The sequence below is a fragment of the Cryptomeria japonica genome, chromosome 9 (genome assembly GCF_030272615.1).
Source record: "Cryptomeria japonica chromosome 9, Sugi_1.0, whole genome shotgun sequence".
Lineage (NCBI taxonomy): Eukaryota > Viridiplantae > Streptophyta > Pinopsida > Cupressales > Cupressaceae > Cryptomeria > Cryptomeria japonica.
The window spans coordinates 111,453,638-111,525,726 of record NC_081413.1 but is presented as its reverse complement, the minus strand read 5'-3'; the positions used below and the strand labels follow the sequence as shown (position 1 = coordinate 111,525,726).

Here is a 72,089-nt window from a genome sequence, read left to right as displayed (position 1 = left end):
CACTCATCAAGCTCTAAGAATAACTCAATCCAAATAGACTTGTGGGGTCTAGCATCAGTTGAAAGCTCATGTAATGCAGCTATAAATATTTCATAGAGAACATATGATGACTCTTATTTTCTTTTCCCTACTTTCTTTCTTAAAAACAAGATAAACTTCTCTTGGATCTTTTTAAGACACATTTCAATCTCCCTATCAATTTCTTTTAGATTTGACAAAGGATTTTTAGATCTAGGAACTACATCTAGATCCAACAAGTTTATAAAATCTACTGAACAATTACTTTGACCATTCATCCTTACTATTTTATAAATTCTTTTCAAGACACATGCAGTCACAAATTTTCAGAATCATACACACTTCTCCCATCACTTATGACGGAAAATTTTCAAAACATGAAGTATGTAAACTGCAAATTTTCTTTTCCTTTCTATGGTGACTTTTTCACCTTATAAGGAACATGATTAGAGGAAAATTTGAATTATATTTTTTTTAATCTGTCTATACCGCAAGTTCTCACTCAGGTATTGTTATCCAAACCCACCATTCATAGGGCATACACCATTCAAGGTGCAAGTGAATTTTGATATACCCACATTTCAAGGAAAGATCGATGCAGATGTTGTTGATGATTGGGTTTCAAAACTGGAAAGATATTTCTCTATCAATCAGTTTTCAAATGAAGAGAAGATAACTTTCGCTCTCCTCAAAGCCGAAAATCATGTGAAAGATTGGTGGGAAGCAAAGATAGCATCCAAGGCAACAGAAAATGGTAGCACTTTTATTTTTGATCAAAAACCCACATGGGGAGAATTCATGGAGCACATAAAGGAAGAATATTTTCCTATTGATATATATGAACAGAAATATATGCAGTGGCAATTGCTTCTACAGAAGAAGGACCAAATTGTTCAAGAATAAACTAATATGTTTCATGCCTTAGCAACAAAGCTTGACATCAAAGATTGTAAGAAGCACTAAGTTTTGAAATATTAGAGTGGACTCCACAGGTACATCCAAACCAAAATGGAATTCCTGAACATAGAGACTTTACCTAGTGCATATAAATTTGCTACCAAAATTGAGGAGAAATTCAAACAGAAAGGAAGAAGGGATAATTTTGCAAACAACAAATGGAAGGGTGAAGGTGGTAAAACTACATGGAAACAAACCTCTAAGGACCCCTCTCCCAATTCACCAACAAAAAAGACATGGAGTATGAAGAAGACACAAGAAAACAGTATGTGGTGTGAATTCCATAAGAGTCCCTCGCATAATACAAAAGATTGCAGAACCATAAAAAGCTTAAAGATGGAAATGCATGAAGACAAGGCAGAATCTAAGGTAGCAGAAACTTGCACAAAAGGAAATCATGAACAGGTCATTAAGGCTGATCCATATGCCACAGTAGCTACTACAAGAATATTGTCCCAGGAGGATGAGGAGAGATTGTTCCATTCACAAATGTGGGTCGGAGGAAAAGCCCTGCACTTTATCGTTGATAGCGGAAGTCAAAAGAACCTAATATTAGTAGAGACTGTGAAGAGACTGAATCTAAAAACAACAACCCACTCGCAACCCTATTCAATGGGATGGGTTAGTCAAGGAAGAGATATCCAAGTGCACCAGCAGTGTCGCCTTTCATACTCCATAAAGCCTTTCAAAGATGAGGTAATCTATGATGTGGCTCCCTTAGATGTTTGTGATGTTCTATTGGGACAACCATATATGTACTAGCGACATGGTGTTTATGAGTCTAGGCCTCGCAGCATGACCATCAAATTAGGAGACTAGAAATACCGAATACCAGAGGTAAGCCCTGCATACACTACCTCTTTGATTAGTGCCAAGTAATGTAAGAGGTCGGTTGCCAAAATGGGAACATTCATTTTATTGATGATTCATTTTGAAGAAGAAAGAAAATCAGTTTATAATTCCCATACCATCACAAACACCACAACACTGCTGAAAATATCAATGGATCAAATTTTGATGAAATATGAAAATATGTTTAAGTTACCAACTGGGGTACCTACACACTACCAAGTGAGACATACTATTGATTTGATACCAGGAACTCCATTACCTAATGAACCAGTCTATCGTAGGTTAGTATTAGAGAATAATGAGATTAAGAGGCAAATATAAGAATTGATTGAGAAGGGACATATTCACCCAAGTGCATCACCCTGTGGAAGCCCCATTGTTCTAGCAAAGAAAATGATGGAACCTGGAGACTTTGTATTGACTATAGGGCCTTGAATAAAATTTTAGTCAAAAATAGGTATGCACTTCCCTGAATAGATGACCTCTTGGACCCGCTTAGAGGGGCCCGATTCTTCACCAAAATTAATTTGAAATCAGGGTACCATCAAGTACCAATTGAATCAGTCGATGTTTGGAAGACAACATTCAAATCTAAAGAGGGATTGTTTGAATGGTTAGTGATGCCTTTCGGTCTAACAAATGCTCCAGCGACATTCATGAGAATGATGAATGATATACTTAGACCATTCACTAATTCCTTTGTGGTGGTATATCTTGATGGCATACTCATCTTCAGCAAAACTTGGGAGGAACATTTGCAACATGTGGAAAAAATTCTCTCAACCTTACAAGATCATGGGCTTTATGCAAACAAAGAAAAGTGCTCCTTTGGTATGCAAAGTATCAAATACTTAGGATATGTTATTGACAGTGAAGGTGTCCATGTTGATCCAGAGAAGATACAAGTGATTAAGGACTAGCCATCTCCTAGAAATCTCACAGAGTTGCGAAGTTTCCTCGAGTTGGCATACTTTTATCACAGATTTGTGTTGGGATTTTCCCATCTGTCTTGGCCTCTAAATCAGTCATTGAGGGGGGGACACAAGCAAAGTTTAAATGGACAAGTTCTCAACAAGAAGCATTTGAGGGGCTAAAATGAAGGTATGCTCTGCACCAGTTTTATCTCTTCCTGACCTGCAACAGTCATTTGAAATATAAACAGATGCATCAGAATATGCTCTAGGGGCAGTCCTCATGTAGCATGGTCATCCAGTTACATATCACAGTCAGACGTTTTCTGATACAGTGTGTCGATATGCTACTTACGACAAGGAACTATATGCTATTGTTCAAGCCTGTAAGTAATGGAAACATTACATTCTGGGCAAGAAGATTGTCATCCACATAGATTACAAACCCCTTCAATTTTTGCAAACACATGGGAAGTTGTAGAATGATTGACATCAATGATGGTTAGCATATCTTCAACAATTTCACCTCAATATTCACCACAAGAAGGGAAGTACTAACAAAGTAGCAAATTGTTTGAGCAGGCCTCCAATTGCAGCCATAAGTATGATTTTGAACTCATGTGGTCATCAAATTGAAGCCTGGGCTTGCTTGTATGAGAACGATGTTGAATTTGTAGATGTTTATAATCAATTAGTGAAGGGTCAGCAAGTGAATGATTTCTATTTGTAGGATGGAATGCTTTGTCACCTTGGCCAAATCTGTGTGCTCAATGGAAAATGCAAAAATTTGATATGGGAAGCTCACTATAGTAAGGTTGCTGGTCACTTTGGTATAGGTAAGACTACTGCTATACTTCAGAAGTATTTCTATTGGCCAAAATTACAGAATGATGTTATTTCATATATTCAAGCTTGTACCGCATGTGCTATTGCTAAGCCTCACCACTTCCTGTTCCTGAAAAACCTTGGCACTCAGTTTCTATGGACTTTATGTCTGGTCTTCCTACCACCAAAAGAGGCCATGATTGTGTGCATGTTGTGGTAGATAGGTTCTCAAAAAATGGTAGTAATAGTGGCATGTAAAAAAACCATTTTTGCAGAGGACACTACAAAGCTATTCTTTGAATACATTTGGGTTCATTTTGGTCTACCGAATACCATTATCTCAGATAGAGACAACAGGTTTCTTAGTAAGTTCTGGTCTACACTATGGGAAAAGATGGACACAAAATTGACAAAGTCTACTTCTTTCCACCCTCAAATAGATGGCCAAATAGAGGTAGTGAATCAGATGATCATACACATCCTACGAATGTACCACTCAAAACATCCCCGCACATGGGATGAAAGTCTTTCATATGTTCAACATAGCTACAACTAGGCAATTCACAATTCAACTGGCCACAACCCATTTGAGGTTTGTCTTGGTTATCAACCACTTGTACCCATGGACATTGCCATACCACTTATTCAACCTAATCTGGTTCCACATGCTGGTAAGGAGGAAGATAAGGCAGCCCAGTTCATCGATAGAATTCATCATCTACAACAACAAGTTCATGAAATTTTGGAACACATCAATAAGAACTATAAGGAGAGACATGATGAGCATCGTACTCCTCATAGTTTTCAAGTTGAGGACAATGTGTGGTTGCATATCCAGAAGGAACGATTGCAGGGTGCCAATAGGAAGCTTTGTCCTCTGCATTATGGGCCATACACCATCATCAAGCAAGTTGGTGATAATGCTTTTGAGCTTAATTTACCTCCATTTCTAGGTCTTCATCCAGTCTTCAATGTGGAACTCTTGAAGCCATATTTTCCCACTATTAGATGTTGTAGATGTGGCAGAAACAATCTCCACTACAAAATTGAATCCAAATATAGCTACCCCATTCCAATGCGATCAGATTGTGGACACCATGGTGAAAACACTCAAACAACAATAGATTTACTTGTACAAAGTGGTTCGAGCAGGGCAAATTTCTCAACAAGGAAAGTGGTTTACCAGAGAGCAGCTTCAAGAATATTTTCCTCATCTCACTCAAAGTGTTGATGCAATGGGGCCCATTTCTTTCCAAGGGGGAAGTAATGATCAGAAGAAAATTTGAATTAAATTTTTTTTAGTTTGTCTATAAGTTAGTAATTTGTATTTTTGAAGGCCTTCTAGCCATTTTTAGGCCTAGAAAGCAGTGAAAGGACATGGATCTCATCTACAACTCTTGGATACATTTCCAACGAGTTAAACGACTCGTAATTTTGAGTCCCGAGCATAAAGTTATGCCTAATTGAAGTTAGGATAAAATTTCATATAGTTTTTTGAAAATTTTGTAGTTTTTAGATTTTATTATGTAATGAACAAATGTGACTATTGGACTTTGATTCTCAAGAGGTTTTTGTGACCCTTGGAATCTCATGAATGTCTATATGTTGGATTTTCGAATGGAATAGATTACTTTTTGGCTTGCTTCAATTCTATGCTTTCTGGTTCTTGTAAACAGAATTTACAATACTGTAGGTTCTCACTCAGGTATTGTCATCCAAATCCATAATTCGGATCCGAACATGAATTGTCTCATGAATACCTTGAGGAATACCTGGAGAAAAATTGTTGCTGCTATTCACTTTACTTCTAACTAGAAATTTGAAGAATTTCTCCAAATCTCAGGTTCGTTCTTACAAAGTCGCCACCTCCCTGAAGAGGAATAAAATTTAACTACTGATCTTCACTCTGAACACTTTCAGATTTTTGGGTCATACCACACACAGCAGAGTCACATAATATTTTCAAATTTCAAAGCAACAAGAGACTCTCCAAGGTATACACTTTCAAATCTGAAAATAACTTTCAGATTTGTAAACTTCTAAGACTCTTCCCCAAATGAATTTTGGCCACTCATGGGTTTGACTGCAATCAACAAGGTGACTACAACTTTTCTCAACCTTACTGAATAATAAAATTACAAAGCACTGTTACTTCCCCAGCAGAGTCCCCATTTTTGTTATTCACCAAAACTGGTTAACCCGACTTCACCTGCAATTGATCTATGAAATAGCCAATTTCAATCTATAAAGAACCTCAAGACTTGGACAACATACTAAGGATCTAAATCCTTCTACTCTTCAGGCTCTGCAAAACCTAGGTGGGTGTACCTTTGCTACATTTAATCAGACACATTACACACAAGACAACATCAACAAAAGCACATGGATCTCAAAAGGTTCAAAAACAAGGAGGGTACTATGGATGGGCTAGATCTACACTTACAACTCAACAATGTTTGAATCATGAGATGGATGGAACATTACCACAGAACATAAAACAAAAGATATTCTGATTTTGGATTTTAAAATTGGTGTCTAGACAATCCTTCAATGTTACAAAAGACCAGTGCCTTATCCAAGCCATAGAGTCATGCATAGAACTAGAAGAGAAATCTCAGATGCAAGCTACTCTCAACATTAAATTTTCATGTATGAATGCATTACATTAATACAATCCTTTGCTCTGTCATAAAATCATGCTTACATATCCAATATACACATTCAACATCATTAATGTTGGGTTTCAGGATTTAAATTCTTCCTTGAAGAATACCCAAAAGACAAACATTACACTCTTAGAGAAGGCTAAAAGAGACAAATCCAAATTATCCTTGACAATATAAAATTGTATGAATCTGAATACATTCCTGGAGACAATTTCATGGAAAATACAACATGCCTTGCATATGTGTAAACCTGCAAATTGAAACAAATCCTACAGCAAAGACAAAACTAGAAACCCAAAAGAACACGCAGTCATTTGCAAAAATAAAAAGATACCATCACTAGAACCTACAATTTCGGATTTCTCCCTTGGAGAAAATCTCTCAAAAACTGGAACCCTTCCAAATGAGAAGAAATGGGAATATGAAGGAGGGGGGAAAAAACTAGAATGCATCAGAAGTTGCCATGTGTCCCCTTTTCCCTAACTACAAAAATATCTCCTCTTCTTCCCATGGAAACTGCTCTCAAAATATCTCATGTTTGTTGAAACAAACCTCATGACTGATTTCCTTGTCTTGAGAGCTTTCCGATGATATATACTACTTGCCATTTTGGGTAAAAAATACCTCTTGAGCAAATTAATCTTAATCTTGAATGTGAAGGCAATCATTTAAATTTTTATTTTTTCCTCAATAATCAAGACTATGCAATTTAACTTTGATTTTTCGCCAATTTTGGACCTGCACCCTACCACGTGGTAGCCTGTGATTCACTCAAAGGGTCCACTAGTCTACCACTTGGACCTGCCACCTTAGCTCCATCTCACCAGCTTGCGGACTGCCACCTATCTGCCTGGTCATCACCACCTCAGTGCCATCTCACCAGGACCTACTAGCTCATCTTTCGTTGTTTCGCGAAGGGTAACCTTCGTGCATTTTCGCTTCGCGAAACAGCGCCAGTCGTCGATTACCATCGAACTTGCTCGATCTTTAACTTTTCATTGTTTCGCGAAGGGTAACCTTTGTGCATCTTCGCTTTGTGAAACAGCGCCAGTCGTCCGATCGCCTCAAACTTGCATGCTCTTTAATTCTCCTTCTTACTGCAAAATTCACTTACCTCTAGAACCATGCACGCGCGGGGTCCATATGGTCGCCAGCTAGCCTCCTCGCCTCGGGATTAATGCACACGCGTGTGGGGTCCACTGGCCGCCCAACCAATACCTTGCGTCAAAAGCCTTCAAGGCTTTGACACTATAGTTGGGTGGAGCGCTCGCCCAATCAATGTGGGATTAATAGCTTATGCCTGGGAATGCATTTTTCGAAAGTTTTTGAGACTGCCTGGAAGTTTCATTTGCCAATGAGATTTTCTTTGACTTACTGCCTTCCCCCATTGCCACGGCTAATCGACGGGGGAGGATGCTAACAAAGGTTGTGGACTTTGGGAATACAACTGCCAAATGCATTTGCTGAAGATTAAAATGCCTCTGGATTGGCTTATACACCTAGTAATTGTATTTGATTTGACTTTTGAATGCCCATTTCATTAACCACGTAGGAGAGGGGTTGCAAACCTGTTAATTGCATTGATTTGAAAATTTATAAGCACCCTCTTTAACCACCACGTGCCTGTGAAGATGTTGGCAAAGTCGTGGAGTCTGGCTTTATGCGAGTCGTTGCATTTGCTGGATGTTTTCTCGGTCATTTCCATCATCCATGGCAGAAGGGGAGGAAATGCTGGAGATACACCTGCTGATTTGCATTGCTTTGGATTTATGAAAACCTTTCCCAACAGCCACGTTTTACTTATGCCAAAAGAATTTGCTACTACTTGCAATTTGCTGAAAGTTTCTAATGTCTTTTCAACCTGCACTTCTAATTTAACGTGGGAGGATGTTGGTTGGCATTTTGCATGCCAATTACATTTTCCTTGAAGGTTTTTGAGCCCAGCCTGCCACGCGATCCCTAGGAGGAGCAATGCATTTACCTAAAAGCTTATAAAAGCCTTTCACCTCAAAGCAAAATTGGGGGAAGATGCTGTTAAAAGTTGTGGATTTTGGCAATACATCTGCCAATTTCATTTTTTGGCATAGAAAGTCAAAACCAGTGAAAACTATGGGCAATTACAACTTTGGCACATGGATTGCAAAGAGGAGTTGCTGAAGTAATTTGGCCGATTGGATTTGCCGATAGTCTTGGTTAATCAATTTCACCAGCATTAAGTTTCAGATTCCATTCTTATACAACCTCAAATACTATCTTTCCTTTATCATGAATACACCTTCTTGTTATATCTTGTTCAATGGTATTGCCTCCATGGGTTTGTTCCCACAAACAATGAATACCTTCTCCAACAGAACCTTGAAAAGGAACACACTGTGGACATTGAGCTCCCATTTTCAAAGGCAATTTGTTCATCTTTTCCCAGCAATTTGCCCATCAATAAGCACCTCAGAAGAATTTAGATTTTGAAGCTTTACAATCCCCGAGGCCACATTTCTATATATTCTACAATAATTTAAAGTAGCATCATCTTCTTAAATCTCCATACCTTTATGCATCATGATGCCACATAATAAGAACATTTTCACCATAGAACCAACATTGCAAGGGCATGATCCAGGTCGGGCCCCAAAGTGGGTCCGACTAAAAAAAAATTCATTTTCATGCAACTGACCTTTGAAGTGCCTCGGGAACCTTAAACATACCTCAGGAGTTGATCGGCATAGTTTTTTGATCATTAAACAGTTTTGCAACTTTCAGGCGCCTGTGCCACATTTTCACATTTAACCCCAAAGATGTAATTTTCAAAATGATCGAAACACCTTTCTAGACTTCGCAAACTGACAGGTGTATTTTCTGATATACAAACATTCACTTTGCCAAGCCGTTTCTCAAGATGAAACCTAGGTGAAGAATTATTAACGGTCAAAGATGACCATTTGGCTCTGTCAGCACTATGAACCTGATAAAATCAATGCGCAGGGACCTCAAGGTGCTTTTACTAAAAATATCAAATGATCTTCATAGACCCCCAAATCTGGGGCATAGATACCTTGAAGTACAAAGAAGACCTTATAATTAACAATTCAACCAAAAGGCTAACTGGGTGCAAATGGTGGGTTCATGAGAATGGCCACTTAAAAAGATGTAAGAATGAAAATGTTGAAAACTGAATGAAGTGGCTCAAGAAATCATCTTGGAAACCTGATCAAACGGATTCATAAAGACCTAAAAATTGGAATGGAGGCACACTTATATGCATAAAATTCAATGCACTTTGAGTTTTAGCATGATGATCAACTGGTCAAAAGATATAGGAGCTCAAAGTAGGCTACTTAATAAAATCTGCATTTGCACCTATGATGGACTTTCAGCTCACCCCTTGAAATGGGTACCTAATAAATTGATCCAAACTGAAATTTGAGAGTTGCAAAATACTTCATAGGCCACATGAAAGGTGTACAACAAGTTTCAAAGCTTTACCTCTTGATGATTAACTGGCTCCATTTTACATGCCCTCAAAGTAGGCCTATTAGGTTGATTCATTAGGTGGTCATTTGAAAGTGCAGATGCAAAAATTTGAAATGGGCCTCTCAAATTCACCAAATTTAATGAGTCCCAACACAGCCTATGGTGAATTTACAAAAAAGATCGGATTAGTATTAGATTAATTGCACCTTAAAATCAACATTGGTTAAAATTGACATGCATGTATAACACTTCAATTTGGGCTTAAAATCAACATTGGTTAAAATTGACACGCATGTATAACACTTCAATTTGGACTTAAAATTAACATTGGTTAAAATTGACATGCATGTATAACACTTCAATTTGGGCTTAAAATCAACATTGGTTAAAATTGGCATGCATGTATAACACTTCAATTTGGGCTTAAAATCAACAATGGTTAAAATTGACATGCATGCCTTCACATTTCATTTTGGTGTTTAAAATTGACATGCACATGCGTATTCAACACCTCAATTTGGGCTTTAAAATGAACGTGAATCAGGCTGCATATAGATTAACTCACATTTGATTTTCTTAAGGAAAAGAACTTTTATCGTGTTTGGGGTGGACCTACTGTTGCATTAACTAACTTTCCACCTGCATTAAGGGTTTTGGGAGAAAGGAAGGAGGTGACAATTTGACACTCAATTTTATTTTATTTCACATAGAGAGGGGTATCTTTGACTAGGGATTTCATCACCCCGCAGAGGTACTTCAAATTGGGATGCGTTGGGGATATCATCCCTCCTAGCGTACTCTCAAGCGGGTTTTTTGAGTCGCTATATAAATATACTGGTCAGGCAGCTAGAGTGTTGAGTGAATTCAACGTATGTGGGGGTCTTCCCTACACCGATAAGCTCAACTAAAGTCTTAAGTGGCTTGCTCTAAGAATCCGTCGTTGGATCGGGACCCCTCAAAATTTTACAATAAGAACCAACTTAGTAGCCCAAAACCCTACATTCAGTTATTCTTGGAGTATGGATTGTACCCCATAGATACCCTTCATGTACCTTGCATTATGATACAGAAATCCCTTGGTTATAAGATCTTTGAATCTTCGGGGTAAGAGAGACATGCCCGAGAAGTGTGTGTCATGGAGTGGAGTAAGTGCTGCCAGACTCTCTATATGTTCGTTTTGTTTCGGTATTTCATAAGGACCTCATTTGAATGGTTTCCAATTTCCAGCCTAAGCTTGTCTTTTGTGTCTTTTTATGTATCATTGTATCAGACCAGTATTGAGTCAATTATTTGGGCTATTTCAAGCCTTATCCTACGTATCTTTGAATTTTCTAAGATTGTTTGAAAACCAGTTTAGTTAGCTATATCTACCTCCAAACAATTATTCTCAGACTTGGCAAACCACAAAACTTTTCCTACACACATAATTACTGGAAACAAAGTCCATTTTTTTTGAAACATCAAAACTCAAAAGTTTATACACTTGTGACCATAGGAATTCCATGCATAGTCCTCATTTACGTCCTTATTATCATTAATAGTCCTTGCATAGTCCTCATTTACATCCTTATTATCATCCTTAGAAGTTGCATAATCTCTATTTACATCCTCATTATCGTCCTCATATAAGTCCTTGTCTAGACTTCATATACATTTGTCTTAGTTCATCCTCATTTGCATAATCATCCTAGAAAGTCATACACCAAATGTCCAAATCACAATCAGAGGATCGATCAAACTCAACCTCAATTCAAACAAGTTTGTCAAGTTCAACAAATCAAACATTGACACATTCAGAGAAATGGAGAAAATATCTTACATGTTGTGATCCTAGGTCTGAACCAATCAAGAAAACATCATGGATTGGCATTATACATTTTGTAGGGAAGGTGGAGGAATCATCCCTTCCATTCCTATTCTATTGCCATCTATAGAAACCTTAGCTCAATAGATCAAGACTTTGCAAAAACAAGTGATAGACATGACTAGTCCTAATAATCGTAGGGGCTGGTTAGAAAACATGATGAGAGAAGTGATGACCATGAGGGGATCAGTATCAAGCCAACCTTCTCCTTCTTGTGAGAACATTCAAACATGCCAACCTTTATTCTTCAATAAAATCGTTCCTACCTCAGTTCAACCAACATTAGAGTCATGTAAACCTTCTTTTTCCTTAAACCCACTATATCAATCATACCAATCATACCAACCCAACATTCAAACCTCTTTCAACCAAAATCAAACTCCATTCAACCAAAGTCCAAATCAAAATTCACGTCAACCCAACAATCAAACCTCTTTCAACCAAAATCAAACCCCATTCAACCAAAGTCCAAATCAAAATTCACACCAATCCAACATTCAAACCTCTTTCAACCAAAATCAAACCCCTTTCAACCAAAGTCCAAATCAAAATTCATTCAACCAAAATCAAACATATTTCACCCAAAATCATACTCCTTTCAACCAAAATCAAATCCCTCTCAATCAAATCCCAAATCAACCATGTCTATCCACCATTTCATCATCCCCTGAAGTCACACAAGACCAATCCATGCCATCTCTATCTAATAACACGACCTCCCAAGGGCTATCCATTGTACCAATCCAATCTAATCCAAGTCATGATTTAGAGCATCTCATTCAAAATCCTTCTTCATCAGGCCAAAATGTTGAAACATTCCAACAATATCCCATGCATTTCCAAACTCCTTCCCCGTGTCAAGAGGATGATCCAAAATCAGAAGAAATGAGTCCTGAAACAAATAAAGATCAAGAACAACCACTTCCATCCTACCCAATTTTTTATCAAGATCCCACCGACCAAGAATCGTATGATGATCCCCTCGCTCTTTTCTATTTCATTCATAATGATCCAATTCAAAATCAAGAGCAAAGCACAAACTCCAATGATCCCTTTACACACCAAGATCAAATCATAGTTTTACCTTCATGTCCTAAACAAGATCCCATTATTTCTCCAAATCCTGATCAAGGTCCCTCCATCCCTTCATTTCCATGTCATAATCCTCCATGTTCTTACAATATTCCCTCTCAAACAAACTTACCATTTCTCCTAGTGATCCCAATCCCTCTACATAAGTTGTTCGTGAACCCCTTATCAATGAAATCTCCAATCCAGATCATACTACATTGAGCAACTTGTCAACAATTGTATGTGTGCCATCATCAAATGCTAATGTAGTGACAAAAACAAACATAACACCAACTAATGAGATCAACACCTAGTTGGTTTCATCATCATCTTCAAGTGCATCAATAGAAACAAGTATAACACCCACTCATGTCACAACTTCATAACCAAAATCTATTTTCCTCATACACCCACACTTGAAAGACTAGGGGCAAGAGGATCTATCACAGTTGGATTGCTTTAAAAAACAGAATGCTATAGCTGAATTCATGGGTTCCAGAGATGGATTACCATCTGATGATCCACAAAATCCAAAAAACTAAGGAAATCAACATTGGAGATGTTGAACATGTACACTTAGCTAAGTCCTTATATCCTATTGGAAAGGACACCTTTATCCAACTCTTTAAACAAAGACCAATGAACTACCTACACAAAACAAGTTTAGGTTTTACTTTTCGCATTACATATCATTTTATTCAAAGCACTGCATCACATATAGTTTCTTTTTCAAATGCATCGCATTCACAAAATTTCTATATTTACATATATCGACACCAATAAAACAAGACAACTGTCTAAGTTTATCATCTGTTTGCATTTGAGAGAAACAAGGGTCATCTCCTTTCTTAGATATTTGGACATGAAGTCTTTGAGGTCCTAAGGTCATTCATTGTCAACATTACCCTGTGATGACGCTTTACTTATGGTTGGGTATTGATTTCACTATTTGAGACTTGTTAACCTGACATCTATCAATTGCTATATCTCAAGCACAACAACAAAATCTCTAATTCATTCTAAACACCTAGTTGATCATATGACTAGTGAAAATTCTACAATTCTACTTCAGCGCCGCTGTAATTGTCACACCCAAGTAGGTTTCATTACTTACAAGTCAAGGCAAGAAATTATAAAAAGAAAAAAGAGCTATGCCAAATATTCATCTCAAGGCAAAAGAAAAATGATATATAACTGAAATATCACGCATAAAAGTGCGACAAAAAGCTTGACTATGGGAACATGCAAGTAACTCCATCAAGGCTATGAACACCTCTTGGCAATGGAGCAATATTTGAGAAATTGCATTCTATAACCTCGTCAGAGCTCTAAAAGCTTGCTGCCAGCAAGGCTCTATTTGGGATGCTTTTGAAGTTAGGATAATCCACGTAGCTAGTCATATAGGATGCTGAGGATCTTTAGTGAATGCAAGAGAGGGAATTAAATCATTTGCACACACATGGGCAAAAGAAGATCAAAGTTTCAAGAACCAATGGGGAAGTTTTCCACGTCTCCATTTGTAAATCCTAGTCACTAAGTGTGTTGATTTGTATGTTCCAAGGGACCTTAGGGATCGATTGACCTCTTATCTATGAAATGTTTTGTACCTCCAATTTCAATTGGTGTATTACAAAATGCCAAACAAACAAATTCGACCTTGTTCGAATAGGAAAGGCATCTTCATCTTGCATCTTGCATTAACATAGGTCATGTCAAAAATTCATTGTCTCTGCATGCATTTCGCATATCATCATGTCATACAGGTCTGCACAGTGGGGGCATAACTGAAAAAATCCAAACAAAATCATAAAAAGTCTTGAAAAAAAATCCAAACAAAATCATATAACGTCCTTCGAAAAAATCCAAAAACAGTGAAAAACTGAAAAAATCCAAAAACAATGAAAAACTGAAAAAATCCAAAAAAAATAAAAAACACTGGAAAAAATCCTTCAAAAATCCAAAAACATCTAGAAAATGTCCTGAAAAAACCAAAAACATTCAAATATAAATCCACATAATACCAAAAACATTGAAAGAGCTCTTGGAAAAGAACTAAACAATCAAAAATAAAAAATCAATAAAAAAACTTGCAATAAAATGTCTCGCAAGAAACAAATACATTTTCAAATATCTAGCAAACGCTTCGCATGAAGTTAACAAAGGATACGACTATCCAATCAAACATCTGCAATCAACTAATCGAACTGTCTTATCAATCATATCATATCCATATCAAGTGATCATTATCTTGTCTTAAATAGAAGAGGATACACTCGAATCAGACAAGTCAGTCTTAAACGAGGTCCGCAACTTTCTGAGATCAGACATTATCAACTATCACATCAAGCAACTGAGAATGAAGGCACAAGGTCAGTATAGTTGCTGAATTTTGTCCGGGTCAATCTTTATCTTTTATCATTTGGTGACAGATTATGTTCCTATGCTACTCAAGGATGTCCACAAGTGACTAGAGGAGTCGGGATGGGCATTATCTTTTTCTTGGTTTGTTGTTTGTGGTGTGGACCAATGAAGTTCTGGGGTAATAGTTCCAGTGGTTGTCTGTGTTGGTACGTTCATTTGGCAAATATCCTATGCAAAAGTCAAGGATAGTTATGCTTGTGACTATCCCACATAACTCGACCCCTGGCACTACAACTAGGATGGAAGGGTTCACTCCTTGTCTGCTATGTGTTTGTTTCTTCAATGAGATATCTTTACATCTTGGTTCCTTATACCCTGATGTGTTAAGCTTCATTGTTCAATAATAAGGCTCAATGATGAATATATATTGCGCAATAAATAATGACATGGGTTTGTGATTCATTCAATTTCATTTTCATCTCATTTGCTTCTTGCTAGTTTGTTGATTCTTTTCTCATCATCTCTTTCTAAATAATTTTCTATCATCTAACATTATTCTATTTCATTCTAAGGTTCATTATGTTAGGATTCCCAAAGATACTGAGAGGGGGGGTGAATCAGTATCTAACCGGTTTGAGAATTTACTTGAATTAAAACATGTAAAGCATGTCAATACAGTGTACCAGTAAATCAAAAGTAATGCAGTAAACAAGAAAAACAATAACCACATGAAGATCACACACAGTATTTTAATGAGGGAACCTGGTGTGGAAAAAACCTCGGTGGGATTTGTGACCCACAATATTCACTTACTGCTACAATAGGGGCCTACACATGCAGGAAGGCCACGTGCCTAGAGCTCACTGCTCGATTACAAAAGGAAGTCACACTGACTTACAAAAATGGATTATAATAATCCAATGTCTTGTACTACTTCAAAATAGCATCTACTATGCCAGATTCAATACCGGTTTTAGCTCTGCTGCATACATAAACCCTTAACCTAAAATTCGCATATTAGGTTTGCATAATTTTGCCTATCACCTTATTACAAAATGTTCTACAATGGTCTCATACATATATGAGTCATATTACAACTCGCCATGTTGGCTTACAATGATTTTACAATTAATTACAAAATATATTATCAACAAAATTCATGTCGGCCTGGGTGTCGGTATCCTTCCTTTCACTGTCCGTGTTTTGTGTGCCAGTGTAGAGTTTGTCGTTGCCGGTGTCGGTATAATTATCTTTCTGGTATCATATGATTGCAAGGTTGCCATCAATGACAAAACCTTCAATCACCTACAATTTCTCATTGGAGTGTGCATTTGCCAACAATCTCCTCCTTTGGCATTGATGGCAGCACTCATGAGAAAAATCCAAAAAGTGTCGTCCAAAAAGAATCTGCCAAAATTGTCTTACCAAAAACTATGTGCCAAATCATATGTGCTACCCTTGAGCTGATGGTGTCTTCTGCTAATCATTTTTTCTCATCTCCACTACTCCCCCTTTGTCATCAATGACAAAGGTTGTCAAAGTGTCAACTTGGTGTGGTTTCCAGCATCATCCCTGTAACTAGTTGGTTACAATCTGAAAAAGGTCTGCTAATACCAGATTCAGGCTCTCAGTGAACCGTTCATTGTCCTTTAATGTGGCCTCTGTCCTCTGAATTGTATCGGTGAGGTGCTGCATTTGTTGTTCCGATGTCTTCTGTCCTTGAACCAATGCCTCATATATCTCTTTTCTTAAGGAGGTGAGGTAATCCAATTTTGGACTAAGTCTCCATTTTAGATCTTTTGCCTTTCCTTTTATTCTTTCCTCCTCTTTTTAACAAATTTCTAAAGTTCCTCCTCAAAACCTGTTATTTTCTACTCAAAAACTGATAATGGTTCAGATGAATAAATGAAATTATTAGCTAATTTATTTATTTCTTCTTGTACCATACTGGTCTTCTTATCTATATCTACTGTCAAAAAGTTTGTTTTACATGTATCTCTGCACAACTTTTTAAATTATTTTAATGTTTTACATAGTGCCGGTAAAAGAGTGTCAAATTGTTTCATGCACTTCTTTATTTCCTCTTCAAAGAATTTATGTTTTTCTTTCTCAATTTTCTCTTTGAATGCTTCCTCATTTATTTGTTCAACTGTCACAATGTTGTCAGTAATATACTTGGACAATGTGTCAAGTTGATTTAAAGAATCTTTATTATCCAGATTACACTTGGGTGCTATCATTTTCAAAATTGGGATTGCATCATCAATAGCTTTGTATGCTTGTGCACTGCACTTTGTTATTTTCTTGATTGAATCCAATAGAACTTTTGTCACATTTGTTGGTCTAAATTCTGCCATGGAAGAACCAACAATCTGTATTCCACCGGTGTGAGTAACTTCTTTTCTTGTAGTGACCTGTGGTAGGTCAGTTTGTGTTTGCATTTCTCTAAGCAAAGGTTTGGGTTTCTTAGTTGTTGTCGGTGGCATTGTCTCTGTATGAACCTATTCTTGTGAGGGAGCTTGTTGCTCTGCATGTTTCTCAGTGTTGTCCACTGCCAATTTTTCTTCTGTGCTACTTGTTGTCGGTGGCTCAGTAGATGAATCATTATGTACATCTGTGGTTTTTGCCTTTCCAGTGTTCGGTGTCACTATAATGTTTTATGTCAGTGGCTCTATTGCCACATCTGATTTCCCAGTTGATTCTTTATCCACCACAATGTTGACTTTCTGAGTGTCAATGTTCATTGTATATAACACCTCAGAATCAGGATTTTTATCCGAATGTGGTGTGTCCATACTCTCAGTAGTCGATTGATTGTCAATAGTAACTACCGGTGGAGTAGCTAAAGGCGGTGGGGATAAGTTGTATGTTATTTTTATACTGGGTGGTCCACCAACCTTACCTTTTCCCTTATCCTTTTGATATACCTTGATGGGTTTAGGGCTTCGATACTCTTCCCATTTCTCCTTCTGTACAAGGAATATATCCCATGCATCAGTTGTTTCTTCTGTTACCTCATTCACTCTACCTACCATCAGTGCTACATGTCGGTGAGCAGTTGAAAATACTGATCGGTTAGTCTTGGAGATCAATTGATCTATCTCATCAGGTGAGTTGACAGGATGTACAACAAGTAGTTTTTCAATCTTTATTTTCTTATCAAGTTCAACAATAGCTAGCCTTCTAGCTTCTAGTCTATTATACAGATTTGTCAGTATTTCATCAACAACTTGCATCAAAAATTTCTTGTAAATATCTAAGTGTAAGATTACACTGTTCTCTGCTTTCTCCTTGTCATCAGACGATAGTGTGTCATATGATTTTTTAATGTTTTTCAGCTTTCCATACTCTGTTATTTCATTGAGAAGTTTATCAATGGGAGCAATAGTTTGTTAAGTCTTTTTCTTTGGAGTCAGTTTCTTTGTTGGGGGCCTCACTGCTTGTTGCTTCTGTCTTATTTTTCTAGGAGAAGGTGAGGGTACCGGTTAAGTTTTTCTCTTTCTTTCAACTCTTTTTAATTTAGCCGGTATGGCACTCTTAGAGGAAGTTGCAACCAGTGACAGATGAATTTCTGATTGAAGTTCTTCCAGTTCACTCTCCTTAATATCGGTTTGTCTTAATACATCTTCCTTGATAGCTTGTGCCTACCGGGTTCCTTTTCTAACAGTTGCCTCAACCTTCTTAACCCTTTTCCTTGATTGAATTTGGCTCTCTATTGTTTCAGCACTGCCAAAAACTTTTTCTTCAGGTTCCTTTGGAGCTTCTAGGAGGGCTTTTACATAAGTTTCTATTATGTTGTCATCAGCTTCATACCCCATTTCAGTTACCCAGAGGGTTCTAGGAATAATTGCCTCCATCCAAATTTCATCCTTCTTTATCACAAAACAAATTTCATCCTTATATTTGTCCACAATTGCTTGTGACAATCTGACTCTAATTTTCATTCGAGCCTTCAATGCCTGAAAATACTCATTTATGTTCTTTTCTCTGTTCTCTCCCATGTTGTTCAGTAAATCTAACAATTGTTTACCTACTAGTATATCAAAACCAAAATTTCTAATACCAATACCGGGTACTTGTTTGGTTAGGTACAACATCAAACAAACAAGTAGGTCTCCAAATCTGAATGTTCCCTTTTTGTCTTTATTTATCTTTCCCAAATTATCAATCAGTTCATCTTTAAGCCATTCACATATGTATATCCTTGCATTATCGTTTACCATATCATAGGCACTTTTAATGCATAGGCTAGAGACTGAATTTAACCTATTTGCATGTGTAGTTTTGTAGCCTAAGATCATACTGATAAATTTGAGATTGATATCGGTTACATCATTTACCCTCAGTGATCTCTTGTCAAATGTTGCACCAGATAGGTCTATCACTGTGTCATTTGAGACTCTCTTGGTTTTGTCAGGTCTGTTACCGGTGGAATGTAACCCTGTTACTTCTTTGACAACTTCCTTAGTAATATTGTGAATAGAGTCCAACCAAAAGAATTCACCATGAACCCTGCTTAGCACAATTCTTATAATATCCTTGGGAAAATCTCGGATACTAAGAATTTATGTAAAACCTAGGGTTTCTATTATCTTGTGTTCAGTTTTGACATTTTCGGATTCATCACAAATTACAGATTTATACATGTTTATGATTTCATCATCACCCAATTCCTCTATATGACAATGTATATACATTCTAGGGTCTTCAGCATAAACCACTCCTTTAGGGATTTGGGGGAATGCACCTATGTCATCATCTTTCTTAGCAATTTCGGGAACCAATTTGAAAATGGGTCTAGGGCGCTTAACTACCTCAACAACAGTAGGGTTTGCAATAACTTCAGGAGTAGATGAAGAAGCCATGGATATAAATACCTTTATCTACCTTAAGGAATGATTTGCTTGATGAATTGCTTCGCTAAGGGTGCCTTCGCTCGGAAATTTTCGCGCTCTCGAAATTTTGAATGCTCGATGAATAAAAATGGAGCCAAAACACTTGCTTTATAATGTCATTTTCTCCAACTACCACATTTAATGCTTGTCGGTTAAGTAATGACTTAACTTATCTGCCAGTATAGAAGTAATTTCAACTTCTTACCATCAACTGAGGGAATAATAGCATGTTTCTCATTTAGTTGCTAAACCCTCAAAGGATTTTTCTTCAGTTAGATGAAGAGTCTCCTGCCGGTGGAGTGTTACTTTGTTCTGCCGGTGGAGGAGTATCAACATTCTGATCTGATTTTCTAATCCATTGTTTTGAGAATTCTTGCTTTACCTCTTCAACTTTTTCTTTACCTTTCAAACTAGGACCTTTGTTATTTGTCGATGAGGTCTTGCTTCTACAAAATTTAGCAATGTGTCCAATCTTGTTACAGGAATAACAAGTCACACTATTTTTCTGAATAGCTTTCCCATATCTTATGCCGGTATGTATTCTGCATTGATTAGATAAATGTCCAAATCTTCCACAAACATAACATCTTACATTCATTCGGCAATTTTCTAAATTATGACCAACTTTGTTGCATTTAGAACATTGACCGGTAGGTGTATTGGTATTTTGATAATTTCTATATCTACACTGATTTGCTTTATGACCATACTTGTTATAGTTAAAGCATTTGCCATTAAATTTGTAAGCAGTAGGTTGTCTTACCGGTTTGCTATGATCATGATTGTTTGCAGTACTGGAGCTTTCACCAACTTCAAAGCCCATTTGTATCACCATTAGGTTTCTGATTCTTCAGCATGTCACCAAGTTCTTCTGAACTTTTCTTGAATTTTTCTTTGTGATGATTTGCAGTAGTTAGTTCACTTTCCAAGATTCCTTTATGTCTTATGAGTTTAGTTCTATCATTTTGTGTGTGCATTAAATCTGTCTTCAACATATCATTTTCATGACTAAGTCTTGTGTTATCACTTCCAGCATCATTTAGTCTTCTGGCCAAGTCTTCTTCATTTTTCTTTCTATCTTCAATTTCTTTACAAAATCTCATAGTCATATCCTGCATCTCATTTTGTGTTGTATTGATCTCTTGTCTTAGCTTGTTTACCAGATCATTGAGAGTTTCCTTTTCATCTCCCTCTTTCTACATCTTCTCACAAAGTTCTCTTCTTTTATTCCTTGCTATAGTGTAATTCTCTTGAAGTGATTGAATGATATCCTGAGCAACCTTCATATCATCTTCAAGTTTGATATTCTTCACCTTTTCTGCATCATAATCTGAAAGAGCTATTTTCAATTGTTCTCTTAAGTTTTCCATCTCTACCGGTGTCAAGATATTCCTCAAGTTGTTAGACTTCTGAAAATAGAGGACCAAGCTCTAATACCAATTGTTAGGATTCCCAAAGATACTAAGAGGAGGGGGGGGGGGGTGAATCGGTATCTAACCGGTTTGAGAATTTACTTGAATTAAAACATGTAAAGCATGTCAATACAGTGTATCGGTAAATCAAAAGTAATGTAGTAAACAAGAAAAACAATAACCACATGAAGAGCACACCATAACACAATAGTTTAATGAGGAAACCTGGTGTGGGAAAAACCTCAGTGGGATTTGAGACCCACAATATTCACTTATTGCTACAGTAGGGGCCTGCACATGCAAGAAGGCCAAGTGCCTAGAGCTCACTGCTCAATTACAAAAGGAAGTCACACTAACTTACAAAAATGGATTATAATAATCCAATGTCTTGTACTGCTTCAAAATAGCATCTAGTATGCCAGATCTAGTACCGGTTTTAGCTCTACTGCATACATAAACCCTTAACCTAAAATTCGCATATTAGGTCTGCATAATTTTGCCTATCACCTTATTACAAAATGTTCTACAATGATCTCATACATATATGAGTCATATTACAACTCACCATGTCAGCTTACAATGATTTTACAATTAATTACAAAATATATTATCAACAAAATTCCTGTCGGCCTGGGTGTCGGTATGCTTCCTTTCACTATCGGTGTTCTGTGTGCCGGTGTAGAGTTTGTCGTTGTTGGTGCCAGTATAATTGTCTTGCCGGTATCATATGATTGCAAGGTTGCCATCAATGACAAAACCTTCAATCACCTACAATTTCTCATTGGAGTGTGCATTTGCCAACACATTCTCTCATATTTTATCTCAATATCATCTTCACATCACCTATCTCTATCTCTAATCAACTAGCTATTCTTCTATCTTTCATCTCACATTCTCCTTTTTTCAAGAGATCATTCATGTCTTTAATGCACAAACAATCTCTCGAGGGGGCAATACACCCTAAGTATCACCAGGGCATACTGGGGTAGAATTTTTCATTTTCTTTGAAACAACGTCATTTCGACATTGTCTCAAAGAAGAACAAATGTAGACACCTAGAAATGTCTCATTGATCATGTACTAATTATTCCTCTAATTGATTAAATAATTCTATAATTATTTAAATAAGTTAATTAATCTTATTCTTCTAATTTCACATTTCATCATAATCTTACTAATCATTCTATTTCTTATTCTTTCATCATTTAATCATTTTAACTATTTTCTAATGTTAATTAAATATTTATTATTTAATTAATTCTAATTAATTCCCCAATTTAAATAATCTTTATTATTTAAATAAATTAATTCTAAATTTCTATCTCTAATCAATTAATCATTCAACCTTTTTCTAAATATTAATTAAATATTAATTATTTAATTAATTGTGATTTAATAACTTTAATTCAAATAATCTTTATTATTTAATTAAGTTCCATTTCTAAAATAATTAAATAGTTTCTTTAAATTAATTAATTAGCTAATTAATTCTTCCATTTTCAAATCCCCAAATTCTAAATTTATTTAATTTCATATTCTTCTAATTTCTTCCAATTCAAATACATGTGCATGATTTCAAAAATCAAATTTAAAATCAAAGTCAAGTTCGAAATATATTCAAATACTAAATTGAATTTAAAATAAATTCAATTATTTGAATAAATCTCATGCAAAGATTAAATTGAAAATCTACGTTAAAATGCAAGCACATGCTAAATTAATTAATTAAATCATTTATCTCTCCAATCTCTATTTCCATCTTCTAATTAGCTTTGTCATCTTCTTAATTTCCTCCAATCATTTTTTTTCTTCCTTCAGTTAGCTTTTTCTCAATCAGTTAACTCAATTAATCTATTAAATCTATTCTGTTTCACCTCTAAATCAGCAGTTCAACTATCAATTTTCATGTGAGCTCACCTGAGTTCCACCTCTTGATCAATTTGTTCCACCTTTCAATCAATCTTCTCCAAAAATCTATAAATTGAGCATTCAATCTCCATTTTCAACAATCACGAACTTTGAATATGTGTGTCAATTGCAGGTTGCCAACACAATATCTGAGAGCCATCAAACCACAAAGAGGAGAAGAGTAATGGAAGTTATACACAGTCATGGAATAGGGAGTTTTTGATTGATTTAATTTATAATTCCTATTTCTTGCTTCTGTGTTATTTCATTGTCTGTTTATTTGAATTCTTTGATTAGATAGGGATTCGTGATTTCCCTTTGATTCTAATTGATATATTTCAAAGATGAATTTTACATGCATACAAATACCATCCACATGACACCAAGATTTATACGTGGAAAACCCAGTAAAGGGAAATACCATGGTGGGAAGCCTACCCACAGTCAAATAATACTTCTATAGTAAGTATGAGAATTACAATTGAGGGGCCTGCACTTGCAGGAAGGCCAATAGCCTAGAGCGCACTGTTTATCATAAAAGGAGCCTCGCTGACTACATAGAAATCCATACTACAATCTAGAGAAGTGTTTGAACTACAAAGATAGAATCTCCTATGCTTGAATACAATTTTAGTTAAGCTCAATACTAGATGACTAAATCCTCTTATATAAACCCAATTCGATCTCCAATGATCGACCAAATCCTCTTCTTGAATGATATTACATTATTCGCACATTACATAACCATATCTCATACCATGACCATGACCTACAATGAGATCTTACATAATATATATACAAAACCTCGACCATAAACAATCAGGTCGACCACTAGACAATAAACCAATTACATAATTACAAAACATGTCGGCCTTAGACCAGTCAAATAATATCCAACTCATAAGGCATCCTGGAAACACATCGAGAGGTCCAATCCACACGTTACATTAAGTCGGTCCATAACCTAGATCAATCGGGACCCAATATAGGTCCACACGCTAAAGCAATGATCCCAATCCGCCAAGTCTCGGACATGGTCACCATCAGCATCTTGAATCCATACCAGAAGTTGCACCAACACCACTTATGAAATTCATCAAACGTCTTCATCAAAGCTATGCCGGTGAAACCCTCATCGGAAACACAAACCAAGCTTCCAAGCAAACAGGATAGCATTCGATCACAAGACCAAAACCAACTGACTGAATATGAACATGAGTAAGCCAATTTCATAACCAAATCATATCGGAGCATACCGGATCATGTCGGATCCAAACCAACCAGAAACCACTCAACCTACCGGAACCAGTATTACATTATTCGCACATTACATAACCATATCCCATACCATGACCACCTACAATGAGATCTTACATCATATATATATAAAACCTCGACCATAAACAATCAGGTCGGCCACCAGACAATAAACCAATTACATAATTACAAAACATGTCGGCCTTAGACCAAACAAATAATATCCAACTCATAAGGCATCTCGGAAACACATCAAGAGGTCCAATCCACACATTACATTAAGTTGGTCCATAACCTAGATCAACCGGGACCCAATATAGGTCCACACGCTAAAGAAATGATCCCAATCCGCCAAGTCTCGAACATGATCACTATCAGCATCCTGAATCCATACTAGAAGCTGCACCAACACCACTTATGCAATTCATCAAACATCTTCATCAAAGCTCTGTCGGTGAAACCCTCATCGGAAACACAAACCAAGCTTCCAAGCAAATAGGATAGCATCTGATCACAAGACCAAAACCAATTGACTGAATATGAACATGAGTAAGCCAATTCCATAACCAAATCATATCGGAGCATATCAGATCATGCTGGATCCAAACCAACCAGAAACCACTCAACCTACCGGAACCAGAAGGATGTCAGTAGAGCATCCAAAACAGCTAGTGTTGACATCAATGACAAAACATCAATGCAACACATAATTAATTCCTCCAAATGGCCAACACTTGGAAGCTACCAGTGCTTGTCTAAGAGAAAATCATCTACAACCAAGAACAATGGGGTTAGGACACAATGAGACATAATCCATGAAGGTATAATTTGTTTTATTTATTTTATTTCATGTTGTTACATTGGTTGAAGCTTGAGTTCCTGTAGCTTTTATTTTTCATGATGGACTAACAAGTTGCAGGTCAATTTTTGAGATGAAAACTCAAGTCAACACACATATAAAGCTTTTTTTTCTATTAGTGTTATTTTTTAATGAATCTTGGTTGATTGATTTGGGTTGCTTGTATCATATGACTCCTTAAGGATTTTTTTCATTTCATATCATGTATATATGAGGAAGCATATCTAAGTTATAATAGTTTACATCAAATTATTGGCTATATAGAAGTATAGTTGTATTTTAATGATTAGAGGGAAAAAAAAATACATTGATATTTTTCATATTCCAAAACTATGAACATTTTGATCTTTGTATCCAAGTTAAATGATTCTAAATTGTGTGTCACCTTTGACAAGTTTGGTTGCAAGTTGGAGAGAGTAAATTTAGGATGAGAGTTTGTTTCAACCGAATTCATCCATATTTTATAAAATAATGATTCTAAGTTGCGTGTGACATTTGGCAAGTTTGGTTGCAAGTTGGAGAGAGTAAATTTAGAAAGAGTTTTTTGAGGCTGAATTTGTCTACATTATTTTTTATTTTCAATGTAACTAGTAATTCTAAAAATGCATGCATGTTGTGGGCACTAATGCTTGGCCACATTGGTGAAAAAGGTCTTTAGAAAAATATGATTAATGTTTTTTTTTTTTTATTGTTCACTTTGATTTCTATGAATATTGTGTTCGAAAAATAAAATAGAACACATTTTTTCATCTAAAATTTATAACTTCGAAAAGACAATATTATAAATCTATATAGATGTGTTATTTTAGTGGATTGAATTCTATAGTTAAATCTTGACATTGTGTGTTTTTTATTGATATTTTTCTAGATAAACTTAGGTTTATTTTATGTGTTCTAAATGTAAGGTTTTCTCCAATATTAAAGAGTTTAAAGAACTTGTTGCTCGAAAAATATTGATAAGAAAATAAAGATGTCAAGGCTTAATAATGGTACTAAATGTTATTTCAAGGAATTTAATTGTTTTTATAACACTATCCCTTACCCAAACTTGGGAAAAGGTGTCTCAACCTTTCACTCCTGTTTTCTATTTTAATATATTTTGTATGCACTTGCTATTTTGTCTTTTAGTGATTTTATCTTCATGTGGGAGAGTTGGCATCCATTTGGGGGATGAGTGGATTTTTCTTTAGTGGTACTTTTTCCTAACATGGGGAGATAGTCATTCCACTTTAAGGTGACATGGTTTGGTCATGTGTCAACATCTTGTGGTGTGTATAAGGTCATAATGAAGTCGCATATGGCATATTCTATGATTTGTAAGAGGATATAAGAGGGATTTTAATTTGGATCATTTACCATTATATATGCATGTATACATATATACATATACATGTTTATTCATATACATATACATAATATACTTACAAATATACACACACACACACACTCACACAAAAGAGGTGTAAAGAATATGCCAAACATAGTAGGAAATACCAAGACTACATGGAGGGTATTGGAATTCCAACCCATGCATTTGGGATGCATTTGGGTCGTATACCTCTCATGTATTTACATATGGATTCTCAAACCGTTCACGAGTTTTCAATTTATTTGTAGGTACTTTTATGTATGTTGGTGATAATCCATGTAAGGGCTTTCTCTAGACATGTATAATAAACTATTTCATTTATTGAATAATATGGCGGTCTACACTAGAGTTGGATTTTTCTCCCAAAAGTGTTGTCACATTTACACCTCATGTTATAATATATTATTTATTTTATGTTCATATGTGTTTCTACGTCATATAGATATAAAGAATGATAAATTTACAAAATACTCTCTTCATTAGATTGGTGTAGTAAGTGTTTCCATATATCTTGCTTCTGTTCAGTCAATAGTAATGTGTGATCACTTTTGATCCTAGTTATTGGGTAGAAGGTTTTTGTACTAATTTTTGACTGAGTGAGAGCTTACACAAATAATTTTTTATTATTAAAAGAATAAATAAAAAGTACATTAGGAAGAATAGAAATGGATAAGTTTAGTGGCAATAATTTGAGTTGTGAAAACCTAAGATTGAGGATATGCTTGTAGATAGATATCCATGGGTTGCAATATCTAGTACCATATATTCAGGTATGAAACTCTATTTGGCAAATTCAATTTTACTAAATATTCATGAAGAGCCTATCACATCAAGTGGAAAAATCCTGGTGAAATTTATTAGGTTGAATCTCTAGTGAATCATTTATTCAAAAGAAATAAGTTGTATTCTCTGAAAATAGAGGACAATGGATCTAGATTCTATATTCTCTTAAAATTTGGTGTAGAAAACTAGGCATGTCAGATACATTTGAGCCAAATGGAGATTTGGTGAGTCATCCACTAACACATTTACTTGGAAAACTTGTTCCTATTAAAAAATATGGTGAGATGTCTTCAAATAAAATTAATATGAAGATTCCAAATTCCCAATTAAAAACAATTCATTGTATTGCTCATTTTAATTCTAAAGCACAACTAAAGATAAAGAAGAGCAAAGAGCCTTTCACAACCATAAAACAAAGTAGCATAGACTAGAGAAATGAAAAATGATTGAATTGTTGCAATGTAGACATTTTGAAATTCATCACATGAAAATAAACACCTCAAAATTAGTCACCCCATTAGATAATGGATGGATAAAGTGAAGACTAGAAAAATAAAGTATATTAATGCAATCTATTATAATGAAGCCATATTGAAAATATCTAGAGTTCCCAAAAAAATTAACATAAAAATAAAAAATAAGATTTTGATTTTTATAGAATGTCCCACTAGCCATGTCAAAGATGTGGACTTCAAATTTGAGCTAGAAGATATGAGTTAAATGCAATAATAGAACCCAATGCCTAAATGAAGAGACACTCAAGATAGAGCAAATGAAGACAAACAAGACAATGCAAGAAACAAGCAAAGCATTAAACCTCCATTATTTGGATGTGTTCCAAGTGATGGTATGATTGTATGTGGATGTTCTAAGCTTCAAAGTTACTCAATTTGACAACATAAGGATACTTTATGATTCATATATGAAACAAGAAGGGAAAACCTCTACTATATAGATTTCTTGGATGAGAAATGGAAACCTACAATTAAAAGATGGAATCAAGAGTTGAGATTAGCTTACATGGGTAAGCGTTCAAGCCTTTTGACAAGTGTCACAAGAGGATGCAAAGTTTTTTTTATCAATGGATAAGGTTTTCTTAAATCATGAGAGAGAAGGAGAGTGAGTAAGTGGAAGATGGGTGGAAGATCAAGCATGCTCGTACATGTGTAAGCATGGAGGTGGTATGTACTAATTTAAGCATGTTCACACATGTATGAGCAAGGAGTGGGGATAAGTCAGGTATGTTCACACACGTGAACATGGAGTGTCTATAAGTTAAGCACGCTCACACATAAGGATAATTTATGGTTCATGTATGAAATGATAAGGACATTTTTTCTTAAATATATTTCTTTGATGAGAAGTGGAGGGTTAAGATTAAGTGATGGAATCAAGGGTTGAGATTAGCTTACATGGGAAACCTCTCTAGCCTTTTGATAAGCTTCATGAGAGGACATGGTATTCTTGATCAATGGATGAGGTTTTATCAAATTTCAAAGGGAAGGAGATGTGAGCAAGTCAAAGATGAGGAGAGGGTCAAGCATGCTCACACATGTGTGAGCATGAAGGTGGCATGTATTAAGAGCATATTCACACATGTGAGCAAGGAATGAGGATGAATCATGATTAAGGGCTAAGGTGGGGCGTTAAGATTCTCCCAAATTAATAGCTCACGTGTGAGCAAGGAATGAGGATGAATCAAGATTAAAGGATAAGGTGAAGGGTCAAGATTCTCACAAATTAACATTCTCACACATGTGAGCAAAGAGTACGGAAAAGTCAAGCATGTTCACACATGTGAGTGTAGATTGATGAGTCAAGCATCATCACATGTGTGAGCATGAATTGGGTTGAGGACATATTTGAAAATGAAGGGTTGAAATTTTGATCCTTGTTTTTGAATTAGATGGTTGACATTGAAAAGACAGTCATTTGTCTATTAATAATAATGTATATTTTTATATTAGAGGAAAATATTAAGAGGGAATTAATTAGTGTAATCAATTAATTGATTAGTTGGAGGATTTGAAAGCGAAGATTAATTGATTAAATTGATTTAATAGACATAAGGTTTCCACAATCCATGAGATCTCAATCAATTGTTTCTGGATTCAATTGTGTAAATTTTTGCATCAAGATAAAAAAGAAATAACGTTTCAGATCACACTCTGTGATCCATCATCAAGATGAAAGCTAGAGAGCATGCAGAGATGAAAAATGATCAAGCAACAGACCAAGGTTGTTAAAAAGAGGGAGGGAGGAGGCACAAAAATCTAGGAGGGAAGGATGACTAGACAGAGAATAAATAAATAAAAAATAAAAAAGTGAAAAGAAAAGGAAGCAAAGAGAAACAATAAAAAAGAAGAGAAAGGAAATACAATAAAAACACCAAATAAAAATAATAAAAGCTCCAAAATAACAAAAACAAACAAGGCACACGCAAAAAATGACAAAGACATAAAGAAAATAAAAAGAGAGAACGAAAGAAGAAAAACAAAACCCAACGCGGAGAAAATAACAAATATATGTAAATGTGTGTGTGTGTGTGTGTGTGTGTGTGTGTGTGTCTATGTATATACATATACACATAGTTTGCTTGTGTGCCTTGTTTGTTTTAATTGATTTAATTACTTTTTTTGAATGCTTTTGGCCTAGAGCTATGAATCTGTGAGATCACAAACTTAGGGACCTCATCCCCATTTATCAAAGTTGGGGCTCAAACCCAGGAACACATTGCATCAACAAAGGCACAAGACTGTGATCACAATGGCCCATTGCATCAGCAGAGGCACAAGACTGCAATCACAATGGCCCAATGGGGTTTGAATTCTTGATGGCCACAACAACAACACCACCCCTTAACCAGCACACTATGAAAAGAACCCAAATCGGTTTAATTAATCAACTTTAAAGATGTAAAAAAAATTAATTAATCAATTAATTAAATCATTATTAATTAAATTAATTCATAGGAAATAAATTTAGGATGTGTACACATTTTATATGGAGTTTATCTTTTAATAGAAGAGACGGGCATCTAAAATATTAGTTGGATAGTGTAATGAGATTTGCATAATGACTCCTTAAATTAGGTCCACAAAATCATGTGATATGATTTCATCTGCTTAGTCTTGGCAATTAAGTCCACTTGGTTGTCATCCCATTGGCGAAATCTTCAGCAAGTGTTATGCATTACCAAGCATTCATTAGTGTTCAGAATACCAAATTGATATATGCGACCAGCCTTACGTTGCGCCTACTTCTGTACATTCCGTATAATGTTGTTACTGTGTTCTTAATCCCAATCATAGAGAAACAGTACCATTCCATTCAGTGCTTTCCATATGGGTGCTTTCTCTCATATTTTTTTCACAAGTAGATATGCCAACTCCTAGTTGCAGAGTCTTCTCTAGCCTTTAAAACTTCTATCATGCCAGAGCTTCCTAAAGTGTATGAAACCAATCATAGTAGTTCAAGATGTGATAACTTCTCTATATGTTTCAGAAACCAGTAGGGAAAATCAAATTACAATGCTCATCAATTTCCTGATCTTCCAGTGAGAATAAGCAAAGCTAGATACAAATGTAAAAATCCTCAACACATTGTGGATGAATCTGAAGCAGCACTGGATAGATCAGACCAATTTGGCAATGATAAAAAAGACATGAAGCTTTTTACTTTTGTTGAAATTCTCCTCGTCACCTGGATTGCACACTGTTGTTCCTTTCTGTATGATAAATGGAGTAACACTGATTGAGCTACAAATAGAAAAAGAAAAAGAATATAAAAGTATTAGCCTGCAGTTGCTTTAACCCCCTGAAATAAACAAAGTGATACGAGGTTTAGGGTTTTATTACCTCCCAAAAGAGGAATCCTTCCAATTTTTCTGTCACCATCCTTCATTTTTACTTCCTTATGAACTGGTTTACAAGGAAGTGAAACCAGACACTGTACATGTAGATTTCAAGTGATGAACAACAAGTGCATAAAGTAGTCCTTGAATCAACTTTTTTCTAACAAGCCAAGAACTTGTCTATTTAAGCCAGAAAAAAAAGGATAAAATTTGAAAAGGCAAGAACTAAACAGCCAATATCAAACAAGCAGACGAAGAAAGGGAAAAGATATATAGTTAAGGCTTACTAGCTTGTTGAAGGTTCAGACTGTTTTGGTTCTGCTTCCCTGAAGAAATCTAACAATAAGTTGCATGATCTTCTCAGTTGGGAGCTGAAATCTTCTCCACTATGACAGAGAATTAATAAAGATTCCTGCTCGGGGAGGTTGCCAGTGCGCCCCAAAAGCTGGGAGATAGTAATTAGGTGATTCTGCTGCTGTGTTGTTGCAGTTCCTGTTGTTTGTTTCTGTTAGTGCCATATCTCATAGTACCTGTACTATTTCCTTTTGGACTGTTTTTAAAAGGGCACAGGCCCTTTGAATTCCCTTTTTAATCTTTATCAAAGAACAAAGAATGATTCCTACTCATATTAGGCTTAATTTATACAATTTAATTTTATTCCTTTCTCTGTAGGAGGACATTAATAACTATAGAATAGAATACCATCCAACAGGTAAAGGTGTATTGAAAGAAAGGAAAGATTTCTAAAGAAGGAAACACATTTAAGGCACCGGTAAACAACTGGAGAGATAGACTGAAAGATCTGGAAGTCTTGGTTTTCTCCATATTCAGATCTTGAAGGATAATCTTCCAGTTCCAAGTAGATTGAAAACAATAAGCAATCCATGTGTGAGCAATAATTCTATCTACTCTTCTGAAGTTTCTGCCACAATTGCCTGCACATGGTATAAACAGTTTGAGATAACAACAGAAGCTAATATTGCTCCTTTGACAATTACATATATGTAAAAACTGAAAAAGATACACTTTGAAAAGAAAATATCTGACAAATTATAGAAATTATCTTTACTGGTTACTAATATTTGCCAAGGAAGTCATTTTATGTGATCAATACAAACAAAGGCATCCATGAGGCTTATATTTCTATATTTTTTCTGCATCTCTCATCCTATGAACATATCATAGCAACGGCATTTGTTTCTTATTTAGTGTTAGATATATAATCTGAAATGTCTTTTCACAAAGTCAATATTGTTCTTAAATATAAGTCAATATTGTTCTTAAATATAATACAATTTGTTAACGTAGCAGGATCACTCAAATAATCGATTTTTTAACTACACCTTTATCAGGGTGGTGAATAAAGTGACTTTTTATTGTGGTAAGATTTCATAGCTTCATATTTCACTGCATTTGAAGTTTCCAGCTCAGGAGTTGGATAGAAAATTAACCTATATTTGATATTGATACCTTATTAGAAGATTATGGATTGAGATTATCCTCACTGAAGACAGTTGTGGTTTGTGGATTATTGTTGTCATTGTCATTAAATACTTTGTTGTAAAATAGATATAGTGAGAGAAGACACGTTGGAAAGGAGTACTTGTCAAGCTATATATTCTGTCGCATTGAATTTCAATTTCTGATATATTCTGTCACATTGAATTTCAAATTGTTTTTGATTAGGTATGGAGAATTTTGAAAGGGTGCTGATCCTTATACAAAGAGAAGGATAAAACAATTAGCTCAGCAAAACACCAAACAACAACCACAGAAGAATTACAAAACTTTTAGAAACATTAAAACAACTCATTCCAAAGTCAGAGTGGTGTAAGAAAAGGTTACAGGTATCTTTTCTTAATTGCAAATCTAGGATGAAATTGTTTTCCCTTGTTTCTGTATAGGTTTATTAATATGTTTTAACTTCAAAATTGGTGAGGATGATAGTATGTTCTTTGATTATGCCATTTATCAATGTTCAAACTTATGGAAGTATTCAATATATAAGAGATGAAGTTGACATTGTTTCTTGAACAATTTTGGCAGAATGAATACCCCTCAAGCCTTGTCTTCCAACCAAAAAGGTATTAACATGAGTTCATATTCCTATATAAAATAACAAAAACAAACTCATGAATGATATAAAATCTTCCATAAATTTCTTTTTAAAAATTATAATTCCATTATCAGCAACAACTCAGACATGTCATATGTAAAAACAGCTTGGTTAAGCTGTCTAACAAGAGAAAGATGAATCCTAGAAAGAACTGAGGTACAAATATAAGGTGGTTTTCGTAGAGTGAGAAGTTTGTTATGATGCTCTTATTGGTTTGGTAAATGCCACATCTACTGGAAGCAAGGGCCGTGATCAAACAATCATGTTGAACTTGTCTTTTCATATGCTCCAGATTTGAGGCTTTGCTTCATCCTTGCGAGAAATATAACCAAAATAAAGTTATCTATTATTAGCACTAGCTCATCTTAAGAATGCAATAAAATATAATAATACAGAATCTTAATAAGCACTACATTCTAGTGCTTATCAAACGAGTAAAAGATCTTAAATTTGAAATTATGAAAGGAAATATTGACATACCAAATCATGGCAGAAAATACTGTTTCATTCACAGATTCTCTGAATTTATTTGTTATCGAGGGAGATCTCAAACAAGTCAGACTCGCCATCAGAAGGTAGGTGCTTCAGTTGTAGATCTTGTGAATTTGAATATTCAACATTTCCTATCCATGGTGAATCCATTCTCATTGAGAAAAGATCACCGCTGTCTTCATTATGGGACAATACTGAAAGTTTTACAGGACTATTCAGGCGTGACCTTTTGAAGCATGGATCAGCCACTCTTTGTTCATTAGCAGGCAAGTACTCGAACTGGCTCTGTCCAAAATTTGCCAACACAGTCACGTCATAGTTGGCTGCAATTGTTGGGTACAGAGGATGACTGAACACATCCGAATTGCAGATCAGAGAATAAACTTGATCGCCATTCAATGTATAGAGGACTCTCTTCTTTACAGGATCATAACCACATCCAATGACTGTGTTTACAGCATCCCAAACTCGCTTTGTAAAAGCTGGTTTGTGTTGATCTTGTTCATTACCCAAATAAGCCGCCCCTGCATTGGCATCAAGATTTAGTTAATATCCAAACTCTAGCATATCAGTGATCACAATCTAGTATTTCGCTCCTATCAAAAAATTGATGCTTCTACTCTATAGAAAGAAAGTACAACAGCTTGTAAACACTTAAAATATTAAGATTAAAATTTTACAAAAGGGGTATAAATTTATTAATCATAAATAAAAATTGAAAAGTAAGAACAGTCATCAGTCTTGCAAAGAACAATGATTATACTCCACAATTAATTGCTCTAGCATATGAGATAAATCCAAAGGCAAATGTTCTCTATCTCTAACATTCCAATCCTGCTTTCCATCAGATGCCTATTTTGTCAGGCAATCGGCTACTCCATTCCACTCTCTAAGAATATGACAAAATATAACAGATTCTAAAAACCTACTCAAACTTAAAATCTAATATCTAATGAATAATCATAGCTAAATACCAATTAACAGCATCCAAGCACTACTCACTCAACATATTCACCAATCATGACTCCCATTAATAAATAAATCTAAGGTGGGGTCGGGGGAAAAGAATGCCTCTCCATGGAAATAAATGTTTAGAACTCCCTCTGATGGGCCAAAAACAAGTAAAAACATGCCTACAGGCTAGGTTATGTAAGATACTGGGCCTATACTAATTTAATAAATATAGATGTAAGGAAACATTGAAAATGATGTATTATGAATGCTCATCAGTGTGTTTGGAACTTTAGAGGACCTCTTACGGGATGAATCTCAAGATGCTCATTTGTGTAACTGCCATGATTTGTCAGGTGTATAAACGCTAGGGGAGCTTGAATTTTATCTGCATCCCTTTTCTAATCTCTTATACCGGTGACTTTTTTGTGACAGAAAAGAGAACAACAGTTTAAAATTCCTGACGGCACCTAAGTAATGTGTAGAGTTAAAACCTCAAGTCTTACAAACTCAAAATCAATTATCATAAACCAGATGTCCAGATAACTTCTTTTCAAACAAATTAAGATACAAATGAAAAGCATTCAGATGAATTAAAAACCAATTCTAATACAAAACATGCATACATGAAAAATATGCTGGAAAGAAAACTGACCGTTTAAGAAGACAAATCCTGTTGAATGAAATCCAACAGACCCTCGCTCACAGCCTGGTAACCGATAAAGAGCAGTCCCACCAACCGCAAGCCCTAGAGATATGACCTTAGGAATGCTTTCAGGATCCATGCTATTTAACTGAAAAAGCGTGTCCATATATCCAATGTCCAGGCCCTTAGAGTTGCCTCTGGAATTCTTTTTTGCTGCAACACGCCCTTTATAACTGCCATTGAAATTTGTGGGTGTCTTCTCAGAGTTTGTATGCTGGAAATGGTCCTCTGAATTGACTGACTGTGGTATAAGTTGAATATCCTCATCCTCTCGATATCTCCTAGAGGAACCCAAACTACCAACATATTCTCCATTCTCTGCCAGTATTGTAATCTCAAAATAAGCCTCTTGGGGAAATGATAGGGCCCCCAATGGGGGTCCTGGAAGAGGCAATGCACTCTGTACGGATTGAACTGGTAGCAACACATTTGTGTCTTTTTTACTTGGTAGTCCTGGATTCAATCTAATTTTCTGCATGTAATCAACCCCTTGTCCCATTTCCCAGCTGATCTCAGGTTCAACCCCGTCTCCATGAGAAAACCGATTGTAAATACCATACATGTTACCAGGAGAAGAGTTTGCAAATGTTTTTGTGAATCCAAAAGTGATCCATCCATACTCAACTACCTCTGAAATAAGTGATGGGTTTTTAGTCCATTCAAAGACCCGCAGAGGATAATGATTACTATAACTGTAACTATTCCTCCACACACTTGCAACTCTGTTGTTGTGACTCGGATTTGGATATGTAGATGTCTCTCTTAATGTTTTGAGCCCTGCATAGTATCTACTTCTCGCTTCATCCAATGTTTCCTGTGAATTTGATTTTGATTTCCGACGAAGATGCCTATAACATGCCATACAAAGGATACAAGCTATGACTATAGCAGCTGACAGGGATGCTGCCAATACAATCATCCATTTCTCCATTGAAACAAAGGTAATTGCTTCATCAATTCAGAGCTGATTGCTTCATTGACTCAAAAAACCATGTTGTTGGCTGTGATGATTCAGGAATCTTGTAGTAAATCAAGGCTCTAGAGCAGACAAAAGGGCGAATTTGTTACAAATTCTGCCGAGGAACAAGGAATATATATGTATATATCTGGGTGTAATCCAGGAATGCTTGTTAGATCCAAGGAGAAGTGGCTACAGGGCCTATATTACAAAAATAATAACATACCCTCAATAAACATGCTTACATGACAGAAACAGTTTGTCCTGAATCTAAAAACAAAAAGACTTGTACACCGACCAATCAGACAAACATGCCAGCGTGCATAAATTTGTACAACCTGAGTTATAATCTTGTTTTCTTGGTTTTTTCTCTATTCCTGATGCAGAGAACATACTTCAATTCAACCCCCCTGCAGTTATATGATTAGACTGTATGACATTACAGGCTGTTTGTTTGGCTCTGTTCCATCAACTGATTGATCTCTGTATTGGATTATATCTCAGGCATGTCTCAAACACACGAACAAATCGACAGAAACATTGTATAATTGCATCGCCTGGCATAAAAAAAAATAGGTACAGTTAATATGTGAGACAACTGCTTCTACTGCCATGATTTGAATATACTCACAGTTACAAACAAAGTCTCAACTGTTTATTTCTACTCCTGCCTCAATTTTTCATGTATATACAATCTCAATTGATATGAACTGTAATCCATTGTCCCAATCTATGTCTTCTAGATTTGATATAAGTAAATCCTTGCAGACGTATCCTTTGTTTTCTAAATAATATAAAGAATGCCCATTGTAGTATTCAATATCTGTTATTAGTTAAAGAACTGAATACTCAATTTTTAATCTGAATAGTTCTCAACAGACAAAAAAACCGTACATACACAGGTAATTTTACTTACAAACAAACAAGCATGCCTTTCCAATTCAGAATCTTTTTGCATTTGTTTTGCTTGAGTTTCTTGATGTTTGTGGATGTCCAGATGTGCTCTAGGCTGCTCTGACTTCAATTCCTTGTCCTGTTAAAGGGATGGATATGGGATACAAAATTTGGACATTAGTTATGGTGAGATGACTTGCAATTTAAGAATTCTGTGGGTGGCCCAACTGAGTGGAGAACCGAGAAACCATTAATTTCTTTATAGTTTAATTGACAAGGTAAAACTTCAGTGGGATAATGAACTTAGTCATGAAGTTGAAATGGTCTAAATTTTATGAAAGTTATAAATCTTGAAGTCAAATAATTGGATGGTTAAAGATGGTATGATTTTTTAAGTAAAAGTAATAATTAATAGTTTTATTTTTATTAGTAATTTTTGAATTGTTGAAATGTAAAAATTTCTTATTCTATATATATATTTAGATTGTAGGAGTTGGGTAGTCTTTTTAATCTGTAGTGTATCAGGTAAACTTTTTAACGTGATCGGTTGGCTAACGCAACACACCCCCTCAAGAGCACAAGTCTTAAGTTGAAACCTCTTAGACTAAGAGACAAACGCTGAGGAGTATCTATTCTACCAAATTCACCTAAGACATAATCTCGACCTCATCTTTTATAATGTTGGATACTTGTACTCAACCAAACTTGATCCATGGTAGATTCATTAAGAACCATTCAACTTCACCAATAGATCCAAGACCTATTGACTAAATCTTCAATATTAATTAATAAAAAAAATTATATAGTTTATTAAAAATATTTTCAATTCTTACTATAAAGGACATTGTATTTAACTTATCTTTATTAATGGTTATCTAAGACACAATCCCGACCTCATCTCCTATGATGTCGAGATTTGTACTCATGCAATCTGGAATCATGTGGGTGGATAGGAGCAAACTAGACTTCATGACCTTGTGCTTACCACAAGAAGCTTTTGCCAATCAAGTGAGGTCCCCAACCCTTCTAAGCACAAGTCTTAAGCATAAACCTCTTCGACTAAGAGACAAAGATTTAGGGATATCTATTCTGCCAAATTTACTCGATCTGATCTCTTATGATATCAAAGACTTGTACTCAACCACACTTGATCTCTCATGAATTCATTCATTAAAAATCATTTAACTTCACCAACAAACCATTGACAATATCTTCGATTTTAATTAAATAAAAAATATAATCTATTAATAATATTTTTGATTCTTACTCTAAAGGACATTGTATTTAACTTCTCTTTTAATGGTTACTTGAATGCTTGTCAAACACATATAAATGATAGCTTGTATTTAATGGCTGCTTAAATGCGAAGACAGCCCAAATCTTTTTAAAAAGATCACATATGGCTCTAGATTTGGTACGGCATTAAACTTTGGCGTGCCAATTTAGCAATTCTTTAAATCTTAGCATTCAGTGTATTGAGCTGACATTGATATTGATCCCCAATAAATTATGACATTTTTTTTGTTTTTTTTTAAATTGAAAGAAGCAATCAATAATTACAGAGAAAATCAGCATAAACAGCTGAATACAGAAAACAGAGAAGAGTTTCCTCTTTGTACAAACATGTTTTGAAAAGGGGAAGGGAACAGTTACAAGGTTGATAATATTAGAAATTTGGGATTGTTTTTAGATGTTTAATAGTGTATAGATTTGATAAGAAATTGTAAATTTGAAAGAGAATGTTTTGTTTGTCATCATGGGGATTGTGTATTTTGAAGAGACGTGTAAGATCTATAAGATTATGATATCATTTGCTATTAGAAAAAATAACATTTTAAAAGTTATTATTTCTATAAATTACATACGTATTATTTTGTATGTGCGTATAATATTGCGATGAGAATATAAAGGAGATGTGTAGATTAGATAATCTTCAAACTTGCGACACCATTTTGTATATTATCTGAATTTACAATCTCCTTCCTAAAATCCTCCTTTGGAGATTTGATCATCTCATTAATGTATGAAATTGTGAAAGACGTAGTGACTTGTTTGATCATTCAATAACCTTTTTCTTCTCAATTGATGAACCAATCCCATGACTGCACAAAAAAGAGATGAAACCTTTTGCATACTAAGGTTTATTGTGGTTTAATGGTAAAGGCATGTTGTTTCTTGGGCTCAATGTACCTCTCTTAGGAAGGTAGGGGGATGAGATTACAAGATATCTTCAAACACAATGTTCCCTTGCTATCAAGTGGATTGTTAAAGCTATTTGTACATTGAGCCTTGGAAATAACTCTTGATGATTAATCTTGATAATTGTGTGTCTGGAAAGGGTTGCATTTGCGATATATTATTTTTTGGCAACTTCAAAATAAAACCTTTTGGGTTTATTATTTTTTCTTCTATTTAGAAGGTTTGGTTTTATGTGAAAGGGTTAATTAAAGGTCATGAGATTTTGTTTGCTAACAAGGACAAGATTTTGGATTTTAGTCGATTTTGGTGAGCCTCATATGGAAAAATTGTTCTTTTGGCTTCTACGAAAGGTTGTTCTACAAAATCTTGGTATAATAAAGGAAGTGATTTTGTTGCTAGAATTCTTTGTGATTTAAATGTAATGAATTTCAAGTGTCTTCAAAGTAATTAATTGGTCTTCTAGATCAATAGAAGAGGACTTTAGCCATGGTTAAGAGGTATAGTCTTGGTGGTAATTTTGATGTTATCAATTAGAATGATATTTTGTGGATGGTTAATTGCAAGTCACTTCTAGATATTTACATCTTTTATTGAGGATTGGTTTTCTAGCTTAACTCTATTTGGGGCTTGTATGATCTAAGTCATTATATTATCATTGTTTACATAATTTAAAATAGGTATATTAGCTAATTGGTTCCCATTAGGTATATTAGATAATGGGAATATTATCCTTATCCACAATACCAATTAGCAAAAAGATAAAAGTGATGTCATGCTAAGTCTTGGATCTAAATTCTATCTCATTTGTGGGGGTGATGATTTTTTTTCTCATTTGTTATTTGACTATCCTTATGCTAAGAAAGTATGGAATTGCTTTCTATCCACTTGGATTGTTATTTTTAGTACAAATGTGACATTGGTTGGAATGATAATTTATTTAGAAAAAATAGAAATATTCTCATTTTGATAAGCTTTTGGATAGGTTGTGGTTGGTCATATCCTATAGTTATTTGGTTTATATAGATTTTTTGAAACAAAGAGATTTTTTAGGATGGTAAAAATATGCTTATTAGCTTTTTTCAAAAAGTCATGATTTCATTTGTTGCCAAAAATGTTACATTTTAGGTGCATAAGAGGAGTGAGGATGTTAAACAATTTATTTTTTATGGAAAACCTATTCTCAAGTGTCAATCCTTTCAATGGGTTACGGTTCCTAAATAATTATTTTATGATCAAGATGGTTGGCTTATGCAACACAACATTGAGGTGGTTGGTACTTCTCCTTGGGTGATTTTATCTAATCTTATTATTAATTATGATAATGCTAATGATATGCATGATCTTGATATTGTTCTCATTGGTGTAGGGTTTTTTCTCATGATGATGTCTTTGGCATTAGACCTCTTGTTATTCATTCATGATGTTAATGCACGTGTTATTGTTGACAAATGGAAAAGTGTGGATATTTATATTTCTATATAGTTTGATAAATAGGGTTGTATTGGTGCTTCTTATGATACAAAAGATGATGGTGGTTCATCCCCAAAGCCAATTATTTCTACTAAAATAATTTTGAATCCCTAGTTGTAGGAGTGTCTGGATTTCATATTTTAGTATTTGAAGAGGAGCATCGATGCCTTTATCAGGAAATATAATAAGAATAGTTATGGTAATAATTTTAGTTAAGTGGATAATTGGGTCTTCAAATTATGGTTATAATATTTCTTCGATATTTGACCTCAATCCATGGAAGTTTTTTAGGCATTTTTGATGATATATAATCTTTCTTTACACTATTTGTGAGGAGTTAGTAGATGGGGTTGGATTGGTTCCATCACTTTCAAATAAATTGTTCTTTGGATGGACATATAATTTTAATAATTGTTCAATGTTGTGATGGTTGGTTCAAGGGGCGGACTGGGTTGTGGTATTGGACTAGTTGAGCTAGTTGTCTCTCCATTGCCTTCTTCTATTCATTTTTGTCTCACCTAGATTAATGTTGTTATATCTTTGTAATTAATTACTTGCATGAGATATATTTGTAAACTATTTCCAATATATAAAAAATAGGCTTTTGTGATTGCATTTGCCTATGTGATATTGAATTCATAAATGGACAATTCGAACGTATATTTTAATAAATTTTATACATGTTTTGAAACTTCTTTGTCGAACTAGGTTTTAAATTAAATTGAAATAAATGAATATAATGTATTTATGTCCTCAAATTATAATTTTTTAAAAGATTTTAATTACTAGGAAAAGGTTTATATCCCCTTTCATTAAAATTATGCTACAAGTTAAGAAATCTTCACTTTTTCTTATTATCAAATCATATATATTTGATATTTTCATAGAAATGGTATTAATAATACACTAATCAAGTGATGCTCACTATATATCTATTGTTTTTTATGCAACCACTAGAAGGGACAAGAGTGGAAATATCATAGGGATACCAAGTGTTAATTAAGGATAATTTGACAAAGAAAAAATAATTTCTTAAAAAAAAACTTGTTGTAGCCAAAAACGTTTTCAAAAGCTATGTAGGTGAATAGTATAAGTAAATGGAAAATTAAAGTTTACTAAGATATAGTGAAAATTGTAAATAGAAAAGTAAAGTTTGTGTTTTGATGTCACCAGCTTTTAAAAACTTTCTATCAAAAGTAAATAGTAAATAGTCAAAACATGTAGTTACCAAAATTAAAAGACAAAAAATACCTACACCAAATAATGACATGTGTTAGAATCAACCCCTAATGACCCAGTTCACTTAATAAAATCTATGTACAAAATTGAATCAATGCTAGTCATTTCAATCTTGTTTGTCCAAACACAACTATAGATGTACTTCTTGAAATGTTTTCCACTATAAGAATGCCTATCAATATATTGAAATGAAATTACTATTAGCAATCACACTTTATTATGTAATTGACACATTGATAGCCATGTATAATTTTATTTTATTATAAAGTAGATTTAAATGCTTCACAAGAGTCATTTTGAAATGAATTTTATTGTTCATGTATTTGTAGTATCAATAAGAACATAAAGACAAAAAAAATTTTACACTAAAGAGGTAGATCATGTTTCATTGATTGTATCAATGGATTAGTCAATCAACATTATATGTAAGTGTTCCTCTACCTGATTTTGTAGTGCCACACATGCATTATACTACATGCACATAGAATGTTGATATATAAAGGTGGGACATGACCCATGTCAATTTAAGGGATAGTTAGCAACACCCACCTCAAATTATCAAAATCTATAAATGGCAAAATCTTACTTTTGTATTCCTTAGAAGTTATATTTCTTGGACTAATTGGGACCAATATGAATTCTTAAACTTGTGTTTAAGGAATATGGCCATGGATATAGTAGAGGGAACACCACTTCTCTCTATTGATTAACATGTGAGGGAACATGTTCACTTGATTAAACAAGCACAACTACTATCTTAAACCACTTAATTAAACATTTTCAATCCAAGTTAAGTCTTGTGTCACTAGTAAAAATCAACCTATTGACAAAGAGAGGACCAAATAAGGGGAGAATGTAAGGAAGTTAAGTAACGAAACAAATTCCTACACTAACCTTGAGAGGAGGGTAATGCAAAAGAATTAATAGATCTTTACAACAGTTACAAAAACTTAATAGAAATAAACATAAATAGCATGCATACCACAACATAATGAAACCTACCTCTCCAAAGACATCATATCCATAAGTAGAAACCCAAGTACATATTGCTAAATTAAGTAATCTCATACTTGAGTAACCAACATTTTTACTTGTAAAAATGTCTCCAAGATCTCCAAGATCTTCCATCTTGAGCATATATAATATCAAGTTGCTTTACAGAAGTGAGATATTTTCTTATTCTTCACTACTTATGGCTCTTTCACTCAATAAAAGGTGTTGTGATTCAATTTAGTTTGAGTGTCTGTTTGAATGCATTCTTTATGTTTTAGGCTAAATTTTACCTCTCATGAGACCTTAATAAGAGCAAGGCAATTAGCATTGAACTTAAACCTGCTCAATGTGCAACAATTTGATTTTAATACTCAAATATTTATTGTTCATACATAAGTAACCCATTATAGCATCAAATTTCCTAAAGTAGTTCGATTTTTTTGACAAAACAAATTGTACAAGATATTGTAGATGCACTTTGAATTCTATGCAATGCCTTCCAATATCTTTGGAATAAATTTGTATCTTGTATGTTTAGAAATTCGAAGCACTTGAGGTTAAAAAAATCCTAATATTCTATTATTTACTACCTTTGAAACCACATGGGAAGTGAAATAAAAATTATTTTAAATATAGACACACAAGAACAATCTTTCAAGAGAAAGAAAATATGGATGATATTGATGATTGGGGAAACAACATAAATAAATAGGGGAAAGTAATATTCTAAAGAACAAAAAAAAGAAATTTTAAATTTAGATTCTATACATAATCTTAGTTTACATAACATTTATAATTTTTTCCATTCTCCATCTATGACGTGATAAATTTATTAAATAATATTCAAACAAAATAGTAATTAAAAAATATTTCTACAAGTTTAGATTATACTTATTAAATAAATAATGTGAAAGGAAATACAGAAGAAGGTAACATACTTGTAGCTTCAATTGGTGACATCATTTAGGTGCAAAATATTTATCATTTACTCTATCATTAAAGTAGGATTTATTCATGGATGAATATGGAGGTTGTAATAGTACAAGCCAAAAAAATTTAAAGTTGATTCTAAATATGAAATAAATTAAGAGCTTTATGTTTTTTTAATTTTATATTATCTTAAATTTAAAAATTAAATGTCAATTTTGTTAGCATTAAGTTGTCATTGATGTCAATGTTAATGCATGGTAGCTTATGCAAGATAAGATCTTCCTAACCTTCCTGTTCTGTTATTCATCTACATGCTTCATGTCTGATTTATATTACATATGATTATCGGATTGTACAAACATTGCTTATCATTAAGTTATCGGGTTAAATTAGTCGATACATACTTGCTATCGGATGCATAAACATTGGCACCGATTCACATCTGTTATCGGGCTTAATTATATCGAGCATATTTGTTATCGGGTTTAATGAATACACCGCTTCATTTGGCATTAAACATTGGTTAACAAATGCACCGGTTGGATTATATTCATCGTGCACTTTGAATCATCGATGTTTATCTGAAACGATTCATTAAATAGATCAGTCATTATATTATGATATTACAATATGCTATCGGGGGTTTTTGAACTGATAATCAGCATTGTGTTAATGGTATAAATGTAAAGGCACCGATCAATGGGTGCATTGATCGGTCATGCCTAAAAGGCATGACCGGTCAATACACCAATTGACCGGTTGCCTAAATGATATATATGCCAATTGAACTCATTTGGAGAAGACATAGAAAATATTAAATGATCTATCTCCTTCAGACCTACAGATAAAAATCAGAATTATTAGACATTGACATAATTCCTCATATCCATATATAGCATACATAGTTCATAACTTGTTCTTTAATTGAAATTGAAATAACTTTACATGGTATCAGAGCCAAGGTAATTGAACCTTAGGCTATTCAATTTTTGATAAAATTCAAGGACTAAGTTACAAACTACATCACATTTCCATAATGGCCAACGCTATCAGATTCGAAGATAGACTCTGAGGTAGCGAAGATTTTTCAGCTTGGAAGTTTAGAATCAAAATGATTTTAAGAGAAAACAAAGTTGATTCATATGTCCAAACTGAAAGTGCACAACCAGAAGATGAAATCGAGAAATCCACATGGATCGAGGGAAATGATAAGGCTATTAAAATAATAGTGAATGGGGTAAGAAATAATATAATGCCCATCATTAGAAAGCAGGAGACGGCTTATAAAATGTTCAAGGCACTTGAAAAGACATTTGAGATATCAAATGCAAGTCGTACTCTAGCACTAAAATGAGAAATAAATCATATCACCATGAACAAAGGGGAGACAATCAACGCCTACTTCATGCGGATATCAGTTCTAAAAGATGAACTTGCAACTCTGGACTACGAGATCCGAGGCAAAGAACTAACACTCATTGCTTTAGATGGGTTGCCTAGTGGATGGAGCACATTCGTCCAAGGCATCAGTGCAAGGTCCAAATATCCTAAGTTTGAAAGACTAAGAGATGACTATCTACAAGAAGAATCCCGATTGAACAAGGTAGGAATAAAACAGAAGAATATAGATGAAGACTTGCAAGTCCTAAATACAAACATCAATAAAAAGTACAAAAAGAAGCAATTCAGGAAAAGAAAAGCTAAACAAGGCAAGAACACTTCTAAGAAAGACCTATCACATGTTCAATGTTATAGGTGTGACAAATTCGGACACTATGTTGCAAACTGTCCGGAGAAAGGGAAGCAAGCCACATTTGCAAAAGTGAAGAAATCTAGAAAAGAAAATGACTCTGAGAACTATGTCCTCTACTCAGCACTTACAAGCCATACTTCAAACAAATCTAACTCATGGGTGATCGACAGTGGTTCATCCAGACACATCACCGGCTTTAGAGAAATACTAGACTCCATGATAGAGAAAGATGATGAGGAAGTAACCATTGGAGACGATTCTTCACATCCAGTCAGAGGAATTAGAACCTGCACCATCAAACTGAAGTCAAGCATGTCACTACGACTTGAAGAAGTAATATATGTTCCAGGCATCAAAAGAAATCTAATCTCCATATCAGCACTAGAAGATCAAGGATACAGAGTGACCTTCATGGAAAACAAGGTGTTGGCTTGGCCAAAGAGATCCTCCATCAAAGACGCTAAGGTCATTGGTCGAAGACAAGGCTATTTGTATGAGCTATGTACAGAGCCCAATCTAGCATTGATCCATGAAGCAACTAATGCAAATGAAGTATGGCACAAGAGATTAGGCCATATGAATTATAGAGCTTTGTCAACCATGGGAAACCTTGTCACAGGTCTACCTAAGTTGAAGCAATATCATTCAGAGGCATGCAAAGGGTGTGCCTTAGGTAAAAATACCAAAAATGCATTTCAGAATAGTACTAGGAAAACTAGCAAAGTTTTGGAGTTAATTCATTCTGATGTATGTGGACCTATGTCCGTACCCTCGCTAGGGGGATTTTTGTACTATGTAATTTTTGTTGATGACTACTCTAGGAAGACGTGGATCTACTTTCTGAAATGTAAAGAATCAGAAGAGATCCTAAGTAGGTTCAAAGAGTTTAAAACATTAACAGAAAATCTCTCTGAAAACAAAATTAAAACCTTAAGAACTAACAATGGGGGGGAATACACATCAGAACTATTTAAAGACTTTTGTAGAAATTTTGGGATTAAGAGGGAGTTGACAATACCTTATAATCCACAACAAAATGGAGTAGCTGAAAGGAAAAATAGGACCATAGTAGAAGCTGCCAAAGCCATGATACTAGATCAAAATCTAAACTTGAACCTTTGGGCAGAAGCAACTAACACTGTTGTGTACATACAAAATAGATGTCCTCATTCACACCTTGAAGATAAAACTCCTGAGGAAGTCTTTACCAAGACAAAACTAGATATCAGCCATCTTAGGATATTTGGGTGTCCGGTCTATATTCATGTACCTAAAGAGAAAAGACTAAAACTAGAACCCTCTGGAAAAAGGGGAATACTTGTAGGATACAGTGAAACTTCTAAAGCCTACAGAATCTATGTACAAGGGCAGAGAAATATTGAACTCAGTAGGGATGTAATCTTCGAAGAAGACTTAGCCTTCAAAAGGGCCCAAAATACAATAGAACCTTAAATTCATAATCCTACTCCTAACCTAGAAGAAGAACCTACTCCTGAGCTTCAGAGGGAGTATCTTGAGGAAACTATAAGTGAAACACAAGACCCACCTATAGATAATCGCAAGAAAAGACCACTATGGGCCACCAAAACTATAGCAGAAGCTCAGAAGTTCGTTGCTCCTTCAGGAACCTTCAGGGAAAGCAAGAGGCCTAATAAATTCATCAACTATGTTGCACTTATGAATGATCTCTCTAAAGCTGAACCTAACAATGTTTCAGATGCACTCAAACATAAAGTATGGATAGATGCCATGACTGAAGAATATCAGTCCATTATGAAGAATGATGTTTGGGAGATTGTTCCTAGGCCAACCAAGAAATCTATCGTGTCTTCTAAATGGTTGTTTAAAATCAAGCATGCTATAGATGGCAGTATTGAAAAACACAAGGCCAGATTTGTAGCTAGAGGGTTCTCACAGAAGGAAGGAATAGATTACGAAGAAACATTTGCACCCGTTGCCAGGTACACATCAGTAAGAGCTATCCTAGCCATTGCAGCAGCAAAGGGGTGGAAGGTACATCAGATGGATGTTAAGACAACATTCCTAAATGGCGAGATCGTGGAAGAAGTCTACTTAGAGCAACCTGAAGGGTTTGAAATTCATGATGCAAAGTCTCATGTGTGTAGACTCAAGAAAGCTCTTTATGGGCTCAAACGGGCTCCCAGAGTTTGGTATGAAAGAATTGACACCTATCTCTCAAAGCTGGGTTTCTCTAAGAATGATGCAGATCCTAATCTCTACCTCAAAAGAAATAAAGGTGATATGTTAATATTAATTTTATATGTTGATGACTTATTAATTACAAGAGATAATCACCTAATAGATCAATGCAAGAAAGATCTATACATAGAATTTGATATGAAAGACTTGGGGCTTCTTCATTACTTCCTAGGATTGGAAGTATGGCAGAATTCTGATAATATTGTACTGAACCAAGGGAAGTACACCTTGGACATAATGACAAGATTTGGAATGCTAAACTGCAGACCCATGACCTCTCCTATGGAAACTAACTTCCATAAACTTAAAGAAGCAGCAGCAGAATCAAGACCTACTGACCCCACTCAATACAGGTAGATGATTGGGTCCCTAATGTATCTAGTAAATACAAGGCCAGATATCTGCTATGCTGTTAATGCCTTAAGTTAGTTCATGTGTGAACCTAAAGAGATACACCTGGTTGCAGTAAAGCATATAATGAGATATCTACAAGGTACCCTAAAGCTTGGTCTCAAATATGAAAAGGTTGACATAGATCTACATGGATTTACAGATTCAGATTGGGCTGGCAGTGTGACTGACAGAAAGAGCACTTCAGGGTGCTGCTTCAGTTTAGGGTCAGCCATGATATCCTGGATCAGCAGAAAATAATCTTCAGTAGCTCAGAGTTCCACAGAGGCTGAATATATTGCAGCTTCAATGGCTGCCCGAGAAGCAGTATGGCTAAGGAAATTGCTCGTGGGATTATTTGGAGAACCTATGAAACCTACAGTCATTCAGTGTGATAATCAAAGCTGTATAAAACTTTCTGTAAATCTAGTATTTCATGACAGGTCCAAACATATTGAGATTCCATATCACTATGTATGAGATATGGTTGACAGGAATGTGATAAAGTTAGAATATGTGTGTACAGGAGATCAGACTGCAGATATTCTGACCAAACCACTTTCCAGAGTGAAGGTTGATCACTTCAGAAAGGGTTTAGGTATGATAGAAAGATAATCTGCTTTGTAATCTATACTTACATATATTTAAGATGTTTAAGGTGTAAACTTCTTTGTCATGTTTGGACTATCTCTTGGCTTCTTGCCACCTGTGTTCATATCTAAGAGGTGACGATCTCTCAGATACTGAACACTTGTATGTAGACATCATAAGGTGATGATCTTATGATAGTCAAACCAGTAATCATGTTGGATCACTGGTAAGTCATGGATGTGCCATGACTATGTTGTGATACAACATTTGTACAAATGTTATTGCATTATCACAACTTGGATATGATGAGAACTTAGCACTTCTCATATGGTTATCCTTGTGTTGCATGTTAGGCAATACTGATATCACGTGTAGGTGATATCTCAACCATTGATCATGTTGGATCTCTGGTAAGTCATGGATGTGCCATGACTATGTTGTGATAAACATTTATAAATGTTATTGCACTTATCACAACTTGGATATGATGAGAAACTAACCTTTCTCATAGACTTATCCTTAAGTATTGCGTGTTAGGCAATACTGATATCATGTGTTAGGTGATATCTTGATGAATCTTATAGATCACATGTTTTTGGTGATTTCTCACATGATCAGGTGATGATTCTCTTACTTTTATCACATGTTAAAATAATACTTTATGTCACATGCTCAAGTGATGTTCTTCTATTTTGTATCATATGTCTTGATAGTACTTCTCATGTATAAATGATTTTTGCTGACTGACATTATCTTAGTTATGAAAAGGAAATGTGATGCAGGTTGCCTTATCTATCTTCCAAAGCTAAGAGGGAGTGTTAATGCATGGTAGCTTATGCAAGATAAGATCTTCCTAACCTTCCTGTTCTATTATTCATCTACATGCTTCATGCCTGATTTATATTACATATGATTATTGGATTGTACAAACATTGCTTATCATTAAGTTATCGGGTTAAATTAGTCGATACATACTTGCTATCGGATGCATAAACATTGGCACCGATTCACATCTGTTATTGGGCTTAATTATATCGAGCATATTTGTTATCGGGTTTAATGAATACACCGCTTCATTTGGCATTAAACATTGGTTAACAAATGCACCGGTTGGATTATATTCATCGTGCACTTTGAATCATCGATGTTTATCTGAAACGATTCATTAAATAGATCAGTCATTATATTATGATATTACAATATGCTATCGGGGGTTTTTGAACTGATAATCAGCATTGTGTTAATGGTATAAATGTAAAGGCACCGATCAATGGGTGCATTGATCGGTCATGCCTAAAAGGCATGACCGGTCAATACACCAATTGACTGGTTGCCTAAATGATATATATGCCAATTGAACTCATTTGGAGAAGACATAGAAAATATTAAATGATCTCTCCCCTTCAGACCTGCAGATAAAAATCAGAATTATTAGACATTGACATAATTCCTCATATCCATATATAGCATACATAGTTCATAACTTGTTCTTTAATTGAAATTGAAATAACTTTACAGTCAACATGTTTAGATGCAAGTTGATCTGGTTAAGTCTGCAAAGGGAGATGAGTTGCAGAAGTGTGGTTCCAGTTGGATTCGAGTTGGTTCGGGTTGGTTCAAGTTTTGCATCAATGTTGGGAGTTCTTTCATGTTGACTTCAAAGTGTGTCAGCTACCACTCCTAGTGCACCTAGTTTTATCGCTAAGAGATGTCACTTCGGAAAGATTCTTTGACTATTTTGGAGTTCATTCGAGTCTTGTCAAATTTTTTGAAAACCCATTGTGATGAAGCTTTTTAGTGTGAGATCTTTCATGACTTTGTGACACCCTTGTTGTTCGGTGTGACTTCGCCCTTCAATGAGACTTCTTTCGAGTTGAGCAGACACTCAATATCATACCGACATTCCTATTTCAATGTGACATTCTACTGTCTTTTCGATACAGTGTCTTGTTTGGTGTGACTTTGCTTGTCAGCGAGACTCCTTTTGGGGTTAGCAGTTATTCAGAGTCATATCGATATTCCCTCTTCGATGAGACATTTGACCTGTCTTGCTGATATAGTTCCTTTATCGATGTGACCTTGCATTTCAGTAAGACCTAGTCCGGTCATTATAGATCCCCTGTGTCATGTCAACTTCAATGTGATATTTGAAGTGTCTCATCAACATGTTTCTTTTCGGTGAGACTTTGATTTTCGGTAACAATTTTTGGTTCTGGGCATCCTTTGGTGCTACACCGACATGATCCTTTTCATTGTGATGTGTAACGTGTCTGGATGATAAAGTCCCTTTGTTTGTTGTGACATCTTTTCTACAGAATCCATACTGCTTCCTATTGACCCTTTTGAGCTATGTCGACATGGTTCTTTTCGTTGTTATCTGCAAGGTGTCTTTCTGACGATATGTCTTTTTTGATATAACTCAAAGTTTTGGCAAAACGGTTTATGCCTCTTGTCAGCCCCTTGGTGTTGTAGCAATATGATCTTTTTCATTGTGACCTTTGAGGAGTCTTGGCGATAACGTTTATTTTTCAGTGTGACTTTGCCTTTCGGTATAACTCAATTTGCTTCTTGTCGACGCTTTGGAGCTATTGCGACATGGGTCTTGTTCACTGTGATGGATACAAAGTCTCGGCAAAATACCGCCAATAGCAAGGTTTGATCAAACGGTACCCCGCCATCCCGTGGCCAAGAAGATTGGAGAAGGGAGACTCTACGGGAGTCATAACCACAATGAAGAGTTAGTATCCCGCCAAACTGCAGGAAGGAAATCTAATGTAAGATGACCTCACAGGGTAACAAGAAGGAAGATGATTGGTGCTTCCCGCCATCCCACAACAAGAAGACGAATAAAAAAAAGGATCTTGTGGAGCAAGTAAAATGGAAGATGGTGCATTGTCCTGCCATCCCGCAGGTGCATTTTTGCGATGCAGAGAGCGCGATGGATGCTCATCCAATGCCAACTCAGAAGAGGTTCATGTGGATGATTGACCGAGGTTGACCTGAAGATATAGAATGGGATTTTGAGGACGTGGAGCATACAAGATGGATCAGTTTCCATTTGGATGAAAGGAGAGATTCTACTTGCATAGATGGGTTACATAAGCATACCGAATGTGGTAGTTTACAGTCTAACCAAAACTGATCACAGGTAGAAATGAGAGATAGCTGCATTTAATGGAGAACAAGTTGCGGACTATTGAGTGGCTCCAAAAATATCTAAAAATATTGAGTTAATGAGATTTCACAACCATGAGAATATCAGAACATCTTCGGTCAACATGACATCAAGACATAGAGTAGGTGAAGATTACTAAATGTAGTAATTGCATCTCAAAGATCAATCCAAGAATGGAAGGAGATGCAATTAATGAGGGCAACCAATCAACTCATGGGGTAGATTTATTAGAAGCTCAAGAAGTACATTTGAATTCTCTTTGGAGGGAAAAAAGTCTTCAATGTACAAAGATGACTACTATGTGTAGTATGTAGGTCGATAGATGAGTTGACAGAGCGTGAGCTATGTGTGAAGAGAAAAATAGCATAAACTAGAAACTAAAAAAAGAGTGTAGAGGAAAGCAACAGAGAGGGTTAGTCACACAAAGTATGACAGAGTGAGAACATTGTATCAGGCAGAGATCAAATAGTGTCATGCAGAAATAAATAGAAGACAAAGAGAAGAAGACTGTGGAGTGAAAGAGGGGAGATTGTGTATGCTTTGAATCTAAGTGCATAAAAGAATTAAAACTAGAAATCAAGAAAGCACGAGACATAGAGGACAGAACAAAGTATGTGAAAGACATAATAGGTAATCCACACCAAGTGAAGCAGAGACAAAAGACAAAAGATGAATACTTCAAAGAAGGGAGAGCAAAGAGCAGAGAGCAAAAAGATCTGAAAAGGAGAGAAGAGAACTAAAGGCAGAGAGCTGAGACTAATAGCAAAAATCAAAGATCATAGGATTGAGATTGAGGGGAGAGAGGAGTTAAGTAAAACACAAGTGATGAGAACAAGTTGTGAGTTACAAAATCTCATTTGTATCAAGGCAATAAATTTGTAATATTTTTCTTTTATTGTAATCATCTAAGTGGGTGCTTAGATCAGGGGTTGGTGCTCCTTTGGGTTGGTGCCCATAAACTTCGGGGATTAGTGCTCCTTTGGGTTGGTGCCCATAAACATTATAATCAAACATTTTACTTGTGACATTGAATTAGAGCAGTAGACTCTAGCGACATTTCTCACTGAGATTTTCCCCCACCATGGGTTTTCCTCATATATATTGTGTTATGTGTTTTCCTTGTGTGTGTGCAAATGAGTTTAATATATTTGCTTATGAATTCTTGATTTCAGTTATTAAAGCTTAGATGATTTAGAAGAATTCAATTTTTTTATTACCATCGATTCACCACCCCCCCCCTCTCAGTGGTCCATTTGTGTTCCTTCAACTTTTAGGTGCTCTAAGTTGAAAAACTATAATTGTATTGATTCCTTTATAAAATTGTGATACAACTCTATGATTTTATCCTCCTAGCAACCATGTGTTGGATATCCATTCAATACTTCTATAGCCGATTTTTCAGTTCTAGCCAACATCTATCTATGAAGTAATCTTCTCTAATTATTCCATATTCCATTGGTTCATAACCACCTTCTTCATCAACTAACATAGAGAAATTATAGATATTTGATATTTATCTAACTATCTACATATTCTATTGTATACACTTATTATCTTTCTAGGTGTTTTCTCACATTCCATAATTAGTGTAGTTTCTCTTCTAGTAACATTGGGCAGCTCATATTACCACACAAATTTATCTACTGGCACGATGGAAAGTTTGAAACAGCCCATGCATGATTCTCCCGCCTGTTCCCCTACTGGTGATCGCCCCGCTGGTTCGGACAGGGATGTTGGTCCCTCATGGGTGTTTGTGGCCATTGGGGGTCCTCGCCATCAAGCTAAACATTGTTATGCTAGGGTTCCTTCTTCACACAGAGGGGTTGGGAGAGGGTTTATCCTTATCTGCTATGCCGCTTTTGTTATCGCGAATAAGGAGTCTGAACATGAAATTGTGAACAACGTGAAGGTCTTCACGGAGCATAGTGCTATCTGTAGATTCAAGGGTATCTGGCCAAGCCTCCTGGAGCTGCACAAGTGGATTTCCTAGCACTGGGATCCCCTCATTTTTGGTACAATTCACATTTTCCCTATGGCTAAAGGTTTCTTTGTTGCTAAATTTGACGATGCTAATGACAGAAGAAAAATCTTGTGTGAAAGTTTTTTCTATGAGAAAGATAATATGCCATTGTTGGGCAAACCTTGGTACTTTGATTTTAACCCCCTTTTAGAGACGTTCAACAAAATTTTGATCTGGGTTAGGCTTCCTTACCTTCCTCTACACTTGTGGGCTGATTCTCTCTTTGAGGATATTGGTGATGCTATTAGGAGCTTCATTATGGTGGATAATAAATCCTATGGGCTTTATCATACGACGTTTGCTCGCATTTTGGTTGAGCTAGATGTTTCTAAGGGTCTGCTAGCAAAAATTGTTATTAACTCCTCTTTTGGCAGCTGGGTCCAGACCTTGGATTATGAGGATATTTCGTTCTGGTGTCGTAGATGTTTCAAAACTGGTCATGCGGCAAGGAATTGTGGGATTGAGAAGAAAAATTCTTTGGCTTCTTGGTGATCAGGGGTCTCTCACCATCATTAAACGGTTAGTAAATCTCCTATTGATGTTGGGGTTTCTACTTTGGTTGGATTAGACTCTTTGGTGACAATGAAAGATTCTTCAGTTGCCACTAAGGATACTTCTATGATTCATGTTGTTGTGATACCGAATGTTGATGTCCCTTCTACTAAAAATGGATTGTTGCCTCTTACCCCACCGGTTTCTTTGTGCGTTGATACAACTTTTGTCCCTCCTGTTAGTGGCGATACTGTGTCCGCAATAGTGGTACCTCTTACCTCATCGACAACTTCGATGGGTGTTGGCACAACTTCTGTTGGATGTGTCTCTATGCCTGTGACGATTGTTGCTCCCTCTTCTAGCACCCTTTTTTCCACTCTGAAAAGATCGGTGTTGGGCCCTTCGGATTGGTCTGTTGCGGCAACTATATTTGAAGATGGTTGGATTACTATTAAGGGAAAGCATTCAAAGACATCCAAACCCTCTTTTGATACGACTCTTCATTCCCACAAGGCCAAATGAGGGCCTTTGTAGTTGGTTATTTGGGCTGGTTTTACTAGCCCTGTTGTCTTTTGGGGCAGTCCCTATCTTTGTTTTCGGTTGTTTTATCTAGTCGGACTTTCAAAGCTTAATCTTTCTTTTAATCTGATGTAAAGGGTTTCGGGGCCCCTTCAAAACCTATTTTCACTTAATCAAAAACATTGGGCAACTCATTCCTTAAGTGTCCCTCTCTACTATAATGAGTACAACAAATATTGGTCCTCCTAGCTAAGGGAGGAGTCTCAATCTTCTCATCATTTCTCATAAATTTTTCTTTTTACTTGTGACCATTTTTATTTTGGTTTTAGCTTTTCAATTACATCTTTTTTGGGGCAATCATTCCCCCTTTTGCATGATTGAGATTTCACTCTAGTAGCTAATTCTCTATAGGAAATATTTTTCCATCTATTGCATCATTGAAATGGGGTTTTAATTTACTAATATAAGCCACTTAATTCTTTGTTTTACTATCAATGGTTCTTCTAAATTCTTAATTGCACTTTTAAAATATTAATATTATTTTTTTGCTAATTCAATTTTTTTCCTTGTATAATTTCCCTTATTTTGATTACACTTTTTATTGGAGCATTAGGAGAGTAAAAATTTATCAAAAATAATTAGCTCAATTCTTCCCTTTTTATCACGTTGGGGCATGTTTTGATGTACTTTCTTAGGTATTCATCTCTACTAGCTTCCACAAGTTCATATGACTTAGTCTAATCATCATCAATGCCATTCCTACTTATCAATATTCCAAGATAAATATAATTTTACAAGTATATTTGGTTTCTTTCTAAATATAGGAAGCTTAGTCCTATTTGCAACCATATTTTAAGAATTTAAAACCTGCGTTTTTATTTACTTTTTTGTGATGTAAGGGATATCCTTCCTCTTAATTTACTCTTTACCTTCCTTTTTTCTTTAGGTTTATTCTACCTATTTTTATTATTTTTCTACTTTACTAATATCATTTGTCTACCGTTTTCTCTAAGCATCTAAATATCAAATAAATTTCTAACCAATGTCTCTTTGAAATATTTCACACAATTAATTCTTGCTCTCACTCTCTCTAGCCTAATAAAGGATTCATGTAGTACCCCTCCTCGATCAGCCTCTTTTTGTATATTTTGATTTACTTTTGTGGCTGTTTAGTGGAACATTATTGTATATTGATTCGGATGTTATACGATGTTATTTCATGCTTTATTTGGATCTGTGGTGTATGATTTTATGCAGTATCTCAGTGCTTTGATTAATATTATTTTATGGATCATTATCATGGACTAACACTTTTATCTTACATTGTGATGCGTTATTTATATGTTGTGTATTTGCAAGTGTATTGGGATGCGAGAGGATGATTTTCCTTCACTCACTCCAGTGAGACATGGAACGTCACGATTCTCCTTCATCGGTGTGTGTGTCGTGTCTGTATATATATATTGGTCTATATGCACATATGGATTCTTGTGGTGCAAGACATTGCAGGTACTAGTACCGGGTAGGTATGGGGTATTGACTCCACCTAGTTTCATAGGTCTAAGCCTACCTTATATATCCGATGGGAGGAGATAGTTGTGATACCCTAGTTTGACCCACAATTACACTCGTGTGGGTGTTGTTAGTCAATTGTCTTTCCCGTCTGGTTGTTATGCGAGTCGTGATGCCTTGGTTTGGTCATTTGAGAGTCATCATTTGATCATTCTTGGTTTTGCGTGTTTCCGTTTATTTAAATGGTTATTTAATTAAATGGATGATGTTATCTTTTGCGGGCATAATTAGTTGATTATTATGCTCTGTGATTATTGATTTAATTAAATTAATGATTTGCTAGATTAAATGGTTAAATGGCTTATTTATTTTGTAAGGTGCATTGATATATTTTGGAAGGAAATAAATAATTGCCTAGCCATTTAAATGTTAAATGATTATGTTGAAAGAAAGTATTTTTGAAATAGAAAATAAAATAAAAGCTTTCCTTTTTACTTTTCCATTTGACTTTTTCATTTTAATTATTGAAAAAGAATTATTTTTGAAAAGAAGTAAATCTGATTGCTTTTTAGTTTTAAAATATTTTAATCTGATTGGATGGAAAACTTTTAACCTAGAAAGTTTAGGTTGAAATTATTTCCCATATAATTCTGGAAATTCATGGGAAGAGAAGGCAGAATTTTGGAGAGAAAATTGGTAAATCACTCCGGAAGGAGGAGCTAGAATTTGAATTGGTTTGCAGGGATTGGGATTCTTCCTTCATTTTGGTTGCTAGTTTGCTTCAAGGTTGGATAATCTCTTCTTGTTTTCTTTTTAAATTTGAAATTTTCAGTTTGCTTCCTGTGTGTGGAAATCATGCAAATCTTCCTATAGATGCTTGTGGAATGATTGGAATGGAAGAAAGAATGTTTATTATTGGTGGTTTTGTGAAATATATGTCACATGTTTGCTTTTAGGGAAGAAATGGTTCATTTCTCTATCTGTTGTGTGTTTGTTCTTGAAAATCAACTTCTGGTTATACATCTTCTTCTTGGAAAGAATGAACTAGATTTATCTTGCTGTGTGCTTTCTAGTTTCATGTTGCCTAGATTTGGGGTTCTTGTGGGACTTTATTTCATCATTTACCTTGCTGGTAAATATCCATTTGAAAATTGGATTTGGAACTGTGTATGTGTGTGCCCGTGAAATGTTCCAGAAAAGAATCATTTTCATGTTTAAATGATTTTGGGCGTATGGATTTTTAATGCCCTGGACGCATGCATTTTATTTGTTTTTTTAACCTTACCTTACCACACCTCGTGGCAGGCTAGTCCCACCATGCGGGTCGATAGTCTCTATTGCCCATAGGTAGCAATACTACCAGTCGGCAATACTGCTACGCGGTAGGAGTACTACCGATGGTAGCAGCACTACCAGTCGGTAGTCACCGCTACCAGTTGGTAGCAGTGCTATCGGATGGTAGTGCCTGCTACCGGTCACCAGCAGTGCTACCAGTTGGTAGTTCCTGCTACTGGTCGGTAGCAGTACTACCGGCAGGTACTGCCTGTGGCCCTTGGCAGCGGCACTGCTATGGGTTGCTTTGACCCTCATGTCACCATGTTCCTTTACCGGTTCAAACCAGTTAGTGCAATGAAGTTAATTTTTGATAAATGAAATTTATTTTTGTGAAGTGGTTTTGGTGTTAAATGAAATGGTGAATTTTCATGTGGTTTTTATTATGTGGTTAATAAATTTATCAATATAAATCAAGGCATGAATTAGGAATTCAAATTGGTTAATTTGGTTATATTCTAGAAATGAATTAAATGCCTATTAGGAATTCATGTTTAACCGGTTGAGTGTTTAATGTGGATTTCATTCCCGATGGAATATTGATTTGGAAATTGATTAGATGTGACTGCTAGAAAAGAGTGTTTTATTTAATTTCCAATCAATGATGCTGCAAGTGCTTATGATGTTGTTTTTCTCAAAGATTGTCTGAGTGCGGACTTAGTGAAATTAGTTGTCCTTGCAAGTGTATATTATGTTATTTTTCGGTCTGTGGTTCAGTCGTCCTATGGTGGCATATTTGGTACCTTCGACCAAGTGATATATGTTGGTTGTGTTGTCTTAACCATGTAGTGTCTTTGCCTTATGGTTAACCAAGAGTCAGTATGTCCTTGTTTGACCACTTATTTCTGATAGTGGTGGTTATGGTTGTCTGTTTCGCCATAGGGTCCTCGGGGAGTGACCATGCTTGTTAAGTGTCCTTTGAGAGAGTGGCTATCGCTTGGGGGTTGCACCCAAAGTGGCAGGAATTACGACCCAGCGAAAGTCAGATAATAATTGGTAATCTAATGAATTGATTAAGTGGGTAGTTTCATAACATTAATAAAGATAATTGTACCTCATGCCTGGGTGAGTACTTGTACTGAATCAGGCCTGGAATGGCAAACCGACCACCTTGTCTTCACAAAAGGTTGGTAGGGTCCGCATGAGACTTAGTTCAAACCAGAGATTTGGGATAGGTTAACAGGACAGTGAGTCGGGACCTATGGAGGTTGTACCATGGTATTCATCTTAAGTTATGTGATGACACTCTCTCATTTGGTTCACTTGTGTATTTGTGATATTGAGTCACCTGGAGTTTGTGGAGTCATATTGTGTTGTCATGAAGTCGTATTGTTTTGTTGACCATGTCATGCTTATGATTGTTTGAGGGTCCTCATCTATCTCCTAGCATGGTGGGGTGATTCCATTTTGGGAATTACATGGTCGGGTGGTAGTGCCACTTCCCATCAGATGTTCGGATTTGTACCTTCATGCGGGGATTGGCTTCGCAGGTGTTCCTGTGGTTCGTGGCTCATGCTTCATCTCATGTTTGGAGATTTTTGTTATATGGAGACCTATGTGGTCATTGTAATATTGATCCTATGTAACCTAGTATTTGGTTATGATGTATCTTTATATGTATATTGAGAAGCAATGTATTGGAAGAGCAATGTAATCCTATGTTGGGATGTTTTTATCAATTTCCTTTATGATATGTGTTCTTGCTTATTGAAGTGGAATTGTATTGTATCCTTTCAATCTTTCAATGATGTATCTGTATTTTTCTTATGGCTCCTTGTGATCATTGATTTAATGATGAATTAATTGTATTTGTGGAATTTGTCCTATGGAGTTAATTCTTTGTTGGTAACCCTTAAGGAATTCTGGCGTAAGTCTTCTGCTTGTGTTATCGTGCATGTTGTGTAAATACACTTATGATGTTTATACTTTTTTTTTAAAAAAAATTTCACCCTTGTTGTGGGTTTTCCTTCAGGGTTCCTGGTGGGGCATTACATTTGGTATCAAAGCCCATGTTTCAAACACTAGGTACTCTGGGTTTGTAGTGAGCCCATTCGCCTTGACCTTTTGTGTAGGTCTTGTGGTGTGACTTCCTTGCTTCTTTCCTTGCCTTTGATCTGAGCTTTTCTCTCTTGTGCAGTGTTAGGTCATGGCTAGGAAAGCCAAGGGAGGTGGTCATGTTGGTGGTCGCACCAGAGGTAGAGGAGGATGAAGGGGTCAAGGTTCCAACCACCATAGTCCTTCGCCCCCACCCACTCATGCGAGTGTGGATCGGGATCAATCGGTTCACTAGGAGGAACCACATTCAGTAGAGAAGTTTCCCGAAAGGGAAGAGTTGCATCAGATGTTTCACGAGGTGCTAGCTAGCCTAGGCCCCAGACCTGAGGTGGATCAGCCCATCCATGGCCGGGTAGAGGAATCGCTTCAACAGATTCCAGAGAGAGAGAGAGATCTCCTATAAGGAGAGATGTCCTTATGGACCATGATCCAGCTATCATAGGGCACATGAGGGACTTGATGAGGTCCAATCCTCCCTTCTTTGATGGTAAAGGTACCGGTCTCAAGGCAGAGACCTGGCTTATCAGTTTGGATCGGTGTTTTTCTATGTATCCTTATAGTAGCAACACCAAGGCGAGATGTGTGATCATGCATCTCAAGAGCTTCACATCTATCTAGTGGAGATTAGAGGAGGAGAGGATCGGTGTGAGAATTAACACCGCATCTTGGGAGATCTTCTTGGAGAGATTCAGGGCACATTTTCTCTCACCCCAGTAGAGGCAGTCGCAAGCAAACGAGTTCTATGCTCTGGGCCAATTTGGGTTGTCAGTGGACCAATTTGAGCACAGGTTCTATGAGCTCAAATAGTATGTCGGGATCGGCAATGAAGAGGCTATGCTTGTGTAGCACTTCTTGAGGGGTCTTAATGACCGCATCAGTGGAGGAGTGAGAATTTTTGAGCCTATTTCAGTAGAGGTAGTTGTGGCAAAATCCAAGTTGGTAGAGAAGAACCTTAGTCGTGCTCATGCTGGCTAGTCTGGAGTTCATATTGGGAGTGATCCTTTCAGTGGGTCTAGAGGCAGAGGGAATTAGTCCCAGACTGTTGCACCTTTTAAGGGTTCTCAGGTGCCCTCTAAGGGTGGTTAGCAGCAGCAGCAGCCGCTGAGACCGAAGCAGTCTCGGGGCCAACAGGGTGGCAACTCTCAAGTTCGGAAGAGCAAGAAATGGCAGAAGGGTAGGGAGACCTTTCCAGGATAGTCTTCTTAGGGAGCATCTCAGGCCCCTAGTGGGGAGAGCTTTCAGCAGTCCAGTGGACCGTCTGGGAGTAGAGGACCGGTTAGGGGAGCTTGCTTCACTTCTGGTCAGTATGGCCACAACGCCACTTAGTACCCTCAGCATCCTCACCAGATGGGTAGCTAGAGGCCATCTGCATCAAAGCCGACAATGGGGGATGCAGGTAGATCCCATAGATTATTTGCAGCGGTGGATGACCACCAGGCTGAGCATCAAAGTATCATGATTGAGACCACAGGTGTGTTGCGTGGTACCCCTATCTCTGTACTTTTTGATTCTGGTGCTTCAGATTCTTTTGTTTCTTCATCCATTATGGAGCGGTGCGGACTCATGTCTGCTAAGTAGGCGGATAGGTGGCAAGTAGAGTTGGCGATGGGTGTTCGAGTGTTTGTAGATGCCTTCGTTCCCAATTGTGAGTTGGACCTAGGACCCTTTGTTAATTTAGTTGATCTTCAAGTCATTCCTTTGGGATCCTATGGAGTTGTGTTGGGGATGGATTGGTTATCTTCTCACAGCGCTCGTGTAGACTGTCGTTTGAAGACAGTAGAGTGTTTAGATGACCATGGCCAAAAAGTGGGGATCGTTGGAGTTCAGCGATCGATATCCTTATGTATGATTTCCGTTATGCAACTTAGGCTGTGCATGTGGATGTGGATGAGGAAGAGAGTCGAGAAATCGCTCTTGATGGTCACCCTATTCTTTGAGAGTATGCTGATGTGTTTCCTTTGGATATTTCTGGTATGCCTCTGAAGCGAGACATAGATTTTCATATTGACTTGGTTCCTGGTGCGGAACCTATTTCGAGAGCACCATATCGGATGACTACTCAGGAGTTGAGTGAGTTGAAGTTGCAGGTGGAGGAGTTGTTGGCCAAGGGATTCATTCGTCCGAATGTTTCTCCTTAGGGTCTGTCAGTTATCTTCATTAAGAAGAAGGATGGTTCTCTTCGGTTGTGCATTGATTATCGACAGTTGAATAAGGTAACCATCTAGAACCGATATCCATTGCCTTGGATTGACGATCTTTTTGATCAGGTGAGGGGAGCCAAGGTGTTCTCTAAGATAGACCTGAAATCTGGGTATCATCAGTTGCGCATTCATGATGCAGACATTCATAGGACAGTGTTTCATACTCATTATGGTCACTATGAGTTCATAGTGGTGCCATTTGGGTTGACGAACATGCCTTCAGTATTCATGAGTTATGAATGGGGTTTTTCGCACCTACCTTGACCACTTTGTCCTTGTGTTCTTGGATGACATATTGATATATTCTAGATCTATGGAAGAGCATGAGGGTCACTTGTGTCAGGTATTGTTGTGCTTGAGGGAGAATCAGCTTTTTACAAATTTGGCGAAGTGTGAATTCTTCCAGTCAGAGGTGAGATATCTCGGTCATATAGTTTCGGGAGAAGGTGTATCCATGGATCCTTCTAAGATCCAATCCATTGTTGATTGGCTAGTGTCGACCAATGTTTCTGAGGTTTGAAGTTTCATGGGTTTGGCCAAATATTACCATCGCTTTGTTCAGAGCTTCTCTCAGATAGGCCATCTGATTACTTCTCTTCAGAGGAAAGGGAAGAAGTTTGTTTGGTTAGAGAAGTGCGAATTCTCTTTTCGTGCCTTGAGGGAACTCCTTGTTAGTTCTCCGATTTTGGTAGTTCCTGACCCATCCAGAGATTTCATGGTATGCATAGATGCCTCCTTAGAAGGTATAGGTGTAGTGCTTATGCAGGATGGACGTGTGGTTGCCTATGAGTCTCGCAAACTCAAGGATCACAAGTTGAACTATCCAATTCATGACTTGGATTTGGCAGCTATAGTGCATGCGTTGGTTCGTTGGAGACATTTCCTGTTGGGGCGTCGGTTTGAGCTGCATAGTGATCACCATAGTTTGCAGTATATTTTCATGCAACTGAACTTGAATGATCGACAGCGAAGATGGATGGAATTCCTCTGCGAGAATGACTTTGAGGTTCGTTATATTCAGGGGAAAGAGAATGTAGTGGCAGATTCTTTGAGCCGTAGGTGGCATGAGGTTGCAACATTGTCCCTTGGTGTGGACTTGAGTGAGAGAATTCTTGGAGTTCTTCCTTAGGACACTTGGTAGCAGGATGTTAGAGTCGTGGCAGAGTCTGGAAGACCATTGGAGTGTAGAAATTTTGGATATACTCTTGAGTCAGATGGTCTTCTTCGACATCTTGGACGGATCTATGTACCTCCTTTGGAGGGTCTTCATGTTTTAATCATGATAGAGGCCCATTGTGCACCTTATTCGGCACACCCTGGTGTAAAGAAGATGCACACTGATCTTAGATAGATATATCATTGGGCTGGTATGAAACATGACATTGCTGATTTTGTGTCCAAGTTCTTGGAGTGTCAGCGAGTGAAGGCAGAGCATCAACACCCTGTAGGGCTTTTACAGCCTAATTCGATACCGGATTGGAAATGGGATATCATTTCCATGGATTTCATAGTAGGGTTGCCTATTTCTTCATGTCGCCATGATGCCATCATGGTCATTGTTGATAGATTGACCAAAGTTGCTCATTTTGTGCCTATTCGATCGTCTTATATGGCAGTTGTTGTGGCACAAGTCTTCTTGGAAGATGTGGTGAGGTTGCATGGGATTCCAAGGTGGATCATTTCTAATAGAGACCTTGTTTTTACTTCAGCCTTGTGGACCTCTCTTCAGCATGCTTTGGGAACCTAGTTGAACTTCAGTTCAGCTTATCACCTAGAGACTGATGGTCAGACTAAGCGTGTGAATCAGGTATTGGAGGAAATTCTTCGCATTTATGCTATGGATCAGCAATCGCACTGGGAGGAATATATTTGCCTTGTGGAGTTTGCTTATAACAACGGATATTACAGCTCTATTGGCATGTCACCCTTCCAGGCATTGTATGGTCATCCTTTCCGTACTCCTTTGAGCTGGGATTGGTTGGAGGATAGGGTGTGTTTAGGCCCGAAATTGCTTCGTGAGATGGAGCAATAGGTTGAGCAGATTCATGGGCATTTGGTTGTTGCTTAGAATAGGTGGAAGAAGTATGCCAATGCTCATAGAGTCGATCACCAGTTTTCTATTGGTGACTGTGTGTTCTTGAGAGTTTGTCCACGGAAGAGTCTGATCCGTTATGGAAAGGGTTCCAAGTTGGTGCCTCATTTTGTAGGCTCTTTTGAGATCCTTGAGAGGACAAGACCAGTTGCCTACCGTCTTTCTTTGCCACCGAGTCTATCCCGCATCCATGATGTCTTTCATGTTTCTGTTCTTCATCCTTATCATCCTAATGTGACCCATGTTCTTGACTGGAATGCTTTGCAGGTCGAGGATGGGAAGCTTTCCATGGAGCCCGTGCGCATTCTTTAGCAGCAGGGTTTGACCCTCAGGGATCATACCATCGAGTAGGTAAGGGTCCTATGGGATCCTAGTGATGAGACCTCAGCGACTTGGGAAGATGCAACGAAGATGAGAGAGCTTTATTCTTATCTATTTTAGGCTTCCAGGAGTAAGCCTAGGCTTGGGGGGGAGGATGTAGTACCCCTCCTTGATAAGCCTCTTTTTGTATATTTTGATTTACTTCTGTGGCTATTCAGTGGAACATTATTGTATATTGATTCGGATGTTATGCGATGTTATTTCATGCTTTATCTAGATCTGTGGTGTATGATTTTATGTAGTATCTCATTACTTTGATTAATGTTATTTTATGGATCATTATCATGGACTGACACTTTTACCTTACATTGTGATGTGTTATTTATATGTTGCGTGTTTGCAAGTGTATTGGGATGCGAGGGGATGGTTTTCCTTCACTCACTCCGGTGAGACAGGGAACATCATGATTCTCCTTCATCAGTGTGTGTGTCATGTCTGTATATATATATTGGTCTATATGCACATATGGATTCTTGTGGTGCAGGACATTGCAGGTAGTAGTACTGGGTAGGTACGGGGTATTGACTCCACCTGGTTTCACAGGTCTGAGCATGCCTTATATATCCGATGGGAGTGGAGGAGATAGTTGTGGTACCCTAGTTTGACTTGCAGTTACACTCATGTGGGTGTTGTCAGTCGGTTGTCTTTCCCATCTAGCTATCATGCGAGTCATGATGCCTTGGTTTGGTTATTTGACAGTTGTCATTTGATCATTCTTGGTTTTGCGTGTTTCCGTTTATTTAAATGGTTATTTAATTAAATGGATGATGTTATCTTTTGCAGGCATAATTAGTTGACTATTATGCTCTGTGATTATTGATTTAATTAAATTAATGATTTGCTAGATTAAATGGTTAAATGGCTTATTTATTTTGTAAGGTGCATTGATATATTTTGGAAGGAAATAAATAATTGCCTAGCCATTTAAATGTTAAATGATTATGTTGAAAGAAAGTATTTTTGAAATAGAAAATAAAATAAAATCTTTCCTTTTTACTTTTCCATTTGACTTTTTCATTTTAATTATTGGAAAAGAATTATTTTTGAAAAGAAGTAAATCTGATTGCTTTTTAGTTTTAAAATATTTTAATCTGATTGGATGGAAAACTTTTAACCTAGAAAGTTTAGGTTGAAATTATTTCCCATATAATTCTGGAAATTCACGAGAAGAGAAGGCAGAATTTTGGAGAGAAAATTGGTAAATCACTCTGGAAGGAGGAGTTGAAATTCGAATTGGTTTGCAGGGATTGGGATTCTTCCTTCATTTTGGTTGCTAGTTTGCTTCAAGGTTGGATAATCTCTTCTTGTTTTCTTTTTAAATTTGAAATTTTCATTTTGCTTCATATGTGTGGAAATCATGCAAATCTTCCTGTAGATGCTTGTGGAATGATTGGAATGGAAGAAAGAGTGTTTATTATTGGTGGTTTTGTGAAATCTAAGTCACATGTTTTCTTTTAGGGAAGAAATGGTTCATTTCTCTATCTATTATGTGTTTGTTCTTGAAAATCAACTTCTGGTTATACCTCTTCTTCTTGGAAAGAATGAACTAGATTTAGCTTGTTGTGTGCTTTCTAGTTTCATGTTGCCTAGATTTGGGGTTCTTGTGGGACTTTATTTCATCATTTACCTTGCTGGTAACTATCCATTTGAAAATCTTTTATTTTTAAATTAAGAAACTCCCTATTCCCATGGAGCACAAGAGGAAGCTAGGGTTTGTAGGAGGCAGCGATTTTTTATCACGAGAATGGGAGAATGGCTCTAGGCGGATGGAAAAAAGGTGGCCATGGCGTCCATCGTGTGTAAACCAGTGGTAGTGGCAGGATGTGGGCCGGAGGAGGAGAGATGGATTTAGTTTTGGTGAAGCCGGATTCCCCTTTGAGCATGACAAAAACAAATGGGGGCACTCTTGGCTTCTAAACTTCCTGAAGTGGAGCAAGAAATAGACAGAGGATAGGTTGAGGAAGAAGTCTCCAGCACCAATGGATAACCCTATCTCTGGTGAGATTTCGGTGATTTTTTATAAGAGAACTATCAGCATATGCATTGACTCAGAGGCTTGGAAGGAATTGGTTCAAGTCCTGCGAGCCAAAGCTTTTTTCATGAAGTGGGGAGGGGATTGGCCAGCCTTTACAAGGTTAGGAAATGGGTTGATGAGGAGTGGGGGAGCCACTTTGAGATCAAAACCCTAACAAATGGGTTTTTCCTAATCATAGTTGGGTTAGAAGAGGGGAAAAACAAGTTGATGAACAATGGGCCTTTCATGATGATGGGAATAGGGTTTTACATCAAGGACTGGATCCCCAACTTTGATCCCCGACAAGCCACCATAGAGGAGATACCTGTCAGACTATACAATCTCCCGCATGAATATTGGGAGGAGGAACTTTTAAAGGTTATTGGTGATAAACTAGGGAAATTTATCAAATTGGATGAATCTATTGACAAACTAAATTCATGTATGTATGCCCGTATCTGTATCATGTGGAAACCACACTCGGGGATCCCTAAGGTTATTGAGATTCACTCGCCAGAGGGAATATGGAGGCAAGAGATTGAAGTTGAAGAAATCATGGTGAAGTATAAGTCCTGCAAAGAATGGGGGCATGAGGAACTTGATTTCAAGGCAGGACAAAAGGGTAAGGGAAGGGCAAACAAAGCTTTGGAGGACCAGTTGTTAGTAGGGTCGGAGGCTGTAAAGCAGCTGTCGGTTCACACAGAGTTGGCTCTGGGCTTTGATCCGGCTGTAACACTGGATGGGAAGCATCATCATAGTGTTGTAGAAATAGGTGGTTTCAAAGCACCTTTGGCTTCTTGCTCTCTTTAGGAGGAGTTGATGGTTAATCAAGTCAAGTTTTCTACTCCTACTGGAGATTAGATAGCTGAGATTGAGAATGGATCGCTAGGAGAGACCTCCTTGGATCATCTTCAGATTCTGACAGGCTATGCAGATGGGTCTCATGTGTGTCAAGCGATTGGAGAGGAGTGTGGGGATGTTTGTTTCCAAAAAGTTGGTTCGGCCGCGGAGGTTGGTCCTAGGATTATTCTTCATGATAATACAGTAGGAGGGGGGATTCCCTCTTGGCATAGGTTTTTTTCTACTTCTGGGTCTGGGTTGGAGGGACTGGTGGATGGCATGAATGGTAAGCCACAGGTGAACCAGAGTTCCGACATTGCTGTAGGGTTTGAAGAGGATAAGGAAAATAGCTTTAAACACATCCACATGTCCCTGGTCAAGGTGGATTATGGTATCTCAGTGGAGTTGGAGTCCGATGAGGAGGATGGGTTGAGTGATGATTCCTTGGGGATGTTTGTAGAGGTAGGGGAGACAGAGGTAAGGACCATTAAAGAGACTAAAACAAATCCTGCTAAGTTGTCCAAAGGGAATTTGAGAGGTAGGAAAAATAGACAGAAGTTGCTTAAGGAAGCAGGCAACATGAAGGGTCAGACAAGACTGCTTAGATCTGGGAGAGAATTGTTCTCTCCTAGGCAGCAATGAAGTTCCTTACTTGGACTGTCAGGGGCTACAATGCCCCTGACAAGAGATGCCTGATCAAAAGAGGTTTTGATTAGGCGAAGCCAGATGTTATTTGCATTCAGGAAACTAAATTAGGTAGTGAAGACGCAGCTAGAGTTCTTGGTGTTAGGCAAAGATGGTCTAATTTCTTTGTGGATTCAGAGGGGGATTTAGGTGGGTTAGGCATCTTGTGGAATCCCATGGTTGTTCAGGTGGATGTTGTCTCAAGTTCTAGACATTGGCATATGGTTAAGGTGAATTCAAGGATTCTGAACTTTACTTGTTTTTTAATCAACATTTATGGTCCCACTATTTCTGCGAAGAAATGTCATCTGTGGGAGGATTTTTCCAAGTTTCTAGAGGAGGTGAGGCAAACCTTAACAATTGTTGTTGGGATTTCAATGCTACTCTCTCCTTCTCAGAAAAACGTGGGGGGGTGAGAAGGATGTGCAGGACTCAAATAGATTTTCAGACCTTTGTGGACTCCAATGCCCTATTTGAAGTGGCTACTAAAGGGGGGAATTTTACTTGGACCAATAGACGGTGGGAATTTTCCAACATTACTGAGAAACTTGATAGGTTCTTCCTTGCAGGGGATTGGAACGTGGCTCCCCTTGTCTTTGAAGCGGAAATTTTAGCTATTTTAGGTTCGGACCACTTCCCGGTCTCCTTGGTTGTGTAGAAGGATGGAGTTCTACTCAGGTGTCCCTTCAAGGTGGAAAAGATGTGGCTAAGGGAGATGGGCTTTAGAGAGCAGGTGATTTGTTGGTGGAAGGAGGCCCTGGTGGTGGAAGGCTTCTTGGCCTTTCAGTTCTTTAAAAAGCTTAGTTATATGAAACAGAAACTGAAATCTTGGAACAGGGATGTGTTTGGTAATATCTTTGATGAAAAATGTAGGATTAAAGGAGATTTGGGGGCCTTGAACTCGAAATTCTTGGCTGAAGGGATGGATGAAGTGGATTATCTCACAGAGAAAGACCTTCTTAGTAGTTATGGTGAAGTTCTGTAGAGGGAGGAGATTTATTGGAAACAAAAATCGTGAGAGAATTGGCTTAAAGCTGGAGATAGAAACACCAAATTTTTCCATAGTTCGGTGAAGGCTAGGAGAAGTCTCAATAGAATCCTTTCCCTGAGACTTGTGGATGGGACCCTAACGGAGGATCCTATTCAAATTAGTAAGGAGGCAGTGGATTCTTTAAGAATCTATGGAGGAAGAGCGGGACTGGTCAGGGCAGTATGCAAGCAGAGTTTTTGGAGGTAATTCCTCCCTTAGTCTCTAGGGAGGATAATAGGATGCTTGAGGAACCCGTCTCACTAAAGGAAGTGAAAGTTGTTGTCTTTGGTTTGGGTGGGGAGAAAGCGTTGGGCCCAGATGGTTTTCAGGCTTTCTTTTTTCAGTTCTTTTGGGATTTGCTTGGTGGGGAGTTGATGGAAGTGGTTGAAGAGTCAAGGTCAAGTGGATTTGTTCTGAAAGAATTTAACTGCACTTTGGTAGCGCTTATTCCTAAGAAAGACAAGCTGAAGGGATTTGAGGAGTTTCATCTGACCTCATTATGTAACACCATTTACAAAATCATTGCAAAAGTTGTTGCAAACATGCTTAAATTGATTTTAGACAAATTGATTTTTTGTGAATAGAGTGGATTCCAGGGAGGAATATTGTGGCTCATGAGGTGATTCACACAGCCATGAAGAGCAGACAAAGAAGAATGATTCTAAAGTTAGATATTCAGAAAGCCTACGATGGAGTTGATAGGTCTTTCCTAGTGGCTGTGTTAGCCAACTTCGGGTTTAGTAAGTCTTGGATCAAGTGGATTTCTAGTATGATTATGCAATTTTCAACTTCAGTTTTAGTTAACGACGGCCCCCAAGGTTTCTTTCCCACCTCACGGGGCATTCGGAAAGGGGATCCAATATCCCCCTTTCTCTTCATCTTAATGGCAGAAGTTCTTGGTCGTTTGATTGCTCGAAAGCATTCTCAGGGGCTGTGGAAAGGCATTGAGATAGCTCGCGGGGTGGATTCCACAACTCATTCTCAATTTGGTGATGATACTTGTCTTTTCGAAGTAGCCTCCATGCAAGAAGCATCAGTGATGAAGAAAGTGTTGGACAGATTTTGTTGGGCTACTGGTCAGGAAATTAATTGGCAAAAATCGAAGATTTTTGTCTTCCATACTAAAGTTGGGTCTCAAAGGTCTATAGCCAGATTATTTGGGATTAGGATTGGTCAGCTACCTGGGAAATTCCTCAGAATGTCACTCTTTGCAGGAGCAGGTAAGGCAGAAATTTGCAAAGGGCTACTTGATGGTTGCAAAGAAAAAATGGAGGGTTGGAAAAGTAAGTGGCTCACCCATTCTGATGTTGAAGACAATTGTCTTGGCTATGCCTATCTTCCCCATGGCTTTTTTTAAACTCCCAGGCACAATCATTAAGAATATGCAGTAGAAGATGAGGAAGTTTTTTGTGGAACGGTAATCAGGAGCAGGATAAAATCCCGTTAATGGCCTGGGATAGAGTGTGCAAACCCAAAGGGGGAGGAGGTGCAGGGCTTCACGATTGGAAGCTAATCAATGAGGCTATGGGGGCTAAGTTAGTGTCACAAATGTACAGCAAGCCGGAGCAAAGGTGGGTCTGAATTCGTCAGGCTAAGTATTTGGATTGTGGTGACAAGGAGAGGATTTTCACGGTTAAAAACCCCCGAGAGGATCATCTTTGTGGAATTTTCTGGTGAATTGCAGGAGTTTGATTACAAACAATCTTTCTTGGTAGATTGGAGATGGGCACAAGGCATGTTTTTGGTAGGATTCTTGGGATGGTCGCCCATCACTGGATTCCAGGATCCCCCAGTGGATTAAGCTAAAGACTTCTCAACTATGGGGTACCAAGGTGTGTGATTTTTTGTCTCACGAGTCGTCTAATTTGGGCCAACATTTGAACTAGAAGGATCCCTATGTTTTAAACCTGGAGGAGGAGGATGAAAGGTTGTTGAGGGATGTCCTGGACAATAGTGAGGTGTCATGCTCTAGGGAAGTGGATGAGATAATTTGGTGTGGTACCAAGAGTGGCAGTTATTCTGTCAAGATGGGGTATACTCTGTTGGAGATAGAAGGCAGGAAGAAGGATTGGGAAACTAAGGTTTGCTGGAACAAAGAGTGTTTACCGAAGGCGGGGGCCTTCTCCTGGCTGGCAGGCAATAAGAGAATTCTGTCAGGAGATAGACTCAAGAAAATGGGGTTTGTAGTCCCATTCTGTTGTGTGCTTTGTGAGAAGGAGGAGGAAGATGTCGACCACCTTCTACTGAATTGCAAGTTTTCCTAGGAAGCATGGCGTTTTGGGTTCTAGAGGTTGAACTGGAAGGGACCGATGGCAAGGAATTTGTGCGATTGGCTGGAATCTTGGCCAATTTTGGGTAAGTCTTCAATCTTTGCTGCTATTTGGAATATTATGCCTTGTACTATAATATGTGAACTCTTGAAAGAACGGAACCGAAGACTGTTTGACGATAAAGTGGAAACTACGGACCACTTTCTGATCGGATTGGAGAAGGAAATTTCAGAATTAGCCA

General features: G+C 36.7%; 1 protein-coding gene across 5 annotated transcripts; it reads right to left on the bottom strand.

Moving 5' to 3' along the window:
* Positions 1-30,508: 30,508 nt before the first annotated feature.
* LOC131062791 (uncharacterized) lies at positions 30,509-37,661 on the bottom strand. 5 transcript variants are annotated; one of them, XR_009110958.2, is made up of 7 exons: positions 37,469-37,661; positions 35,544-37,109; positions 33,926-34,461; positions 32,100-32,264; positions 31,617-31,821; positions 31,334-31,424; positions 30,509-31,234 (listed from the first exon to the last, which is right to left on the bottom strand). XR_009110958.2 is itself a non-coding variant. In XM_057996522.2 (4 exons), the coding sequence occupies exons 2-3, from the start codon at positions 36,523-36,525 to the stop codon at positions 33,971-33,973; spliced, it is 1,473 nt and encodes a 490-aa protein (XP_057852505.2). In that variant the 5' UTR covers positions 36,526-37,109; positions 37,469-37,661; the 3' UTR covers positions 33,467-33,757; positions 33,926-33,970. The 5 variants fall into 5 exon arrangements, 1 of the variants encoding a protein (XP_057852505.2); XR_009110959.2 differs by having other exon boundaries at positions 31,617-32,264; positions 35,544-36,700; positions 36,891-37,109; XR_009110957.2 differs by having other exon boundaries at positions 31,617-32,264.
* Between the last annotated feature and the right edge of the window lie 34,428 nt (positions 37,662-72,089).

Coding starts and splice junctions, on each gene's coding strand:
- LOC131062791 (XM_057996522.2), bottom strand. CDS start 36,525: ATGGAGAAATGGATGATTGTATTGGCAGCATCCCTGTCAGCTGCTATA. Junction 34,462..35,543: donor AGGATTTGTCTTCTTAAACG/GTCAGTTTTCTT, acceptor ATGCCAATGCAG/GGGCGGCTTATTTGGGTAAT.